This window comes from Varanus komodoensis, unplaced genomic scaffold, assembly GCF_004798865.1.
Source record: "Varanus komodoensis strain SLA01 unplaced genomic scaffold, ASM479886v1 scaffold2, whole genome shotgun sequence".
Taxonomy (NCBI): Eukaryota; Metazoa; Chordata; class Lepidosauria; order Squamata; family Varanidae; genus Varanus; species Varanus komodoensis.
The window spans coordinates 17,860,286-17,932,374 of record NW_025335568.1 but is presented as its reverse complement, the minus strand read 5'-3'; positions in this window follow the sequence as shown (position 1 = coordinate 17,932,374).

The window sequence follows — 72,089 nt, the reverse complement described above, 5'->3', positions numbered from 1 at the left end:
ACTGCATGACTGCTTGGTGTGAGAAACTATGTAAAGGCATTTTGGAACACTTTAGCACTGTTACTTCTTCCACTCCTTGTACTTCTTTTTTTGCATCACTAATTGCTTACTTGCATTTCTTTTGCACAAGTTTGTATTGCTTCTTGAGCAAGACTTCCAGTTTCTGAAGAAAGCCTTCCTTTTCTTTCAAAGCTTCCTTGAGAGTGCTTGTTAACTAAGCTGGTGACATCTTGGGCTTTGTGCTACCTATCTTGATCTGTTGAGCTCTTTCATTGTACTTCTAACTGATGCTAAATTATTCTTTAGAGATTTATCTCTGGGTTCCCCTTTTAAACTCCTTTTTACCTATTCCTTCCCATTACAAAAGTTTTCTTCTCTTCAAATGGCAAGACATATTTTCTCAAACAGTCCAAACTGGAAACTATACTCAGCTGACTAGCTGAGCCCAGACATATGTCTGACTTTCAAACAGCATGAAGGTCTGCTTACGTTTTCATAAAAATATGCAGATGGAAGGAACCTCAAAGGGCATCAAGCTCAACTCCTGCTGTTACAAATCTGTACTAGAGCAACCTTGATGCCACCCATGCAGCATCTCCTTAACAGGACTAACAAGAGCAAGTCTATCATATTCCAAGGCATACGTTGACAAGTAGTAGAACATAGAAACAGAGCAAGTCAGAAGGGGCCTCCTGGGTCATCTAGTCTGACCCCCGGCTCCAGCTGGCTCCGCTCACTACATGCCCACCCTAATAGGTAATAGATCATTATTTGTTTTTCTGCACCAGGCTAAGACCTTTTTATTTAAAACTTATTTTAATTGCTAAATTATTGTATTTATTAGGATTTTAAATTAGCCAAGAATGCACCGGAGGTTTTAAATGTTTTTTTTTCTTTTAAATTGTTATATTGTTATTGTTTATGTATTTTTTTGTACTTTTTGTGAGCCGCTCCAAGGCTTTGTTGTGATGGGGGCAGCATAGAAATGTTTTAAATACATAGATAGATAGATAATAGGTAATAGATGAGGCACCCTAATAGGTAATAGATCAAGCATAATCAGCATTTCTCAGGATACCAGGCAGAATATTTTTGTGTTGTGCATTTCACTTTTTTAATTTAAACTATGGAGGTAATTCATAAAGATAAAGGCAAAATGATGAACTAGTAGACCTTGCATTTCTGGCAAAATGGTTAAGAAGTGGCTTCCTATATCCATAATAATAAATGAATCACTTCCTAAACATGTTAAGTGCTAGTTCCCTTCTACTCAGCACTGGATAGGCCTCACCTGGAGTACTGTGTCCACTTCTGAGTGCCACAGTTTAAGAAAGAAAGAGACAAACTGGGGAGGCTTCAAGGGGAGGGCAACCTAGATGGTCACAGCACTGAAAACAAAGTTGTGAGGAGCAACTAGAAGAACTGGTCATGTCTAGCAATGAGAACTAGAAGATTGAAATATGATAGCACTCTTCCGGTGCTATCATGGTTGTAAAACATTGGAGAGCTTAATCACTCAAATATCCCAGAGTGCAGTGCACAGAATAACGGATTCATGTTTGCAGTTTCCAGATCCCAGCTGAACAGCAGGGAAAGGTCCTGTCTGTTTGGAGAAATATGACAATGGACCCAATCACCTAGAGAGACTGTGATTTCTCCTACACTGGAGGCATTCAAGACGTGGCTGCACAGCCATCTGTGAGTCCTGCATTGAGCAGGGGATTGGACCTGCTGTGTTGTCCCCTTCCGACTCTACTTTTCTGTGATTTTATACTGCTTCACATTCTGCAATACATTTCAAAACAAGACATCATTATAAAAGCACAGCAACATGTATCCAAGTTTTACGTACTGGTAGGTAAAATCCAGTATGTTTTTAATAACCATGATTGCTGGTACCTGCTTATCATCAGAGAATGTCATTCCCAAGTAAGGGAAACAGCGCACGGAAGTCCTGTTATCATGTGGCTGGGAAACAGGACACTACAGGATGTTATAAGGTAATACAAAATCGAGGTACCTCTTCCTCTGCATTCAGATATGGCACCACAACAGAGCAAGAGGCAGATTAATAAAGGAATAAGAATCCATTTTGTTACCAGCATCTCCAAAATTTAAACATCTTCCAATCATACTAAAGATTATGTCCAAACTTAGTCACACACAAAGGTGCCCCATTGAAACCAAAGGGACTTCAGTCATTCTCACTGATTTCCGCAGTTCTCCTCTAAGTATGACAACATCCTGTCCCACCCTTTGTCAAGGTAGGAATGCAAGACAAATCCATGACAGACTCAATTAAGTTTACATTATAAGGTTCTGACTCACAGATACTTCAGCAGATCAGTTGTTCCCAGGTCACATGTATTCTGTGGACCTGAAGACCATTGAAAAAATTATATAAATCTTGTCATAGAAAAATGCAACAAAATAAGACCAAAAATACTCATTTCTGCCAGAAGCTTAAGTGTGAAAATACACTCTTTTCTAGGACTTTCACATTTTGCGGGATGTGAATTAGCACAACTTTGAATTTGTACAAATGTACGCAAATGTCTGATTCCATGAATGACTGGGTAAGGAAACAAGAGGTGCCTGGAAATCCATGAAGCACAGAGAGAATTCATTTTACAATATCAGTATATTGCTACATAGCAGGTAACTAGTTTTCATTCTTCTTCAAGCCAGAGCTCACAATAGAGTAGGCTGGGATTCTGTTATATGCTATCAAACTGTGTGGGTCTGCTGAACAGATGAGTGTTGGCTCCAGGAAGTTCAGCCCCTAAAAAATCCCCAGGGTTCCAATTTACCCTCCATCCTTCTGAAAAGGTTGCCACTGAATCCAGCAAATTGATAGCAAGCTTTAATATTACACAGTGTAAACTAGTTTTTCCCTTCAAAAGTTTCCGTTCATTTTTTCACGACCTTGAGCGGATGCTTCAATAACGCCTCTCCAATTATTTAAAAAGAAGGAAACATTTTCATTGTATGGAAGATTTCATGGTAAAACTAGCCTTTGAGCAAAGAAGTCACACAACATTAGCAAATAATTAGTCTTTTGTCTGTTCCCAAGGACAGTGTCGTATGGCTTATTTCAGTGGCTCTTTTGCTCATCAATATAATATAATATAATACGATACGATATGATACAATATGATATGATACTTATGGATTAAAAAAAGAACAGTGTCCTGGTTAATGACTGGAATACAGCTGCTGCATGTTGGCTTACACTCCTCCATCCAGGAAACTGGGAATTGGAAACTGAGGCTGATGCTTTAATAGTCATACCCATGATCAATAATACAGTTGTGCCAAGTTGCAAATTGCTCGCTTGCAGCTTACCCTGCATGCACCTACATTTTCGCTTGGTATTTGGGTTTCAGCCCCAAATACAGATGGGAAGATGGAGTGCCTGGGACCAGCAAGGATGGGCCGTGTTATCTTGGTCCTGTATTGCCTTACCTGATTTGAATTTTACCATTTACTATTTGCTAGAAGAATCCTGTGAACTGATCCTTGGCTGTTTGTGCTTCCCCAGTTGACAGACTACAATGATCTACCCACTGCATACAAGTCTGCAGGTTTTTGAAGATATTAAATTTCTGCCCATTATAATGGGAGCCTCGAGCTAGCGGCAAGGAAAACACCTTTCCTTCCTTTTTTTTAATGCATGTTTTTAAAGCAGCCATTTTGAATTTCCCAAAATTTAACAGGCACTTCAGAGTAGGCTTTTGGAAGTAAAGCAAAACGTTGGCTGTTCAAGTTCTATCCCCACCTCAGCCCAGAAATACATATGAAACAAAACAGTAGACTTGAAGGGAGGTGAAACCACTGAGAAATAGTCCTTGGAACAGTTCTAGAAGATCTGGGTTCACAACACAGTATTATGATTCATTTACTCATAATGTTTCTGGGCTGCCTTGCAAGGCAGAAGTACCAGCAGGTCTTGGCTTGTTCAGGTCCAGTAAGAAACCTTGAATAGCGATACTTTCTAGGACTATTTTGAGGATAATAGAAGTGGTATAATTTCTTTAGCATTCCTGCTCTATATTGGGCTATGTGTACTAAGTACAGACCACTGTAGTGTAACACAATAACACAGACTTCTTGAATTAAGTATGAAATGTACATCCAAAGAATACTACTTCAAGCAAGGCCAATTCAAGGAGAAAAGAGAGAAAGAGCAGACACAGGGATTCAATTTTTGCTTTGCCCTTTTCCAGCTATAAAAGTTGACAACCCTGGACCCACCACAGCCATTGATGTTTCTTAACAATTTTTCCCCAAGAAACAATATTTTCCAGATATCTTTATCAGCCCTAAGGTATTATGTATCATCAGAGAATTGACTTTTTTATTTTTGCTGACTGTATCTTCACAAAGCACACTTTTTTAAGCCAAGCAGACAATGAGCCAATAAAAAAATAATAATCTTACTCTTGCTGTTAGGCCATTTCAGCAACATAACTTTTGATGAAAGAATATTGACCTTCATTATTGTCCTTCCTCTGCAAAGATTTCTTTTAAAAAATCAGGAATTAGAAGCTGGGATATCTCATTAGTCATCAAGTTAACTATAAAGTCCTATTTTCCCCTCCTATTTGCACCAGTGTAACTGCAAGGACTTTGACACATGTACAAAGCATGGAGAGACTTGAACAGTCTTTACTTCTATGAGATCTCCAGTTGGATGACTGTCACAAACTGCATTTCCTCTTTCGAAAAACACCAGTCTTGGACCATTTTTTTGCAAAACACTCTTTATTGCTTCCAAATGCCGATCACCAAGATGAGTCTCTGAGAATACACAAAGCCATTTGTTGAACCCAGTCTAGTGATTACTTCCCTAAACTCTCCTTATGAATGAGTTTACCGCCCCCCTCGGAAATGAGCACACCTCTTCTTTGCTCACTGCTTATCTTACTGGGCTTCTTGCCTCTGCTGGCGCCTTGCCATGGGGCCCAGTTCTGAAGGAGGGGTTGATCCAAACCTGGGAGTTCCTTATTTCCTGCAGAGCCCCCCACTGGCTATCCACTCAAGTCCTTCTCAGGAATGATGCAACACAATGAACCAGGTGGCCTTGAGGCAATCATTCCCTCATCCTGCTGCTGCATCCCAGCACCTTGGGCCAGTCCAGACTCCCCACTCTCACTGAATCTGTGTAAGCATCTCTGAATGGCTGGGATCCCATAGGAACCCTTGCCCAGGGCTGCCTTCTCCCTTGCTCCCAACAATAACCATTGACCCCTCCATAAGTAACTTCCAAGCTTCTTCCTCTTTCTCATCTCCATTTAATTTAAGACGTTTTAACATAGATATTTTCAAAACAATAACTGAAAGGCTGTCATGCTGCAAAGTGAAGGGTTTCTCTTCTAGCACCTTCTTTGTTTCAGATCAAAAGTTATGTTCTGCATCTCAGAGCTCAGATCAGACACCAGCTCCGCTTGTATTCAAATTACTTTTCTCTTACTCAACAGTTCTGCTTCTGAAAAATAAGTCTTTTGCAATAGGCCATGCCCAAGAATCCTGCCCCCTGCACTTCCCATGGTACCCAGTAAATAAATTAGCATACCCTCTATAGCAGCCACTTTGTGAGAGCATGCACAGCACTTTCCCAAAATTCCAAATCTGTCCACTGATGTGAAAAGGTTTGGGACTTCTTCTATATTCATATAAACTGTAGCTCTGTGCAGATCACATGTCATGAGGAAATGAAAGTATCTGGAGTGTCATGCTCACTAGTTCCTCCCTTTAATTCATCTTAACTTCTTTATAAACCATGTATTTGCTCATTCCTTCATTTTACATATGTGTATGCTGACCTTCAACTAAGAGTTTCCAGCCTAGTTCACAAATCAGTAAAAAGCCAATCAGAAAGATCTGTGAGCTGGAGCAACTCTTCTATGCAGACAAGTTTTAACTTTTTTAAAGGTTTTTTAAAGGGATGAATGGAAAAGCAGAAAGGTAAATTAACAAAATAAATCAAAATGTTCTCTAAAAGATCTATAATAAAGAATTCTCATTGGTCTCTTGTGCAATGCAAGGATCATGCATGGCAATCCAATATAATAGATAAGTGCTAGGTTGCACAGCAGAACAGCTCCATTTTCATCCCTCATGTTGAGGGTGGAAGCTGACAGAGAAAAGGGAATCTTCCAGTCAGAGGTGGCTGTTCTTGAATACATGGAAAACTTGATCTTACTCTGTAACATGACCAGCTTCCATCAACCTGGAGCCCCTGCTGGCTAGGTAAGATGTGGCTTGCTCAATAAATGTGGAACAAACCAGAACTGAAAAGAGGGATATAGGTGAAGAAATTGTGGGAATATACTATGAGCATGATTCAGCACAACAATAAAACATTAGCCATCTTCTCCCACCTTCGATACCCAAATACTGCAGTTAGAAACTACAGAAATGGGGAAACTATTCTATTTTCAAATCCACATTGCCGCAATGCTAGATGATTTGGTGATAATTTATTATGCATATGTGAGCAGAATAAATTAAGCAAAACTTGGGCATATGACTCCTTGGTTCTCTCAGTCTATGCCAATCAAGTTTTCCCAGGAAAATTGAATCCAACAGTCACAGTTAAAAAAAGAAAAAAATGTGACTGCCAGCACTCGTTTTTAAGTTAAATGACTTTATGCAAAACAAAGTAGTCACATATTGAGATGATAACTATCCAGAGGTTTTTGAGATCTTGCCTCTAAAAGAAATTCCTCTGAAGCTGATCAGTGTAGACTTTCTGGGAGTTGCCAAGGGTATGTTTGTTAAATCAGCAAGCACGCCAGCATGGAGAATAGATGGCTTTGCTTTTCTGGTGTCAAAACATCGACCACTTGTATTGATCTGTCCCAAGATTAAGCAGGTTCATAGGGTATAATGGTAAGCATGTGAAATAATTCTAGCAGTTGCGTCAAACAATGAAAGAAAAGTTAATCAGGCCATGCAGAGAATAGCACAGGGAAGTCTGTACTGGTAGGGAAACTCAGGTGACAAATCAGTGGAAATGAGCACAGTTTGTGCTCACTGTGTTTCTCCAGGCCAAACCTTCAGTTTGTTCTGACTCAGGTCAAGACCTGAGATTTATAGTCTTTTCGATTTCAGTGGAAATTTGTGCCGATTGCATGCACATTGTTCCAAATGTCCACATCCAGTCAGTGCTTTTTTTTGCCCTGCTGGTGAATCTGATAGCAATTCAGCTGTGCAGCAGGTAACCTTTGTTTGTGTCCCTGCCACTGCTGAATTTGCTGTCAGATTTACCAGCATGGCCCAAAAAAAACACACGGGGCCCATGTCCCTGTGCTGTCCATCTCTGGTTTAGAGTATAGTATCCTTATTGTAAAGCTGCATGAATGATTTCTAACATTGCATGAATACCTGAACATTAACTCAAGCACAGTTTACGTCAAACTGTGCACTCCTTAGGCCTCTTCTTGGCATTGCAATTCATGAGTGCTCACCCAAGACAGTTTTAGGTGGGCAGGGTGGCATATTACACCCCACATGCCGTCTGGTTATGATGAGGCATAGAAAGTTAACTACAAAAACACTACTTTTTGCAAGTCATTCTTGAACAGAACTTGTCTTCTTTCCTATGTGCCAGTCTGCCCCTTGAGATCTGAGGCAGCGGTCCTTCTTCGGGAGTCCTCTTTGAAGGAAATTAGGAGGGTAGCTACTCAGAGAAGGGCCTTTTCAGCTGTGGCACCCTGACTGTGGAACATGCTCCCCAGGGAGGTTCGCCTGGCACCGTTGCTTAGGTCTTTTTGGCATCAGGTGAAGACCTTTCTATTTTCCCCAAAATTTAACAGTTAGTTAGTTTTATCCCTGTTTTTGTCATCATTATTGGATACCGTGTGTTCCGTGTTGGTTGTTGCATATGGTTGCTTTGTCTTTTTGTTTTTTGCTTTTTGTAAGCCATCCAGAGACTTTTAGTATTGAGACGGCATATAAAAACATTGAATAAATCAATCAATTAAATAAACAAATAATAAAGAGCCGAATTTTGCTGTGACTTGGCCCCCTCTCCCACTGAAATCTACCCTGTCCATTGAAGCCTGAGATACTGCCTCAGCTCCCCATATATTTCCATTCCTCTGCTATTCACAAGATTTCTTTCGATGGCTCCATTTGCACCCTGATCCTCCTTATGGTTATTTGGAAGCCCTGCTTACTCTAGTTAGTGTATACAGGACTGAAGTTTGAAGCTCTACGTGGGGCTACCCTTGAAGATGGTCCGGATATTTCAATTGGTGCAAAACAGAGCTGCCAGGTTGCTGACGGGGACTGGGCATTGTGCTCACATAACTCCAGTCCTCCGTCAGCTTCACTGGCTCCCCATTGAAGTCCAGGGCCAATTCAAGGTGTTGGTGATGACCTATAAAGCCCTAAACGGCTTGGGTCCTGGTTACCTGAAGGAGCGCTTACATCCATATACGCCCGCCCATCCCTTGAGATCTGCGGGAGAGGCCCTTCTCCGGGAACCCTCCGTGAAAGAAATTAGGAGGGTAGGTACTTGGAGGAGGGCTTTCTCTGCGGTGGTGCCCAATCTATGGAATGCGCTCCCCAGAGAGGTCCACCTGGCGCCGTCGTTATTTGTTTTTCGGTGCCAGGTGAAGACCTTTTTATTTAAGTGACATTTTAATTGTTAATATTATTTGCTTATTTTATCTGGCCAGGGTGACTTATTTTATATTGTTATTTTATATTGTTATTTCTTGTATTTTAATTTTATGTTGTGAGCCGCCCAGAGGCTTCGGCGAATGGGGTGGCATAGAAATGTTTTAATAAATAGATAGATAGATAGATAGATAGATAGATAGATAGATAGATAGATAGGCTGGACATCCACATGGTCGGCATGTCGTGATCGGAGCCGGCTGGTGCCGGAGGTCAGACTAGATGGCCCGGGAGACCCCTTCTGACTCGCTCTGTTTTCTATGCTTCTATGTTTCTATTATTTCCTGGTTGACACTCCATCCAAAGGAAAGGCCAACATGACCCCTCCCTATTTCTTTGGAATGTTTACACTCATTCTGCACTGGAATGCAATTCCACCCTAGGAAAGAGATGGTTTATGTGAGTACATGCATGTTAATGTATATACATGTACGTGTGCAAAACAGGTCTTTGCCAAATAGCTAAGGTGGCAGAAAATGGATGTGCACAGCTAGTGTACTATACTAAGATGCATTCCTATTTCTGCTGACCAAAGGTGCTGAAGCCAATGAATCAGCCCCCTCGATTTTGCAGGAGGTTTCATTTCCCAGGTAGTCTGCTTGTCTAATGTGAACATTCCACAAGCTGAAATGGCTCTGCTTTTTGTTCTGCCCAAGCCTGAAGGAAAGATGCATGGCCACTAAACAAAACAGTAAGCATGAACTGAAGCATAATGAAATTGGTTTTACAGAAGGCTCCTCATATACAATACTTGCAAGGAAGTGTGACTCGTGAGTTCCTAATCCTCTTGCCAGAAATTATCTTAAATATTGCCACAGCTTTAAAAGTGAAATCACTTTAAAGGGATCCACTACTGTGAAATAACTATATTTGGTATTTAATTGACCCATGAAACCGAGGCTTTGTTAAACAGCTGATTCTGCAGGAAAAACTGATATTCAGAGTGTTGTAGTGAGCAGATGCATTCTGGGAAGGAATTAAGTCCCTGCTGGTAGGGGGATGATGGGTTGTTTCATTAATAAAATGTGAACAGCAGATAATGAACAGATACCCTAGAACTTGCATACAAAATTTTTATCATCAAGGCACACGCAAGAAAAAAACCTACAAAAATTCAGCTTTAATTTACTTACAAGTTAAACTTTCCTTGGCAAACTGGATAGTGGTTAAATAATAATAAAAAGCTGGGCTCAACAATATGCAATGAAAGCAAATTTCCAAACTGCTTTCCCTAAGAAGTGGCTTGAATGAAGGACTCAATATGGTTTTCAAAAAAACCCCTTGTGTGTGCAGGAAAAATCAGGAGATCTTTGGATAGCACTGTATCATGTGTATGTTTCTGATGGCTTCCTGCAGCTTCCCCATGGAAGTTTTGGGGATTTTTACAATGCTTTAATAGGAATGGACATTGAAATGAGACAAAATTCTTCTCTGGGTCATTTGTTGTTAAGGTGAACAAAAGAGTTGCCCTCACCAATTCTTAGTCCACCTGTGTGTTATGAATGGGCATGGATTCCTACTGGTAGGTTCCCTTACACACACAGCTCCCACCAAACTCAATGACTTGTGGATTCCCACCAAACAGGTAAATGTCCTGACACAACCCAGTGTGTCAAACTTTATGGAGTTTCTAAGCCCTTCTTCCATGGGTCCCTTCCTTCCACCAAGCTCCAGGAAATAAAATAGAAAAATGTACTTTGAATGTATGTGTCCAATGCTTAGAAAACACAGAATCTAGGAACAGAAGGAAGAGCTTAGCAACTTTTCAGTTTAGTGGCCATGCATATAAGGGCCAGATTAGCAAGAAATTCTGTTTTAAGCCATATGTTGAGATATGCAAATCAGTTTATTTAGGATGGAATGGGAAAAGATCACACAAGAGAAAATTCCAAATAAAGATCAATAAAGTTCTTTTTACCTGTTGAGGTTTCAGGGGATGTGCAACATGCCTGCTAAATAGGATGTTCTAGGAAAGAGAGCAATTTGTGCACTTGATTCCATGTTTACTGGAATACTGGAGCTGAAGTTTTGCATATTTATTGGAAGCTGGGCCTAATCTATTTGCACAGGATAATCCATGTGCACAGTATTGTGAGCTTTGTGCATGTGTACCAAACCATCTTCCTCTTCTTGTGTAAAGTGTGAACAATTTGTAACAAATAAGTGAACAAAATTTGTAAGCCGCCCCGAGGCTTCGGCTTAAAATGTTTTAATAAATAAATAAATAAATAAATAAATAAATACCTCAAAGATGAAAGGAAAGGAAAGGAAAGGAAAGGACTGCAGGGTTTAGGCTGTTGACTTTGATTTGATCAACCAAAATGATGGGTGCCACTAAAAACATCTTTTGGTAGTCAATTAGCATCCATATTGTTGATCTAGCTAAAGTTAATCATGAGTAAACATGGATTTTGGGATTATCAGGAAAAAAGCAAACTGAGTTCAGTGACTTACCCCAGAAAACTGAGTAAACCATTATTTGTCAGAACAACAAACTTGCCCCATTCATTTCAATGCAATTTATGGCACAATGCCATACATATCTTTTCAGAAATAAAGTTCATGGAGGTTAATACAGCTTACTTCTGGGAAAGCAGGTACAGGATTGAGGTCAGTTAAGTTATGTCTTATTTTAGCTAGACTGATAAATAGATCTCTCCATTTGACAAATTTCCTCAAAGACTTTAAGTTAAATGTACACATATTTATTCTGTTTGGGAGTACAGTGTGTTAGCAGAAAGTAGCATAAAACAATAAGTATTAAATTTAGCTTTTGTTTCAGTGAATATAAGTCATCGGTTTCTCAATTTCAACTGACGTGCTGGTAACATTGTGCTTACATTTAAATTTAATCAATTAATGGTGCAATCTAATCAGGCTGCCTGTAAACCTGAGGCTTGGAGGTCATCCTATTTTGGGGGGTGGGGGAAATCTAAAGTTGCTCAGCCACTTTTAGCCACCTAACATCAGAGCTTCAGAGTGAAGGGAGAGGTTTGGGCACCACCAGGATACCTGGTACCCTGGCAGCACCAGGCTTCTCCCCTCCCCACCTCTTGGAGCGCCCCCTAAGCGCCTCCTCTACACTCACGTTCCTGGTCCAGGAGAAGCAGCAGCATGCTTCTTTCCATGCTGGCTGAGAGCGGGGAGCGTGCTTTCTGAGCACAGATCTGAGGTCAGAGCTACTTTCCAACCTCAGAATGAGAATCCAAAGCATCCTAGACATTGTCTAGGGCTGCAGGACTGATCTGTAAGTAACTAATTATTTGCTTAACAGACATGTGTTTATACCATTAGAGAGACTCTAATTGACTGAAAGCTTGAAGAGGAAAATGGCAAAATATATCCCTCCAAATATTTTTCATTACTTTTTATGATTAGGAGATGGGATTTCATAATCCTTTTATATAAAAAGTTTCATATATATTATAAACACACCATAGTAAATTAAAATTATTATAGCTATTAAGCCCTTCTAAGGCATTATGCAAATTTTATTTTAACTGTAATACTACTTCATACAACCAGAAGCAATGACAGATGAGATTACTTTAATTGTAAGGAAAGCAAAAACAATGGCTTTCGTTAATAAAAAGACAGACAAGCATGCTAGAGCCTGCGCCTCATTCAGGTCCCAGATACAGATCTTCATTCAAGCCACGACAGTTCTACCAAATAGATACTTCTAAAGCCATTCTATCCCAGAAAGCAAGTGTAGGGAACTAACATCCTTATCTTGAATATGTTTAATGAATTATCTAAATAATAAATGCAACTTTGTCTTGTGCGCTGTACAAATGGCTTGATTATTTATTGTGTCTTAATAGAGTCATAAATCTAAACACTTCCGGGATGTCCATCGATGATGCATGTAAATATTTCTGGTATTTAAGATCTGGGAAGTTTGAGTCTTTCATCTTTGCGAAATGATGAACTTCTCATCTTAACTGAATTCGGTTTTTCCAAAATCCAGTATGAATTGTCCTAGTCCACACTTCATGGACTACTGTGCAGATTGGAACATCACAATCCTTCAGATATTGCAAGTCTCCGAATGTTGCAATGCAGTTCTCAGCTCTAATAGCATACCAGAGTTTATAATTGTATGCCTTGAGACAATACACTTGGAAATCAGAATTTTGTGAGAAATTCGCTCATAAATATTTATTTAAATGTAGATTGTTTCTGGATTATTTTTAATCCACTGATTAATGCAGAGATTGGAAGGAAAGAACCTATGAATAAAATATCTGAAATCAGCTTGGTCTGCAGAAACAGACAGATGTGTCCATCCCTACCTCTGCTTGTTGATGGGAAAACAAATGATGTTCACAATTGCTAGGATTCTCCAAACACCATCTCACTACTCATCTCACACCTGATTCCCATTTCTCTTTGTGATCACTGCTTGCTTTGCCCAGATGGTAAACTTAGACCATTTCCACTGAGGGAATCTGCACAAATGAGAAAATGTTTGCAAAGTCAACTGGGAATTGAGCATGAGACAAACGTGAGCATGTGCTCACAGGTACATTTTTGGAGCATATTTAATCAGTCTTGCATTAATGATTTTGAACAGGGTAGCTTGCACGTTTTGGGAGCAAAAACTTTTTTTATATTCTACTCTTTTTTTCATACTCCAGTCTTCTCTACTCTTGTCCTACTTATATGTTCACAACTACGGGCACCTCCAGACTAGGATTAAATTGTGAAATTGACTTGCCTCATTCACTGAATTTTATAGGGGGACTAGCTATCATCACTGCTAACTTGCTACCCTCCAGTGTTTTCCTGCTGCTGCTGCTGCTTCTGTGTCTTTTTCCCAGAAATATATGTATGTATGCATGTATGTACGGGCAGGGGTAGAAAAAGGATGAAATGATGCAATGGGTGCACAATGCCTTTCAACCGTAGCACTAGGTGCTTTCCATTTTGAAGTAGCACCCAAGAGCAATCCCAGCAAGGGTTGGGGTTATCAGTGGGATGTGTGTGAGGGTGAACCTGTTGTGGTCAGCTTTATTTCTCTGAATTTTGCTAGATGTTCTAAAAATGCTAGATATGACTAATTTTAATGGATTTTGTTTTATTCTGGGTTACATACACATATTGTATTTATTTTTATTTTGTGTATTTTGGTTTTATTGAATTTTGATCATTTTACGATTTTTTTGTATTTGGGACTGATTGTGTATTGTCATGTGTGTTTTGCACTGTATTATGTTGTATGGATTTTACTGATGTGAGCTGCCCAGAGAGCCTATGACTAGTGGGGCAGCATAAAATTGTATAAAGAAATAGGCCTCTTGATTCTTGAGCCACAGAAGTGATGACATGACAGCCATCAATTTGGAACTATTTGAAAAGGGATTGGATTAATTCATGGAGGCAAGGCTACCGATGGCCATAAGCCATGATGGCTCAGTATCACCCCCAGCGTCAGAGGAAGGATACCTCTGAACAACAGTTGCTGCGGAACTTGAGCAGAATGGTTCTATTATGCACATGCCCCGCTGTTGGCTTCCCAGGGGCATCTGGTTGCCCACTGTGTGAACAGAATGCTGGACGCAGCAGGAATTTGGTCCAGTCTGGCATCATGCATCTTATGCATCTTTTGTACGATGGTCAGATGAGTAAAAAACATCACAATACTGTATCATTTCTCTTACACTATAAATACAACAAAACATTGTTAGATTTGAAGCTAACTGTAAAGTACAACCATCAGCTTCTTTCTGACATGTGTAGTGACCCAAGTTGATCAACAGCTTCTGAATCAATATTATCTTTGTTGCCATTATGTTATACAAGTGGCATATCTATACAACAGATGATTTTTATTGAAGATCTTCTAAGGAAACTCTGTTAAAAACTGACATGCTGTTAAGGATAAGGATAAGATGCTGAAGAATCTGCTAGATTCACTCTGCCTTTGGTTCTGAGCATTCTCTGGCACAAACCCCATTCAGGATGAAGGAGCTTTCCTCAGCAAAAGGACTCCAAGAAGCAGGTGCCAAAGGGGGAAGACAGTGATATAGTTACAGGTACAGGTTATTTCTAACAAGTTTCATTTCCAATGGTTAAATATTATTTTTCCAGCCAATTAACTGCATGATTGTGCTGATTTATTGATGTGTTTTCTGTTTGTTTGCTTGCTTTTAAAACTTGGATTGCAAAACCAAAAAGCCTTCTCAAGATTTCTGTTGGTCCCACATGACCTAGTTTTCTGTCAGGCTGGGATAGCTCTCTTTCTCGTGTGAGTGCGCGCGTGTGTGTGTGTGTCCTCCTGAAACACTAGCTCTGACCACAGAAAAGGAAAGATTGCTGTAACTTCTGCAAAATTTCAAAAGGAAAATGCTAAAATAGAGGCATGACCAACCCTTGCCAGGTTTAAGCTGTTGGTAGGCATGTATGGATTAAAAAGCTGTTCCATCTGTATTTAGTGGATTGTCAAGCACATTTCACCAAAAATAGCCAAAAATCTAAGTGCTAATGCTAATAGAATGGAATTCTCATTTTCAAAATCTGATTCTGTCAATGAATGATGTAATAGAAGATGGGATGATGGCGTGAGAAGAAGAGAAGAGGGGTGGGGACAGAAATATCAGCTCAGTTTTTCACAAAGGCTGTGACACACATGGCCATCTAACATGAGCCTCTTGGAGGGCCATGAAGACCAGGAAATGAAGCTGCCTACCTGAACCACTGCTTCTAGCCTACCAACCATTCCCCTGTTTTTGTTAAACTAGCCTGCTATCACCCTGAGTAGTGAAAAATGGTGCTCCATTGCCAGTGTTGAAATAATATGGAAGGGGAGGGTGCCATATTGTCCTTTGCCTCAGGAAAAATGTCATGGACCAGCTACAACACATACTCTGCCGTAGACCAAAGAGACCAAGGATTCCTAGATCTTTCAGAAGAATTGCCTCCAGTTCAACTACCTAAAAGCCTAATAAAGAACATCTTCATTTGTTCTCAGTGAGGTTTACTTCTATTTTCAGATTTATTATTGCCTTGTTGCTTCAAGAACAGTGTGACTTGACAGAAGACATTCAAACTTGGGGGATTTAAATGCCATTCTCTAATTAGAACTGAATTTTCCCCCAGCAAGATAAAAACAATCTCGTGTATTTGATTTTAAATACCTGTCCTTGTTATTGACATTGGAAGATCCCTATTTAGAATCTGAATGTAGAAACCATTTGGCTCTCAAATATGTGTGTCTCCACACAGCTGCTGTGTTTGTTTGTTTTCCCAGTTTCTTTATTATCAATGTTCTTATTTTATTAAGAAATATAGATCTAATATTCCTTGGGATGTTCTGTTTTTATGAATTTGTATTACTTCTCTAATAAAATGCCAGGCAAATGAATTTATGGGAAAACATAAAGAAAAACTAGAAAATGAATCCATAGGCAAGACAGAGAACGTGGCACCACAGTATGTGTTCCATTATTACCAAATTGGAAAAAAAGGTTTTTATTGTTGCATTTTGTTTACTCAACAGCATATGTCTGCAAAAATTAACTTTTTATAAAGCCAGATATTCTTCCCTAGGCTACTCGGTACTATAAGTACTGCATTATCCCTTGGATACTTCTTGACACTTTGCCCTCAAGAGAAGAATATCTTCAATCTGTTACTTGAGCTCCAGTCTACTCTTGCAGTTATGAAAATAATTTTACCTCCCTACCTTCTAAATGTTCATTATGCATTTTTTAAAGTAAAAGACTGTAGATTTGGGAAAAGCTATCAGGAATTTCGGACCCCTCCTCACATATTTCACGTACTTCAGTCCTGAGGTGGCCTGACCACTTCATCTGAATTGAAGCAGGATCCAATGGTCAAGAAAGCGAACCTCAAAAGAGTGCTAACAAAGGCTAAATTAGCTAACTACAGTGTGCTTTCACAAAATACCCTCTTCAATGGCAATGTCCCATGAGAACAGTTTCATGAGAACCAATATGGTAGAGAAACACTGTTTTGGCAGAATGCTGCAATCAGTAGGCATCTGCAAAACAGCCGTTAGTTTCCAAACTCTTACTCTTCCTGTGTTTTAATGAATATTAATCTGATCTTGAGTGTTTGCCAGCATAACGAAAACTTCCTGCAATGGATGTTGATTTATGGAGTTTCAGATGTTGGAACATGTTCCTTACCAAGGAGAAATGTCCACCTCATGCATTCCATGTACCTACTGTTGTGTAAGCTACTTTCTTATGCTTAATAGGAAAGGAGTGTACTTATTTTAAACTTCATAATTTAAAATTTAAATTTAATTGGAGGATCTGTCAAGCTGATTTTTCAAAATGCAGTTATATTTCTACAAATGCAATTGACGAAATGGTATATTGTAGGGCAGACTCATACCTTAGCAGCTTCATTAATATCACTTGTCTAATGTATTTTTTATTTCATTTCTAATCTGTCTAGTCACTAATGTTACACTTACATGAGTGTTATGTAATTAACATTCATATGTTTAATTGTGGGGCTGGAAATTAGTTGGAAATTAGTTCAATGATAACTAATATGGGAGGGACAGCTGAATTGATACTGAAGGAGCAACATCTGGCTCAGCCAGGGTGGGTACAACCTTTTCACCCCAAAGAACTGTATCTGGTTGAGGGAGTAAGTGTATGCACAGACATACAGACATTCACACAGTTTCTTCACTGTCACATACCTCTCACATGCACACATGACATTCCTTCTCTGTCATTCACACATACTCAAACCATGCCCAATTTCTCATTCACCACTCACCTGCACTTATAACACTCACTCAAATCCAAGTCCTGCCCAGGTACATTTCAGAGGCCTGGCAATTTCCTTATCAGATAAAATCAACACTATTCCCAGAAACATCTATTCCCAACCTATTCAGCCATCCAGTTTTTTGGCTCTTAGCTTTCTCCTTCCTCTAATCCATTCCCTTGCAAAAGCAGTATCACACACTACACTCTGTTATCATTCAGGGATGATGTTCCAGGTATAAGGTTTACTGTTTCTAGACTAAGTATCATCACAGACCACTCAGAAAATAAGTAGGAACCTTTGATCTCTGCTTACTAGGTCACTTCAGCCTAGCAATGAGGTATTCATGGCAGCCTCCATCCATCCATCCATCCATCCATCCATCCATCCATCCATCCCTTTCTATTTTCACAAGTTGGGGGCAGGTGCCAGACAGGAATTGGAGGCCACAGTGGCCCATGGGGCACACTTTCTGCACATCTGGGCTTAAGCCTAATTATTATTCTGTGTCAAGCCATCCTCTTGGTAGAAAAGTGACAAAAGGGGGGAAAAATTTGTGTGCTAGAAAAAGTTCCATTCTGGATCATGATGTAATTTAAGACATTTAACCAATGTAATTTCAAAATTTAAAGAAAAGCTTTTTTTTTCTTGGTACAGAATTCATGGGATGCAATCATAGTCTATGTGTAGGAAAGTTTGAACAGGGGCAAAAGTAAGATAAAATGATGCTTTGGTCTTGTCAGCACAAGCCTGCTACCAACAGAGCATCATTATATTTAGATGATATTTAGATATTGTTAATATTATTTTCTTAGGTGATTTTCCATCCCTACCACATGCAGCCATGGTATGCAACAAAGGGGGAGAAATTGGGATATCTTTTATAGTGCTGGCCCAGTTGGTATGGTCCAGACATTAGTGCCATCACCTCTAAATCACTGATTTTTTTTTCAGGTAAGCAAATTCTAAAGCCTTTTTTCCTTGTGTGCTGTTAAATCTACAATTATTATAGTTCTTGCAGAACTATATACCCCAGGCCTTTTGTTACCTATTGGGTTCATTATATTGTTCCACTCCGAGTTAATGCAAAACAGCATTGCTCATATGCTGCATTCTTAGGTGGCACTTTAAAAAAATTCCCCTTGTATAACAATTCTTGCTGACATTGTGAAAGTAAAGGAGAATTATTCACACTACAGACGTTTCTAAATTAGACCCCTAGTGTGAGCATAACATGCTAAGAAAACACATTATGTAAACTTCAGTCTAATACCAGATTAACAGTAGGAATGCATGAGATCCATAGATACATAGAATACTGGGTTAGAAGGGGCCAAGAAGATAATCAGTTCCAACCCGCAGCTGGTGCAAGATGTCAAGTCACAGCAACCCTCTCCTGCGGCTGTCCAGTTTCACCTTGAATGTCTCCAGTGTGGGAGAGTCTGCAACCTCTCTTGGCAAACTGGTTCCACTGTCACGTTGGGAAACTGACAGGTTCCACTGACAGTTTTTTCTGGTGTCTAGCCTGAATCTGGTGTGCTGCAGTCTAAGTTTATTGTCCCTTGCCCTACAATTAAAGATGAGTGAGAAGAGATCTTTTCCTTCCTCTTTGTGACAACCTTTGAGATACTTGTACAGTGCTATCATATATTTTCTCAGTTTTCTCTTTGCAAGACTGAACATGCCCACTTCTCTCAATCTCTCATGCTATCACATCCCCTCATAGTCTTCTCTTCTCAAGGCTAAGCATAACGAGCTCTCTCAGCCGCCTATTGTAGGGCTTAGTTCCTAGACCCTGGATCAACTTTGTTCCTTCCTCTGACCCCTTTCTACTTTTTCTGCTTCTTTTTAAACCCTGGCTGCCCAGAACTGAGCACAGTATTCCAGGCGAGGTCTGACTAGTGCAGAGTAAGGGAGAACTTGTACTTCTCTTGCTTCATGAGAGATGTGTTAAAATCATTTCTGATAATTTTTTACCCAGTTAGTCCCTCCTGAATCAAACACAAATTCAGACACAATAAGAGTTTGAAGACCAGACCAAAACAAAACCAAAACAAAAAACACAAGTATTTGGGAGAACACATGCATTTGAAAAATGCTTATTAAACGTGTACTTTTGAAAAAATGTGCACACTTAGGCTTTAATCAACAGGAGAAGAATGGATATATGTCAAAGTGTGCACAATGGATGTGTACATGTGCAGAAATCCACACAAAATGCATTTCATATGACAAGGGGAGAAAACCTCATAATTTGATACAGCTTTAAACAGGAGCAGACTTGGGAATATATATATATATATATATATATATATATATATATATATATATATATATATATTTGCTGATATGTATAACCCTAATGGTTCTTCTGAGAAATGCATGATGCCCTTAGCTGTATTTAAATGTTCCAAAAGTGTGTTCTTTAACAATGTGAGGAATGAGAACACATAGATGCTATGTGTGAAAACACAACTAGATGTTAACCCAGTAGTCTAGATTGTGTGGATCCCCCCACCCTCCCACCCCCCTGGAGAGGAGAAGATGCCCACTTCAAAAAGTTATCCAAAAAGGTATAAGGGGCACTGAGTGACAAAGAAGGGAAGCATTTGTGCACTTTCTCTCTGTGTGTGTGTTTAAACAGCAAACTTTCAGAATGCTTGAGTAGGAGTAGTGTGTGGATAGAAGATCATGATCATGATGCTCAGTCATGTAAGTATGCAGAATAAACTGGACAACATTAACTATGATTTCTCAAGCACATCAATTCCACCTAGTAAGGCTCTAGCAGTGTTCCTAGTTTCCTTTGGAAGCAGAGGCTGATGAAATAGTTTTGACTACAGCTAGGCTGGAGGAAAGGTCATGATGCTAATGGACTAATTAGTGCTGAATGGACAATTATGAGCATGCATCACAAGCCAAGCAAGATATCTTCAGGGAGTCATACACCTTCTAGAACAGCCTTCCTAAACGTGGCATCTTGCCAGTGGTTTGGACACCCCCCCTCCCCACATTCCTGCTATCTTCTGTCAGCATTTGGGGATGACCAGATATAATACAAAACATTTGACATGCCAGGATGAAAAAAAGCTGCTTTATAGACTCTGGAAACAGAGGAGCATCCCAGAGAATGGTAACTCTAGTGATTCACATGCAGAGGGGAAATGTTACCAAGACACCCCTAGGCAAAGATTAGGAAAAATAAATAGGGACAGTAGTTTATCCAGAAGCATATTCAAGAAAATAGAGACGACTGGCATGCTGGCCAATGGTGGTTCTAGTTCCCTATGGTCCTAAAAATGAAATGTGAAGAAACAGATGAAACACCATATAATCTAAGGTGTGTTTATACAGTCATCGTATTATATGCATATAATATACGGTAAGAATGGGCAACTTGTAGCCTTGCAGTTCTAGCCAACACTGGAAGATGTTGTGTTTAGGCCAAAACTTCTGGAAGTTACCTGCCATAAGTTACCTGCCACTGTTCTAGGGAAAGGGGACTAGTTCTGTGCATGAAATGCCCTGGTATCTTCCTAAAGGCCTGGGCAACATTCTTTGTTGAATCTCTGAAGGCACACTGCTGGTTGGGGCAGACAATGCAGAGAACATGATGGACCCATGGTCTTTCTCAGCCTTCAGAGTCTTCCAGCATTTCTCACTTAATCAGAGGGAAAATGAATTAATTACCAAGGTATTTAATCCATTTTCCTGAAAAGCAAACTGGTTTTATCTGGCATTTACAATTTCCATATTGGATGGTGTTACTGGGTACACAAATGGACCAAAGGAAATTCCTAATGCCCTTCCACTTGTATGCTACAAGACACAGGACATTAGTAGTACATGTCCTGATCACATGAACCTCTAAATATTTCAAGTTTACAGGAATAAAATTTCACCGATAAGTATTATCCATATATTTTCTAAGCTGCTTTCAGCAGCATTATTTGGCATTCAAAAATTTTACAGTGCAGTTCACAATTTTAAAGTTATCAGAGAACATGTATGTAGTAGTTGTCAACACTTGACAAATATCCAGCTATATTCGGCAGCTGATTTTGACACTATTTGGCAGCTGATCTGTAGAAGTGTTCAATATTTGTCTGGCCTTTTACATGACATGTAGAACTCAGTATTTGACAATATTTGGCAGCTGATGAGCAGAAGCCATCAACATTTGAGAATACCAGATAACTTTTCCATGGAATTGAATCAGTGTTTATATTACTGGCATGCATTCATTAAAGTAATCTGAGCTGATAAATTTTTATAAGAAACTGCAGTTCAAATTCACATCCTGAATTTTGAGGACAAAATCTGACATGAAAATTTTCTCAACCATCATTTCAACTTTTCTTTTAAGCTTCTTTGAACACAGTTCTATAGACTCCCAACATCATCTGTTAGGCCACAGGATTACTCAGAGTCTATGAGGACCCATGAACTCTGAAGCGCAGGCCCCTGACCCTCTTACAGACGGCAGGGAAAGAATTGTGATAGTTCTCCCATGCCCAAGGTTGTAACTGGTCCTTGGAGGTGAGTAGGGGTGTGTGCTGAGGAATGAGGAAGGGTTGAAGTCATAGGCCAATTCCAATCAACACCTCAGCCTCCTTTCCTCCCTCACCATTTAGAATCTTCTAGAGAAAACATTTAGTGAAAGTACTCAGAGAGTGCTGCTGCGATATCTCATTCCAAACCTAGGAAGCATGTAAGTTTCCAATTTTGGAGATTTACATGTATCAATGGCACAGGACATTGGATTGCATCCTTTGAGTTTCAGAGATCATTCAGAGGAGAGAGCTGAAAGGAGAATCCTGAGAAAGATCTACCCTGCACATTCTTTAGGTTGTTTCACCACCATGTAGTGGTCCAGACATAAGAAGTGCAATTTCCTTATGATGTGACAGTTTCATATTGACCCTAGACAGATGCAAGCTATCCTGCAGGAAAAGTAACTCTGTCCCTATATGTCTGCTTATCTCTGTATGGTATAAATTAACTGAGACATAATGGAGGGGACATAGCTCAGTAGCAGAACACCTGATTTGCATGGAAAAGGTCCCAGGTTCATTCTGCAGTGTTCCCAGGTAGGACAGGAAAATGTCCTGCTTGAAACCCTGGTGAACTACCACCAGTGAGTGTCAAGAAAACTGGGATGGATGGACCAGTGGTTTGATTTAATATAGAGAAGCACATGGGAAGTTAAATATTTTTTGAGAAGACCTATACAGAATCCCCCTTTTTATTACTATTATCCAAATCCTTCTGAACATTGCAAGTAGGCTATGACCACTATCACTGATTTCTGTTTCCCTTGATCCCCAGCTGTTGAGCATCAATTTAGCTCTCATGGAGTTAATACACCATGCCTCAGCACACCCTGTATCTTTACTATACATTCTCGGAAGACACCTGTATAACCGGCGAAGGATAAGGGCAGAGCTTTCCTCCGTAAACCTATCTCTGCTGCAAATGCTGACTACAGAGGGCACTGATATTGTTTGTGCAGCGGCATCATGAGACTGCATTAGATAGCAAAGAAACCCATCATCTGGACAGGAAGGAAAGCTTAGAAATGTAATTTGGTGTCTTCCTGAATGCTGAATGAAAATAGAGCAAATATTTGTAGTGTCATGCATGCAGCCCTGTTAGAGTCAGTGTCAGTCACACCCAGCTCAGTCTGTTTCTTAAGTACAATTTGTGACTTTTGGACTGCTGAAGAATGGCAATTATTACCAGAAGCAACTGCAGAAGGATGGTGATATTTATCTAAGGGAAATGTGTGTAGAAAAAAGAGTAAGCTAGAGAGAGAGAGAGAGAAGATGGAAATCCAGCATTTTCTGCTGCAATGTTTAGACCCAAGATCAGTTTGTTAGTTTGGCTATTTAAAATCAGACAATCTGTACAACTGAAGAACTGTGATCTATTGCTTATATCCTTTGCATATCAATATGCAGAGGAGTAGATTCCGGGTATGTCCAAGACATGCAGCAGAGAAAACCCACACACATGTATGAATCAATTCTGACCGCTTGATGAGTAAATCTATACAATCTCCGTGATTGTAGTTGCATACATTTGCAAATGCACATTGCAGTTTTAGTAATTCTCCTCAATAACTGTGATGTATAAAGTGGTCCCAAGATTGATTCATTTCCTTTCCATAATTGTCTCCCACATTTATTTTACATGCTTCCTTTCTTCTGAAGCATTTGAGCTGGTTTGCATCTTATACCAGTGGCATTCAGGCTAACTGTAGGAAATAAGAACAGGAAGGAAAAGGAACAGTCTACACATTCTGGTACCAACTCTTTATACTTTTACATAGTGCAGACTGCAATCTGATGCACTATTATCCGAGATTAAACTCCACTGAGTACCTGAATAAAGATGCATTGGAATATATTGCATGTTTGTTTGTTTGTTTGTTTATTTATTTATTTATTTATTTAAACATTTCTATGTCGCCCCTTGCCGAAGCCTCAGGGCAGCTCACAACACAATAAAATACAAAAATAACAATATAAAATTAACAATAATAAATAACAATATAAAAGAAGTCGCCCTGGCCAGATAAATAAGCAGATAATGTTAACAATTAAAATGACGCTTAAATAAAAAGGTCTTCACCTGGCGCTGAAAAACAAATAACGATGGCGCCAGGTGGACCTCTCTGGGGAGCACATTCCATAGATTGGGCACCACCGCAGAGAAAGCCCTCTTCCGAGTACCTACCCTCCTAATTTCTTTCACGGAGGGTTCCCGGAGAAGGGCCTCTCCCGCAGATCTCAGGTGGAATGGTCAATGCAGGGATAATGAGTAGACAATTAGAAGCATGAATATAAAGTACCAATTTTATCTATTATGGATAGATATCATTTAGGGAAATTCACACAGTCTGCCTCAACATACATAGTGCCCCAACCTACAGTGAATCCTACAAGGCTGACACGGAGAAGGTCACCCTCACAAGTAAGGTTGGGGCATGCTTGTTTCCACCCACTTTCTACCTTGAGGAGGAAAAAAGGCATGTGTTGAGGACACTATATTCCCACATAGAACCCCATCTGGATGAATCAAGGATTAGAAAAGAGGCCTTTTAGATTAGAGGCCTAGATTAGAGGCCTACTTTAGAAGTCCTCCCCCTTCAAGTGGCCCTTCTTCCGTGCAGCTTCCATGCACCTGCTGATTCTGGGGGCAGCAGTGTGAGATTAGCTGGTTGAGCAGGATTTGGTGAGATGGAGTAATTGGGGCATGTCTTTTTCACCTACTCCACACCAATGGCTGTTTGGGATGGCTGTGACTGGGCACAAGGTGGTGAGTGGTACAGTCATGCCCCATAGGATACAGGCTATCCTGCTGAAAATTCCAAGGCATCTCAGCCCTAAGGATTACTGGAGCATCCTAGCTGCCATTAGCAACTGGCTCAAGAGAATGAGGGAAGCCATTGGTCCATATTGCCCTTTTATCCACAAAAATGACCAACAGTTATGGGTTAGAGAGCCCCAAGTCCCCTCTGTCTGTCTTCATTGTGAGTAGCTGATGAAAAGTTCAAATTGGGCCTTAGCTCACTATGTGCTTAGTTCCAGGATGGCATCCCGAGGAGGCCATAACATCATCCAGGATGACTTTACACAAACTGCACTTCAAAAACGGACTAGAGTACTTTAGCAGTCCTCTGATACTAAGGAGTTTATCATTCCAGGTATATATTCAACTACAAATCCTTATTATTTATTAATAATAATTAATTTGATTCTTAATCTGAGCTGTCTTTGTTCTCATTCCAATTATGGGGCTCACAATAGGACCACTGCACATTTTGTAGTATGAATGATGGGTGTCCCATAGTGTGGGTGATGGGAGAAAAGGCTTTTATTGTGCAGGATACTTATCACTTCACACAGCATCCATGTAGGAAACGAGAAAGCTCAGTCACCATGCCTAAGGCATAATTTTTCATATCATTGCCCAGCAACTCTGTTCTCCCATGTTTATAGGGAGCACCCTGCAGCTTTATGAGATTTTATGATTGTGTTTGAGGTTAGCAAAGTGTTTGGCAGTATGATGAGCTATTTTTACTTTTCCCCATAAAAGTGGAATGTTTTCCATTGTTTGCAAAGTCACCAAAAACAGCAGCTGCAAACGGTACCACTGCTGAGATAGGGAACATGTCCCTGGGGATCATCAGCAGGTGACATTGGGACAGGATCTGCTCTTGTGAAAGGTGCCCTCCAAAACCTTTCCCCATCCCCTGCCACCTTCGCTACCATCTCCAACTAGCTCACCGGCTCACACTGAAACTACCAGGCCTACCAGGGGTTTGGTGCATCTGCCCCGGGCATCTTGCTTGCCTCTCTCTCTGGCCCTATAGCAGAAGCTCAGCCCCCAATTTGAGGTACATCTGACCATTCCCTTACACACAAGGTGATGTCCAGCAAAGATGTGCACACAAGAGTATTTGTGTGGCTGTCCTTGATTCAATAATCTTGCCCCAGCAAGCAAAAGGAGTGTATTACTCCTCACTCAAAGCAAAGCCTGAATTCATGAGCTGACTATGTTTGCAAAGATTACTGTATCTCTATCTGAGACAGAAGAATTTCTTCATGTATCATTCACTTTGAATTCAGTATATCCTTACTCTTGGTCCATTTTCCTTTCCCAGGAAAAATACCATTGTGGACATTCTTTCCCTTCCATCAACATTCAAAGCTCTCATCACACTAGAAGAGATAGGCAGAACTCCCATTGCCTATCACAGCCCCCAAGACAGCTCCACCACTCATCAAACCATGTCTCTCTGCTCTCCTTCCAGCAGTGGCACTCCATGTGCAGTTCTTAAGCTGATTCCATCAGCAAGACAATCAACTGGCTCCTGTGCTCTGTCCCCTCCACAGCACCCCCTTCAGGGTCATAGTATGCAGAACGAAATAAGAGAAGGCCAGGAGACTATCCTGCTTCCAAGCAACTCCAAGGCCACCTACGTGCCTCGCTTCACTACATGGATCACCCTACAGTAGAGACAGGTATATCTGGGGGGACCGCGAGCACCCTTCACAGTTGGGAAAACTGTCCTGGGACACACGGCTAGGCACAAATGACAAGAAATTTCCCCTGAAGTCTGAGTATAAGTTAATGGTGGAGGTTGAGCCCCCATATATGACCCACAATTTTCTGCTCCAGGAAAAACCCATTTCACACAATTTTCTGCACCAGTAAAAACTCATTTCTTTTTCTTCCTCCTTCATTGTTTGCCAAATCATTCCCTTTATCACTTTTTCTCTCTTACTCTGGTTTACCACCCCCACACTCTCTTACACACATGGAGAGAGAGAGTGAGAGAGACCCATTGATGCACACATTTTGCTTTAGAATGATTCCAGGTCCCTGTAAGAAAAAAAGTGATTTGCATTATGATATCAGTGGAAGGGGCACTCCCTCTTGGCATACGCAAAGAAGCACGTCTAGCAGCACCCTGGTGCCCATAGTAGCATCATCCAGTACCACTTTGCTCAAACCTGCCCAACACAGTCCTGTCACATAATGTCGGCATAGATTCTCTGCTCACTCAAAAATACACATCTGCTTTCCACCTACACAACACAAGGAGGGGGGTGGGCAGCAGAAAGGGAATGCAAGTTAGGTTTTTTTCATTCATGGACACCAGCATGTCATATCGTGTGAAGAGAGGTACAAAAATGCAATGCACGGTCCACTGCCTTTGGGATACTGGTGAAAGAGAAATTCCCTCTTGCTCAGAACTGATGGAGACATACCATGGTTGCAACCCAAAGCAAGTGCATTAGAGGAAAACATGCATTTTTAAAACTGCAAATTTAATGCTTTTCTCTGTGGTAGAAAAGTGCATATTCTTTGGCAGAAACAGAGAAATGTGCACAAACTAATGTGGGAAACAATGTGAGGTGGTATTGCAGATTGGTGATTGCAAGCCATCCATCCCTATTTGGGGAGAAATAACTGAACTGGGACATGCTAGTATGAGTTACACTAGCCCGCCCCAACTGGTGCTCTCCAGATATTTTAAACAACAACTTCCAGCATTTCTGATCACTGACCATGCCGGCAGGGGCTGATGGGAGTTGTAAACCTTTGAAGGTCAGAGAAGACTGGTTTATGCTGCTGAATACGATTAGGAAGTGGGCATGCCCCGAATCATTCCAGTTGACTACACCATGCTGTTTGTATCAGTCACTTTGAATGACAGAGAGGACAATGCTGATCGCTGCATAAATACATTCCACCAACTTCCCAGCCTGGTCCCTGATACTTGAGTGCATGACATGCTTGATTGAAGAGTGTAAGCCGCATGAGCCACTCTTATGTTCAGTATCCCTTGATACACTCCCTGAGGACCACAGTAGTTTAACCAGATGGCTCTTGCATGGGAAAATCATGCTGGCCTCATAATTTAAAAACCTTGAGTTTTTGTTTATGGTGAAAGCACAAAGTGGCACTATCTGTGTCAAGCTGTTGGATCCTACATCCAATTTCCTGCGTCACTGGCAAAATAGCCGGAGGTTAGTCAGGTATATTACTCTTTGAAGAGCAGATGGCAGTGCAAACAGGAGATCTAAGAAACACTCAGGTCCCCAGCTCAGCAAATGATTCCTTGAAAATGAGCCATCCAATTTATTACAGATTATATGAAATCTCTGCTCTAAGCCTCAATTATCATGCATTAAATACACGCTATGTAGGAAATGCTTGTCAACACAATGAGATTTGTGATTCAAGGGATGGTGTTAAACGCAGAAAGCCTTGCACCACCTTCATTTGACTGTATTCATTTTGGCAAAAGTGATCAGGTTAGCCAATGAGTGCCAATGGCTAGTATTATTCAAGGGAAGTTGGGCTCCCCTATGAGAAGAAAACGCCAAAGTCTCGCATTGTCTGAGATACATATATATTAATGGAATCTCCAGATATAGCAACAGCATTATTACTGGATCAGTTTTATAGCATATCTCATTATTGAATCATTTCAGCAATCATTTTAGCTTCCTAATGATAATAGTGAAAACAGGTGATGTGTTAGCGAGCCATCAATACTGCTTGTCCACTTATCTTCTTTAAAAATAAATTAGTGAATAAATTATATCAGTATTGATGGCATAGCAGTTTCAAAGCCAGCTCACCCAAGACTGAAGGTAATTTGTGCAATGCTAACTCTGCATTATTATACCATAGTAAAACCAGCTCCATTTTATATTCATGACACCAAAAGATTGTCAGGGATGATACGGAAATTAGAGAGGGAAAAGGCATAATGGGACCAAGCCTGAATTGTGTGAATTCGAACATCAATTGATTTAGTAATTTCTTGGTGCTATATTCAGTGTTTGTTTAATGTAAGTCCCGTTAATTTCGATACATCTACTCTACTTAGAACTAGGGATGGGGAGAAATTATATAGTTTTCATTTTATTGCAAAACTACTTAATGTTCAGACAACTATATAAAGCAAGATGCAAGTTGTTCTTTAAAATTCATGTTTCTCCAAATTTTGCAATGCAAGTTTCCAATTTCGAAATGCACATAAAATGTGTATATTACTTATAATAAAAATATGTCCATCTAAATTATATACATAATTTGTATGGATAGAAAGAATTTATGAGAATGAGATTTGATACACCATTTTTTAAAGAAAATTTCTTCCAAAATACGTTTATTAGGCAAAAATGCATGCAAGCATATTAGGAGAAATGTACACAAAATGTATATTAATTTTCATGTAAGCATTTAAAAAACAGTTCTTGCAGAAATGAACCTCAACTGAAAAGTGGAGAAATCATTAAAGTTTGAAGCAAACTAAAGTTAAGATTAGAAAAAAAAGTAAATGAAATGAAGTGACACTGACACTGACAGAGTCATCCATCCCTGTGCAGGGCTAACACTGGATACAACCTACAAACTGAACAGAGTCACAAATGTGAAAAAGAGTGTGATGCCCATGCCAGTTTAAATTATAATTACAGATTACTTTGCTGCCTACTCAAAATTCTGCTGCATTTCAAATCTGAATTTAGAAATTCTATCTTTGAACATTAGAACAGATCAGTCCTAGATGCTGATGATAATTTTAAGGAAAGATCTATTTTAAGAAAAATTGCTTCTCATCCAAAGATGAGTTTCTTAAGTGTGTGTGTGTGTGTGTGTGTGTGTGTGTGTGTGTGGAGGGTGGGGATTCTTTAAACCAAATCTGGGCTGCGAGCCATTCTATCTATATGATGAACTATGCAATCCTAAGTAAAATTAGACAGAAGAACGTTTCCTGGCATGTGACTTTTCTGTGTAGGGTTGTGTTGCAAGAGGGTCCTATGATTTCTGGACAGTCTCTGGGGAAGGGGGCCATAAAATAATTCATATTCCCAGATAGAGCTATGACTTTGGAGCTGGGATTTCGCCTCCAATCCTCCCACCACTTGCAGTTGGTACAAAAAGAATGCTGTTGGCTGCCTCTCCAGGGCTGGGAAAGTGACCTTGGAGAGGAGATAAATGGAGCACTCTGTGGGCAGGTAGTGGACAAAACCAGGCTGCCAGGCATTCCAGCTTCCCTCCCTCCACTGCTCAGTTAGAGCATGCCACTTGCCTAGTTCATGGCAAGATGCTCAAAATTCATTTTCAGCATTACAGCAAAGCTTATTTTGAGATCATTACTGCTTTGCTTTTCAGAGTCTACGTGCTACCTTTCAGCTGGTCAGAGATGGTGCAATCTGCAGAGCTAACTCTGAGAGGAAACAACTCTGAAGCTGCAGCGTCTCTTTGGACTGGCTTGGTTTTCTTGTTAGGCAGACCTGCGGAGAGGGAAGAGCAGCAGCTTTTTCTTGCCACAGGCAAAGAGCCAGAGGAGAACAGCCCTTTGGCTTGGGTCAAAGGCATGCAGTCCCAGCCCTGGCAAGGCACCAGCTTTATATACCAGGATCAGAAAAGCACCAGATAAATTCAGTTTGAAGATTCGTATGCAAGCACAGACACCCTTCCCTCGCCATTCCACTCCCCCTGTGATTTTATTGTGCTTCAGTTAAAAATGTCCATTTATGTTGACAGGCAGTATACAGATCCAAAAGCCACATGCATACATGCATATATAATAATCAATAAAATGCATACAGTATAATCAATATATACATATATAATAATCGATAAAATTGATCTTTAGCAAAACTTACCCTGTGATTTGATAAGAGATGCTACTTCCTTGAATGGTCTTGGTTCACATCAGATCTATGCAAGCAGCATGGTGATCAGACAGAGTTATGAACCAGTAAAACAGATCTCAGCACTTCAAACTAAGGTTTGCAGGGCCTGCGTGCAGGGACACCATTTTCAATGCTCTCCGATATTTAAAAAATCAACTCTCAGCAAGTAAATGAGTGAACAACCCCCGTACATTATGGACTAAGTTCTAGCCCACCCTGCTCTGTTTATATTTGCAGAGAATGATTTTCCACCTGCAATTTTAGAACACGCCAGCAATTGTTGTAGCTGAGGACCCTACCTCTTCATCCTCAGTAAGAAAATTTAAAGCCCTTAATGGCTTGGGACCTGGATACCTGAAGAAACACCTTCTTCCATATTTTCCCTCCCACCCCTTGAGATTGGCAGCAGAGGCCCTCCTCCAGGAACCGTCTGTGAAAGATATTAGGAGGCAAAGTACCCGGAGGAGGGCTTTCTTTGCAGTGGCGCCCCATTTATGGAATGCACTCCCCAGAAGGGTCCACCTGGCGCCATCGTTATTTGTTTTTTGGTGCCAGGTTAAGACCTTTTTATTCCAGCAATATTTTAATAAGTTTTAATACTGTCTTTTCTATGTTTTTAGCTGCAGCCAGTGTGGGTTGGGAATTTTATTTATTATTTATGTTATATTTTACATTGTAAGCCGTCCTGAGGCTTTTTTGCGAATAGGATGGCATATAAATATTTTAAATAAATAAATAAATAAATAATAAAATAAAAGTGAACTAAAACCCCAAACTAGTCCCTGACACATCAGACCCAGATTTTGCCATTCTCATTCAGTTTCTTAGGTTCTATAACTACCCTTGTCTTTGGAATACTATATCCTGGGACCCAAGAACTCATGAAATGAGTTAGATGTTGCAACCTCCATGATGGCACATATACAAATTATGTAAATCAGAATGCATGATTGGTTCTTGTCAAACATAAACCCAAAAAGAAAACGATGTTTGGGCAAGGAATTGTGAGTGCTGCCTATTTCATAGAACCATGAAGATGCATGTGTTTCAATAGAACAGTACCTGAACTTAAGGAGACAGTATAACCTACATCAGCCTTTCCAATGTGGTGCCATCCAGGTAGGTAGGACTACAATTCCCAACTGCACTACAGATGACCCTGCTGCTTGGGGATGATAGAATCTGTAGTCTAATCCATCTGGCAGTTTAGGGATGGCTAGCTTATTTTATTTTGTATTTATCTTGTAATTAGGAGGAATGGCTATCGAGTTCCTATAAAATGGCTTGCTACTGTGTGGTGTTGGCATTGTTGCCATTTCTAAATGAATTTCTAAAAATGCATCTACATAAATTTCTAAGAAAAAATAGGGAGCAATCAAAAAGGAAAGGCAAAAACCCCTTTTGCAATTGCATAGCTACTCATGTAAATGGTACCATAATTGCTGGGCATGCAGTTACACTGTAATTACCATTGGGCTGCAGAATAATTGCGTGTTGGACCCTCTTTCCATGATGAGGAAAATGCATGATTATTTCTCTTTCAAAGTATACAGAATTTGTTACATGTTCTCCCTCCGCCAACCACTTTTGTTCATCTAAGTACTTTCATAAATATTGAAATTGGGCCTTTAGTGACTATTCTGCTCAAGCCAGTATCCTGCCACACTGAAGTGTATGTGTGACTGAATGTGTGGTTGGAGCAGAGAGGGAGAGAAGAGACATCAGTTGCGGATGGAATTTCAGAGGAAATATCCCTGGAAAATGCCTCAAGAAAAGAATAAGGATTCTGTTCTCTACAAACACAACAAGCCCATCTGTATTCTGTTGGAAGCCAAAGGATGACTCATATTTTACATTTTGTACTCATACATCAATATCCTGAATACACAGTACAAGTATCACTTCTTAACATTACATCTTGTCATGGGTAGAGTTCCAAGTCCACCTTATTAGCTCAACACAGTGGGAACCTTTTTTTAAAGTGGAAAATCTGCCAACTTTTTGAATTTCAACCAATGCCATTATTGTTGCCTGCATTTTAACATCTTTGGTTTCCTCATTTCAGTTCAAGGTCCCTGATGTTTCCATTCGTGTGTTCACATAAGCACTGCATCGTGAGTGCTGTAGCCTTCAAGCTTATGTGTTAACAAGAAATCACTCTGACTAATACTATTTCCCCCTTGTGTGATAAATATAGTTAAAATGTAGGGCAAGAGAGAGAATGAGAAAGAGGGAGGGAAGGCTTGGTTTTTTAATTCTTGAAATACTGCAAAACTGCATATATGTTGTGATATCTGCAATTGCCTTCTTGTATTATTATGATGGTAAGCGGTTTTTACTATTTTAAATAAATAAATATTTACTGCTACTGCTACTGCTGCTAAACACAGTGTTTGTATCCTACATGTTTTCCTTTTCTGAGGAACCAGAGGTGGCTTAAATAGTCTGGATCTACTCCATTTTATCCTCACAAAAACCCTGTGAAGGCTAGGTTGAAAGTGAGTTATGGACCCAAAGTTGCTCAAGGGGCTTCATGGCCAAGTGGGACCAGAATCCGGAGCTCCTGAGTTCAGCCTGTCACTCTAACCACAACACTACTCTAGCTGTCCGATTATGTTGTGTTTTAGTGCAAATCACCTAGGAATGCTACATGTTAAGAAGCATAAACATGTCGTAAGGGATATGCCCTGTGTAGCGATTCCCTTGAGACTCCACAGTGCATTTAGGGTAAGGAGCAGTTGTTGTCAGGGGCTGTCCCTTTTCAGCATGTAGCTCTTTTGCTGAGGGAAATGCACTGTTTCTCTATTCACTTCTGGGCCAGGTTTAAGGTTTGGTACTAATGTATAAAGCCCTAAGCAACTTGGGAGCAGGATACTTGAGCAACAGCCTTGTGCTTTATCAATCCGCCTGGTCACTGAAGACATTGGATGGCATCCTCCTGGAGGGTTCACAAAGACCTGCAGCCCAACTGGAGCACACTCAGAGGTGAGCCGTAATGTTGTGGTGCCATTTCTGTGGAATGTCCTACCTTTGACTGTCAGGCACCAGCAGTGCTGTTTGAAAACGTCTATGTTCTAAGACACCTCCCTTGAGTGACCAGCCATGATATTTATTGGTATTCAGTTTTATTCTTTTCATCATTTTTATTGTTTACCACTCCAGAATGTGTTTAAGCATGCATTATGAAATATTGCAAATAGACACAGGAATGGTTGGGACTTATATTATAAAATCAGTCTCTCCCCAGGTTACCATCTTCCATAACAATCCCAGACTCCTTGATTGTGACTGAGAACCCTTGTGAAGATATGGTGGATGGATCTGCAGTCCATTTCACAAACTCAGTTTTCTTCCAGTTGGATGGATAAGCCAGTCTAGAAGAAATGTGCAAGGGTGACAGGCTGAAAGAAGGTAAGCTGTGGGAGGAATCTGTTTAGATCCCCTCTTTCTTTTGCCTGAGTTGTTCCTATATTTAGTCCACCCACCTCTTTTCATATGTGAACAGAACAAAATGTTGAAGGCACACTTTTCTCCTGCCAAGCAGATCAAGCCAAAAGACTGATAAATATGAAAGCAGGCCAACCACACTGGTTTGTGGTAACAAATATTGCAGAGGCCATTAGCAAAAGAAATTAGGAAGCCAACTAATTAGAAAGATTGCTTCTCATGCAGTTAATTGCAAGCTGAATCCCCCTCCTTCCTTCTCAAGCAAATGGAGCTAGCTCCACCCTCAGGAATGTTCCTACTGCTTGTGAGCCAGGCAGTTGGAACACCAGATGTGACTCAATTATTCTGCTCGCTTGATCTGACATCAAATGATGGGACTGATTATGTTGCATCATTCCTCCTCTGTGCCTACTTGTTCATCAGGTCTTCCTCAGAACCAGAAATGGCCTGGATTTCACCCCTCCTCTCTTCTTCCAGTTCAGATGAAGACTCTGATATAACAACCTTGGATGCTGTGGTGGGCCCAGGCCCTACACAAAGCTTGGTCTGTTACTACCATTTATAGCTTGAAACTCCACTATCAGGTTTTTGCTTATGCTAAGATTATGCATAATTTCTACAATGGTAGGTAGCATACAAATTAGCTAAATATTCTTATGTGCAAAATTAACTCAAATGCCATTTTGTTCAGTTCAACCACACTGTGTCTTTATGACTTAAAACTATGCATGTTCTACTAGCATTTTCCTGATCTTATGCTCTCTGTACTTCCTTTCATGAAAACAAAATATAACTTTTCTAGGGGCATTTATATCTTCCTTTGTTTCAAAATAAGGAGCATTATAGGTCATGCTCTTCACCCATTCACAAAAATAGTAATATTTTTAAGACTATTTTTACTCCAGTGAAGAAATGAGCCTCTCATTCCTTCTGTACTTTAAGTCTAGAATAAATTCGACTTGTGAATGTTAAAGGCATGTAGCATTACAGCAGCTCTGCAACCTTATTTTCATTTTTTTAATCCTTGGACAAACTATAACCAACTATAAAAGTTTCTTGAACTTTGTAAACTATTCAACGTTTTTGACTAGACTTTTGTGTGATTGACTTTTGCATAATAGTTTCCTCTCTTGAGAGTGAAACTTGTAAGCTGGATCCAATAGTGATAGGTGATTTAACCCTACCTCTCTCTCTTTCTCTTTCCCTCCCCCCACAGCTCTCTGATATTCTTCTGGTATATCTTGTTAGTTTAGTTCCCTGAAGTTATATTATCCTGCCCCTCTCCCAGGTCAAAAAATAGGAAAGAGATAATTGGTTTTCTATTGATTTTTTTCCTTCTTCCAAGAATATCAATGCATGTTTGGGTACCATATAATACAAAGCAATTCCACATCATGTCAACACTCTCTAGCTGCCACCCAGAAATGATGGGAAAGTTGAGATGCGTTGTATTCCAAAGAACCTAGTATGGTGGGATAACATAAAATTTCCAGTATATTATCAGGGATTCCCAAAATGTTGGGAGTTATTGTACTTTTTTCCTGACTAAACATGCATATGTTCTTGCCTTTAAGACTCAGTGTGTACATGTGCTTGTGTATGTTTATGTGTGTCTGTGTATGTTTGTTTTAGAAATGTCTGCAGAAAAATATGGGAAGTGGATGGAAAGGAGTTATGACAATATAGTTGGAACTGAGATAGACTAGAAATCATCATGTGTGCTTATTCCTATTTCTACACCTTTAACATGACATGCATTTGCAGTCCTGTGTGTAAACACCAAAGACTAAGGCTATGTGGGATGATAAAATGTTTCTGTTTCATTTTCATCTTTGTCCTCATTTTCTGTTTCTGTTTTCTTTTCTTTTTCAGGATGAACAAGTCTACTATGGAAATTAATGTTTGGAGACAGAAAATGAAATGGAGAAGAAATAAATGTTTAGGAGGTCTGGAGGACACATTAAAGGGTTGGTAAGTGTTTCTTGGGCCATCTGGCCTAACTTCTTCTAATGTAGGAAATCTGAACTTAGAACTTCCTCAAAAAGTTGATTGACATGTCTGGATCTGTAGACCTCCACCAAGGGTGAACCCACCTATTCACACTAGTTTGTTTCATTGTTAAACTGCTCTTATAGACAAAATGCTTTTCCTAATGTTCAACTTAAACCCCATTTTGTCTAGCCTTGCCCTTGGTGGGAAATTAACTTGGGTTGACTGGGGATGGAAATCATGGAAGAAGATGGCTCTTTAAATAGGAAATACTTGCAGGATGAAAATCCACATAGAATATAGCAGAAATGAACATTTTCAGTGTATTTTTGATATCCATGAGGTAAAGATGGATGCCTATGTATAATTAGCATCTATCCATAGATTTTCTGTGTGTGATTTCCAGAATACCACATTGTCCGAAGCAATCAGCCTTGGCATTCTGTGGAGAGTTAAAGCCGGAAATGAATAGAGGCAGTGGTGCTCTAACCTTTCTTTCATAGAAGGTGCTACTAGTGAGATTTGTTTCATCTGATATCTCTCTCTGGGTATCCGCCTGCTCCTGCTGTAGCACAATCTTAGGTTAAGGCTGCACTAGTGGACATATTTGAGATAAGCTGAACTTCAGATCCCTGATCATTTGTAGCACCACAGGAATGTGCAATGATTGACAATAGGGAGCAGAAACTTACATCACCAGTTAGCTATTTGAGATCATGATAAATGTGCGAGCCTTCAGGATGGCGCAGAGGCCTAGCTCCAGGTTTCCATGAGCTTGAAACTAGCATGAAATTTCTGCATTATCCCACTCTTCTTTCATAGGTCCTTTCAACACCACCATGCTAGGTACCAAATAGGAGGCTTCCACCAGGGGACAAAATAAAACCCATCCACTAGGGAATCCCCTAGCCCTCAGGATACCCCACACCATTTCTTTGTGGGTGAGTCAGTTGGAAGGAAGAAAAAAGAAATCTGGTGCCTTCCCCATCGGAAAATGAGAGATATTGAGAGTGAGCACCTGCAACATGATCCCATCAGGTCGTTTCCCAACCTGATGCTTTCCACATTTGTGAACTTCATCTCCTATGGCCAATTGTCATAAATGCTGGGAGTTGTAGTCCAAAGCATCTGGAGGACATCAGGTTTGGAAAGATGGCCATGAATGGATCATTTAGGTCATTGATGGTTCCAGCTCTTACTATCAATAAGTGATTCATGAGTGTCTGCAATAAGTTGTTGGAGTACATGTTATAATATACTGCAGCTGGTGCTGGGGAACCTAAAGGACAAATGCTACAAGGAGCCAGAGAAAGAATAGAAATTCCAAGAAAGTTTGGATAGGAACCAGGGTAGTACAAATGGCTGTCATGCTTCCTGCAAGGGGAGCAAGGATTAAAAGAAATAAATAAAACCTGGATTCTGCAGCACAAAGTTACACTTGCAAAATGCTACTTGATTCCATTCTGAGACTGTTAGCTGTTAAAGCACATGAGAATCGGGCCCTTTCTACCATGACCCCTATTTTTCCCCTCACTCAGTTCTGATCCTTTGATTGCCAGAATTTATCATCTTAATATATTATAATTTGTTCAGATAATGTATTTGGGATTATGAAAGGGAGTTGAATGACTACTAGCAGTGCCAATCTTCAGTACATCTTCCATACTGCTAAATCAATATTTCAAGGATTGCCTTTGCTGCTGTGAAATAACATTTCAATGATTTAACATTTGGGGGTATCATCAGAAAGCTTTCCTTCCATTTCAACAGAATGTCTTGTCTTTCAATGGTCCAGCAGAGATAAAGAAGAAATAAAATATGTGTCCTGCTGGATGAGACCCCCAGTCCAAATTATTGCTCCCAACACAAGGAAACCAGAAAACTCACAACCAGGACTTAGGGACAACATGTTATCCCCATTATTTGCTCCACAGCAACTGTTATTAAGGGAATAAATTGTCTTTGAGCATAGAGGTTCCACGCAAAGCGTAATCTTAAAGTGGCCCAATAAGAAGGTCCACCAGTATCCGGAGCAGCTGGGGTGGTGCCTGGCTGTATTTTTTTCTTGATTTTCCTTTCGGAAGATCTGATGCTTGCTTGCTTGCTTGCTTGCTTGCTTGCTTGCTTGCTTGCTTGCTTGCGAAGCATGGGTGTAAAAAGGGCCTCCTGGTAACCTTTCCTGCCAGCAAAAAGTATCTCTACAGCACCAGGCAGTCAGCAAATTTCTGGAATTTGGGAATTTGGGATTTTGACCACAACTGTCATTACTAATAGCTACTGGCAAATGCATCTACCATGAGTTTCTAATCCCTTTCAAAGCTTTCTAAGCTCTGATATTTTCTTCTACATAGCTCCCTGTGCCTCAGCTTTTATTTATTTATTTTTTAAACAATTTCTATTCCGCCTCATTTGCAAAAATCCTCGGGGTGGCTTACAGAATAAATAAACAATTATATAATTAGCCTTAAAAATCCAGAAACATCTCGGCACGTACATAAAAACCCAATAAATACAATCAATAAATTAACAATTAAAATAACTTTTAAATAAAAAGGTCTTGGCCTGGCGCTGAAAAACAAATAACGACGGCACCAGGCAGACCTCTCTGGGGAGCGCATTCCATAGGTGGGGTGCCACCGCAGAGAAAGGCCTCCTCCGGGTACTCACCCTCCTAATATCTTTCATGGAGGGTTCCCAGAGAAGGGCCTCTGCTGCTGATCTCAAGGGGTGGGAGGTCATATATGGATGCAAGCGCTCCTTTAGATAACCAGGTCCCAAGCCGTTTAGGGCTTTATAGATGATAACCAACACCTTGAATTGGGCCCGGACTGGGGTTATATGAGAACAACGCCCAGTCCCCCTCAGCAACCTGGCAGCTCTGTTTTGCACCAATTGAAGTATCCGGACCGTCTTCAAGGGTAGCCCCATGTAGAGCATGTTACAGAAGTCTAATCAGGAAGTTACCAGTGCATGTGTCACTGTTGCCATGCAATCGTTCTCCAGGCAGGGACACAGCTGATGGATCAGCTGAAGCTGAAGGAAAGCTCTCCTCACCACCGCTGTCACCTGAGCTTCTAATAACAGCTCTGGGTTGAGGAGCACTCCCAAGCTGCAAACCTTGTCCGTAAGAGGGAGTGCAACCCCATTCAGGACAAGGTCCAGGTCCCCTACCCCGAGGCCCGAACCACCCACCAACCCACCAACAGGACCTCCGTCTTGTCTGGATTGAGCTTCAGTTTATTGGCCCTCATCCAGCCCATTACCTCGGCGAGGCACTGGCTCAGTACAGTCACTGCCTCACCTGTATTGGTTGAAAACGAGAGGTAGAGCTGGGTATCATCAGCGTACTGATAATTCCGCAGCCCACACCTCCTAATGACCTCTCCCAGCATTGAATGTAGATGTTGAAGAGCAAGGGGGACAAAATGGACCCCTGCGTAACTCCATGGCATAACTGCCATGGCGCAGAGCCATAATCCCCCAGCATCACCTTCTGGAATCAGTCATTGAGATAGGAGCGGAACCACCACAGAGCAGTGCCTCCAACTCCCAATCCCGCTAGCCTATCCAGAAGGATACCATGGTCGATGGTATCGAAAGCCACTGAGAGGTCCAGGAGAACCAACAGGGACGCACTGCCCCTGTCTCTCTCCCTGCACAGGTCATCATACAGGGCGACCAAGGCAGATTCAGTACCATACCCGGGTCTGAAGCCGGACTGAAATGGGTCCAGATAATCAGTTTCATCCAAGAGTGCTTGGAGTTGTCCCACCACCACCTGCTCTAACACCTTGCCCAAGAACTGGATGTTGGCCACCGGTCTATAATTGGTGGCCATCTCTGGATCCAGGGATGCCTTCTTTAGGACTGGCTGGACTACCGCCTCCTTTAAAGGGGCAGGTACCCTGCCGTCCCTTAGAGAGGCATTGACAACCTCCAGGATCCAAGCCCCTATCCCGTGCTTGGCTTTGTTAAGTAGCCAAGATGGGCAAGGGTCCAGTAAGCAGGTGGTGGAACGTACTTGTCCATGCACCTTGTCCACATCATCAGGCCACAACAACTGGAACTCATCCATCAATTTCAGACCAGACGGCAACATTGGCACCTCCCCAGAAGGTTCTGAGTCACTAGTGGAGTCCAGCTCATGACGAATCTGAGCGATTTTCTCCTTGAAATGCTTGGCAAAGTCATCACAGCGGGCCATCAAGGGTGGCACGAGGTCTTTTTTGAGGCCTGGGTGAACCAGCCCCTGTACCATCTGAAAGAGCTCCGCTGGACGCATTGTGAGGAGGCAATGGAAGCGGAGAAGAATTTCTTCTTCGCCGCCCTCTTCACCACAGCATAGGCCCAATAATGTGCTCTTAAGTGTGTTCAGTCAGATTCATCCTGTGATTTCCTCCACCTACGCTCTAGACATCTCCCAACCCACTTCATTGCCTGTAGCTTGGGTGTATACCAGGGGGATGAACGGGCTCTGCCAGGTGGGAGAGGACGCTTAGGAGCGATCAGTGTCAATAGCCCTGGTCATTTCCTCATTCCACAGTTCGACCAAGGCATCGACAGGATGTCAATGTCAGCCATCTAAGCTTCCACTAAATATACTTGTTTCTTGTTAACCCTGGAATCATTGCATCGAAAACATCCTGGCAACTTCTGATCTGCAGGAAAAATAGCCCTATATGTGGTACTCCATCTAAGTTGTTGGATAGTTCCCAAGGCAACTGGGTTTCTAGCTTCACATTTAGGTTTGTATTTATTTACGATTATTTTCAGGTTGCCTTTGTGGGTAGAATCTTCATTCTACATAAAGAACATTATTCTTCAAGCTAAATCCACTCCATAAAATCGCTAGTTATAAAAACTGATTAACCCCCCCCCCAAAAAAAGAGAACCCCACATAATCTACAGTAATATGAATCAGAAGCTTTGTAGGGGAGAATCATTGGGTGGGGTCGATGCTTCCCCTACTCAGATCTCTCCTGCATAAACTAGATCTCATAAACTAATAGGTCATAATTCTTACGTCAAAACAAACCACCCCAAAACACTTTACATTATTAATCTTGCTACACTATATTGATACCAAGAACATCAATTTCCCTACCAGTTACTACATAGATGGTACCTAGGCTCATACAGAACAGCAAAGTTGGAGGGGGATAGCAGATGATGTCTTCATCCTTGCTAAGCAAACCATCCCAGTACTCTGACTGTGTGAGTCCTTGCCCTCCCATACCATTGGTTGTCCTCTGATATGTACGAGCACTCATTTTCCCAATCTTATACAAGAAAATAAAAGATGTTCCCAGATGGTAAAATCAAGAGGCCATTCAGTTCATCTTCATTATTTTCACATCCTCTCTCTGATCATAGTCACCCAAACAGATACCCCAGGAAAGCTCAGAAGGCTATGAAAAGTACCAGGGTTTCCCATTATTTGTCTTCTGAATCTGTTATTCTCAGTATTATAAACATGGAGGACCCATTTAGCTGTCCTGCCCTGTACATATTAGCAGCTGATAAGCCTAACCTCCAAAATTGTCTGCACAATGAAGCCTAGCTCATATGCTTTGACATTCACAACACCTGGCACACATGGTTGGTGAAGGAGCATTCCATGTCCATAGACTATTGAAATTAATAGGCTTACTAGTTGATTAATTCAAAATGTTCATGTTTTCCATTTCTTTTCTTTTCATTCCTTATGCTTCCTTTTGGAGCTATTCCCCTGGTTTCAGCAGTATAAGCAAATTAGCACCATGGAGACTTGGAAGCCATGAAAATACATCTTCTGAGCATCTGTTAAGTGCTTTTTTCCCTTATGCCATCTAAATGAGGCTCAGACCTTGGGGGAGGGTCAAGTACTATGAAGGACACTTTCTGCAATTATTCATCTCTGTGGAACACAGAGAAAACAATAGAAACATCTTCATTCCAGTGTGTTAAATGGGGACAGGATTGACAATAGCAAAAAAGAAAATAAAAGAATAAAATATAATTAAATCCACCTAATTCCATTCCCTTTGTTTCTTTGAGATCAGAAGCTTCCATGTATCCTTTGGATACTGGAGCAGCAGGAGATGATTTTCTCCTTTTCGGTCCCCTTTATAGTATTTTTCTTCTAGACAAGCCTTTGAGTCCAAATACAGAGGTGGCCTCAGGCTGCAACAGAGATTGGATTTCCATCTTGGCCTCTTACCTCCCTCCCTGCCCACTTAAATGTGTCCTTTTCTTTCCCTCCAAGGATGAATCTGGCAAGGTTCTTTCTTCTATGATACTCTCCCAGGCACCATAGTGTTGCTTTCACAGTTAGTTAAAGCACAATCCTATGCATTTTTAATAGAAAAAAATCCCTACAACACCCTACACACCCCAGTCAGTCATGGTGAAACATTTAGTTAGTTAATACAGTGCTATCCCATTTTCTTTTCATCATGGAAGTCAATGTTATGACATATGTTTGTTTGTGACAAACTAATGGATGAAGCTGAGCATAGGGTTTTCCTCCCACATTCTGACTCTCTTATGCTTGTTGGACTTCTTTCTCATACTTGGCCCAAGCTTATGAAGCAAGTCAAGCCTGGATGATGTCCATGAACACTTGGAAATGCTAGCAGAAGTCCTTTTTGCACAACCTGGAAACCTTCTGTAGCATATGCAGCACATACTCAAAGCCTGCAAGTCATGTGTGCAGAAGAGTGGCTCCATGTATGCAGTGGACATGCGGACTCAACTCCTGGCAAATGCCTGCATGAACACTTGGCACACTTTGTGCCAAATCAGACTTAGGGGTGAGCAAAAGTGGGCAGAGTCCAGGCAGAGCCAAGAGAATTGGACAAAGTCTCACCCCATACACATCCCTTGTTGAACATACATATTCCAGCATCTGTGTACTGGCTAATCATGACCATCGATGTGGGGTTGCCATGTGAGTTTTATGCAGAGGTGCTGTTTCACCAGTGAAAGGGAACTGCTGGTCAACAGATGCCATCTTTTCCTCTGCAACCCACCATGCATAATCCAGAACATATTGGAGCTATCAGGGTAGCAGGAGGACCAGGAAGCCCCATCCCACAAATGGATGTTTGCTTAAAAGAGTTGGATATACCCCATTCTATGCACAACCTATTAGTAAAAAGGCAAGGACATTAATTCAATTGTTCTATGTTAATGTTAATTCAACATCACCAGGGATGACATTTGAGCTTATGGAATTGCCTTCAGTAACACCATGGCTCTGTATTCATTTTGCAGCTATTTGTTGATTGATCTTTTGTTATATTTAGGAACTTTGGCGGTTTTGTATTAATTTGGGTCCTATACCTAGATCAGGAACAAATGCAATATGAGCACCAAATACAGGTGAAACTCAGTTCTGAGCAAAGTGTGATGATGTAACAACTTCTGCTTCCTGGAATATCTGTATATTGGGCAGCTCAATAGCTCATCAACAATCAGTTTTTATCTGAGGAGAGACTGCCATTTACTTAATGGGCTTTATTTAGGCTCCAATACAAACAAACCCATTTGGAGTCTCAGTGGGTTTAAAAACCTTACATGTCAAAGCAATTGTTTCCTAAAGAAAGCTTTGTTGCTACTGCCTGTTGTAATTTGTTATGTATTTTTTTTAAAGCAAATGGTTGTAAATGTTATCGGGCTCACTAATACTTAATGATACATTTCAATTCCATTTTACTTAAATTATAAAACCAGCAAGATCCGCCGTTTCGTGGCCAAGTTGCTTTGGAAGCACTCAATCAGCATTTTGTAAGGTATTTTCTTCAATTAACTAAATTACTGTCTGACAAGACTTTTAAAAAAGGGGAAGAAGAAAAGAAAAACACTCATGGGGAATATATAGCTTAGGAAGGCCTCAACAAGAACTGAGAACCCCAGTCAAATTAATCGAGGCAGTCAACAAAAACATACCAAAATCAACCTGTGGGATCAAGAAGAATTTACCAGCCTGCTAACAGTTTCCATTATCAGCAAAGAAAACGACTTTGCTAGGTGCTGCTATGACTAACATGTCACCAAATCAGCCTTTCCTCTCTGCTGCCAGGAGAAAGAGGCCCCAGTATATCAGATTTGTCGCCAGTCTAAATAGCATTAGAAATGTCAGCTGGATCCTGAACTCTGTGTTACCACAGTAATGCGTTTGTAAGCCGTGATCATGTTTTGTGAGGCAAGTTTGGCTTTCTGCAAGCAGGAAGCCATTTTCTGATGAAAAACTCTCCCTGTCCCTCTGATGTGTACTGCTATCTTCTTAGATCCTTTAACCAGGGGCAAATTGAACTTCCTTTTCTTGGTTGCACAGTTGCATGTTTTCTTGACTTTTAAGCTGCTGAGTGTGGTGTGCTGGATTTTTCTCATTATAGCAGTCCCCCGGGAAAGAAGCAGCGGTAAAACCTTTGCTCACTGAAAGCACAATAGCTTAGTGTTTTACCTGTTGTCTTCTTGATGAAGTTACTAGAACTGTGAGCAAATGGACTCCTACAATTCTCCACCCTAGTTGTGACCAGAGAAATGAAGAAAGGCATGGGAACAATTTTATACATGTGGAAGAGAAATTATCCGATGTTTCTTGGGGTGGGCTTTGCCATTTGCAGCAGTAGTAGCACAGCTGCCCCAACCACAATTTGCAGACACAGAGACAGTGGAATCTGTGTTGGCAGCCTGGCCAGCATGTTGCATGTTGCCCATTCACAAGACCTAGTGTTCTTCTGGGGTATTATGGGAGTGGGGAACATGGTGACTACCACACACATGCACACAAAGGGTTGAGGATATTTCAAGAAAAAAATAATCAAAGTCCTCTTCTTTTTTTCTAGGAGGCTTAGAGAAATAAACATCTCAATTTTGTCAGAAAGACATTTTTGAAAAAATTCAATTCTGCTTTGAGTTTATCAGCTCTTTGGAATATGAGGAATGGAGAGGGCTTCTGAGCTGTTAAGAGCCATGGGCTAAGCAGAATCTCAGTCTTTCCCAGAATGCAGACAGACCCAGAAACCCTTCTGCTTGCTTTATTCTGGGTTGCTGCATACACTGGGCTGAAATAAGAGAGTAACTGAATACAGATGACAGTTAAGCATACAGGGTGAAGGTCCCCTGGCAAGGTTTTGCCCAGGGGTCCCCTAATCATGGAGGCAGGACTGCATGACAACCTTGTGGGTAGCCAGTACTAGTGTGAGGCACCTATACACTGCAGGTGCTGTATTTGCTAGTCATTTCATCCAAATCTGTTTGGATTTGGAGGCAAGGAGATTGTACAATTTGTCTACAATCCTAGAGCCTAAGCACCACCTCCTACTGTCCAGTCTGAATATGAAACAGATTTTTCAGCCACTGGCATGGAGATGGATGAACGGGGCCTGATCACTCCTACTTAACTTTAGGGCGGAGTTACTCCATTTTTCCTGAAGACTCTTTACTGCTTTTTTTTGCACAAAGTGGGGCAAGGAGAGTACAAGTTGCAATGAAATTCCAACATGAGAAGGGAGCACCTTTTCGTGGCTTGCCCATTTCTGAATGCAGCTCTCCCTGATCAGTGACGACCTACAGTGCAGGCTCCAGGTTCTTCATTGTGATTGTTGCAGGGAGAGGATGCAAGGGAAGGAAGAGTTAAAGCACTCTCTGAGTTTCTCTAGCACGTGGACACCCCCTTTTAATTCTAGCACCAGCTGGCCATGTGGTGATCAGCTTTTAAATGCAAGTGATCATTCCCATAGCCAAAGCCCCAAGGAAATTCCAAAAATGCAAGAAACGGAGATGATCTCTCTTCCTCTCTCTCCTTTCCTCTCTGTCTTTATGGGTGAGTCTTTTGTGGGTCTTTTGTAAAGCTATTGGGCCTAAACTACTCATTCATGACTAAACCACCTCAAGAACTGCATAAACTGCCTTGGGTATATTGCAGGAAGAGTAAAATGGTACATAAATACAAAGTCATGGTCATTACCATCATTGTCCTCATCGTTGTCATCATCCACTCCCCAATATTTCACATTACAACAGAGATGGCTCTCAAAGCTATGATTGCCACTGGGAAAATCTATTCTACCCATCTCCTCCTAGTAACAGTGAAGAACAGGTTAATCTCAGAAGGAGCAGGGAATCTGGAGTTGGGTGGAAGTTGACGTTATTATCCCTCTGAGGCCAAATAACCATGCACATCAATCCTGTGAGCTTTGGCTTCATTACTCCTACCAATTCTGAAAAACCCATGCCTCTTTCAGGTATAGACACACCCATCCAACTCTCCGCCATTTTGTAAGGACAATTTGGTGGTAATGGGCATCTTTCAGGGAAGCTCACCAATAGACTACAATTGGCAGCATTCTTGACCAGTAGCCATGCTGACTGGAAATGATGGAAGGTGATGCCCAAAACATGTAGAGGGTACCAGACTGGGAAAGGCTGATCTACATGTCATGAAATTTGGTCAGTTAACTTTGGCGAGGCTTTTTGGTCTCCTCTAAGTGCACAAAGTATCAAGTTTTGGTTACAAAACTATTTCCCCCTTCCCCATAACCCATAAACTGGGTATTCAACAGCCAAAGAATGTACCTGGCCATAAAAAATTGGTTATTCAATGAAATTCAGTCCAGAAGGTTAGGGAAACTTGCAATGGACAACAAGTCTCCTTTCATCTTGTTGATAGAGTTTAATAATTTGCTTGTTTTGGATGACAAGCTGATTTTGTTTTTATCATGACAAGTTGTTTTATTCCCATTATGAATTCATCACAATCATTATCATCATAATCATTTAAATTTTCCGTGTTTCTCCTGGAACAACAGAGCACCCATGTTTTGCTCTGGGGCCTTTTTACCATGATTAATAACTCATGATATCTAAAAGCATTAATCATGGCTAATGCAATTCAACAGGCAGTTCCCATGGCTTATACCAACAATTATCTGTCAATACTAATAGAGGAAAGCCCTCAATACCCATTGCAGGAACAATCTGTGTTATGTGGATTAAAATAACAGGGTAGCAGGTCAGAAGGATTGTGAAAGAGGTAACACATCATAGGGCAAAGCTACTCAGGGTGTGGTTTCATCTGTTTTCCATCATAAAAAGAAAGGATACAAGTCAATTACAGTGCGATCCTGTGCATATTTCTTTTGGGTTGTATTTGCTTTATGGTTCACTGTCAGGCTGCAATCTAATATATGTGCCAGCCCCCTTACATCCAATGGACTTATTCTGAGTAGACATGTACAGTATTATCTCTGCCATCTTATACGAGTGCATGCATACTTCCTTAGGAATAAACTCTTTTGAATAAAATATGACTTACTTTTGAATAAACATAGGGTTGCAGCTTAAGAAGCAAGGAGATCCGTTTCAGGATTTATGCTGCCTCACATGGCAAGAAGATATCAGTGTGTTCCCAGCCCCATCCTGCTTGCCAAACTAAAACAAGAAAAACAACAAGCATCCATAACTAGAAGTTGGTAGGCTCCTCTTTACTGGAGTTGTGTACAGGAATAGGAGAACTAGAAATGATTACGCTCTCTGGGACTCTCTGAATGTCATATCTCAACTCAGCAAGATCTCATATTTGTTTACAACCTGTTTTTTTCAAATGGGAAAAGTGCCCATTTCAAAGAAGAACAGTGCAAATTTCCATGCACATTTTTCAGAAGTGTTTACTTTTACCCTATTGGCAAAAGCATAGACATGTGCGTTTTAGTTTTTTTTCAAATGAAATTGCAAGTTCAGGCATGTGCAAGCTTTTTCTGAAATAATATGTTCCCATTTGCATTCAAACAGGACAATTTAGGATGTTTTTGCAAATGTCTAGTGGTACATGATATAGGAACTAACAAAGTACACATGCATTTCATGTTTGTATCATTGTGTCTTGTTGTACAAGTTAGAGTGAAGCTTTGGGAGTCCTAAATCATGTTACAGTTCTAAATCATGTTACAGTGATATGAAAAACAGTTTCTTTGTGTAGGAACACATATATTATTCTAAAACGACATGTTAAAAAGTTCAGGCAGTCTAGTCTATGTGTAGCAGTATCCTTGGCTGTATATTTGAAACAGCAAGCCATTTTTGTTTCAAAACTGGGTACAACACTTTAATGTCATCATGTATGCATAAACATGGCTCATTAGCCATGGTTCATTAGCCATGGAAGATTATCTATGATGAGGAACTAGCAAAGGAAGGTAGAAATGAAAGAGGAAAGAACTGGCGAGAAGAAACATCCAAATACTGTAAGTCCTGAATTACTAGCAGCAAATTGCTAAACCCAGAAATTGCTTAAGACCCAGAAATAAATCTATTGAATTAAATTTATCTTTAAGCTCCCTTTAAAGGTGGAACTCTGCCATGGAAGTGCACAGAATATACAAATCAAACAATACAATTCAGTAAAAACAGTGATTTTTTAATGACCAGTGGAAAATCATCCTTCAAAGAAAGGGCCTAAAAGGACCATAATAGAAACTCATTCCAGAAGTGGATAACCACTACTTGCTTGCTTGCTTGCTTGAATGACCACACTTGTTAATAGGTAAGTGAGAATTGACTCTTTTGATGATGTTAGAGTGCAGGCAGACTGGTATGAGTGAAAGTGGTCCTTATAATTTGAGCATAAACTGTGTGAGACATTACAAGCTAAGACCTGCATTTTTAAATTGGACATGGGAACACACTGGAAGTCAGTGCAGCTGGTGTGAAATGTTGTTGTTGTTGTTAGTCACAAAGTGGTGTCAGACCCATCGCGACCCCATGGACAACATTCCTCCAGGCCCTCCTGTCCTCTGCCATCCCCCAGAGTCTAGTCAAGCTCACACCAACTACTTCAGTAACTCCATCTAGCCACCTCATTCTCTGCCATCCCCTCTTTCTTTTGCCATCTATTGTTCCCAGCATCAGGCTCTTTTCCAGGGAGTCCTTCCTTCTCATTAGGTGGCCAAAGTATTTGAGTTTCATCTTCAGTATCTGGCCTTCCAAAGAGCAGTCAGGGTTGATCTCCTCTAGGACTGACTGGTTTGATTGCCTTGCAGTCCAAGGGACTCACAGGAGTCTCCTCCAGCACCACAATTCAAAGGCCTCAATCCTTTGGCGCTCAACCTTCCTTATGGTCCAGCTTTCACAGCCATACATTGCAACTGGGAACACCATAGCCTTGACTATACGCACTTTTGTTGGCAGGGTGATGTCTCCGCTTTTTAGTGGTGTTATGAAATAGGTGTAAGAAATAGGTGTTACATAAATTGACCACTCCACCCTCACTATATCTGGGTGGCAATATTCTATACCAGATGAAGTTTCTTAAACATCTTTAGGGTAGACCCATGTAGAGTGCATTACAGTACTCCAGCCTGGAGGTCTCTATAAGCTGGAACCAAGAATATTACAGTATAAAAAGCTATCACAAAATTAAAAGGAGATACTACAAACCAGTCATTTCCTGAGGAACCTCTTCTCCCACAGCACTCACACACACACACTGGGAAGCTTCTGCTGCTGCTTACCTGGTCTCTTAGGATTGATGACTAGCATCTTTTCATCATAGTGCCTGAGGGGCCCTACAAACTCTTGACAGACATGAATATTGGAAAAGATATAAGCTTCCACCCCACAAAGGATTAAATCCAATGCTAATCCTTCTGAAAATCCACTGAAATGACTCCAATGCTAGTCCTACTAAGATCCGCTGAAGTGAATCATATTTAAGTTGGACATATATTGGATGCCACCCAGAATACTCTATTCACATTGTATTCACCGAAGATCTTTTTCTAAAACCAATACTCCTCCCAAATAAGAGTAGAGTCAAACTCAAGAGGCTTATGCTCAATGTAATACATCCTCCATTGTTTCCATCATCTGAACATAACAAAACAGCACACAAAAGCCCAGCACACCAAGGCTCTGTCTCGTCCAGCCCTCTGTTTGCACAGTGACCAGCTGTCCATCTAGTGCAGTAGGATGTGAGTGCGAGGGTGCCCTCCACTCCTGTCTCCCTGCAAATGTTGTGAATACACATACTGTTTCTCTTCTTGGAGGCAGCAAATAGCGATCAGGACTAATAGACCACTGATGGAATTGCTCCATGACTTTGTCTAACCCTCTTTTTAAAGCTATTCAAATGGGTGGTGTACCTCCATCCTGTGGAAGTGAATTCCATGGTTTAGTGACATAGTGTGAGAAGATACATTTCCTTTCTCCCACCAGTCAGCGTCATGGCGTGACAAGCAGACATGTGTGCAAGCAGACATGTACACATGGGTGGTGAATTCCTCATGATTGGGCTCCCTGTTTGGGATGTGGCCAGGAGTCATAGTTCCACTCTGCCTTCATGTATTAGCGCAACCTATAAAGGACAGGTAAACTCATCTCTCCATCTCCATCATTTGTACAAAATGAAACAAATGCATTGATACAGCTATTACTCACCACCATTTCTCCTGAGAGTTCTTTCAAAAAAACTTTTTCCAGAAGTTGTTTTTCTGTCACAGCACATTGGGGTACTTTTCATTAAGATACATTTTCATTATGAGGGATGCTCTTATCTCTGTGACTGCAATTTTTACTTCTCTCATGTTTTAAAGAAACATTTCTTAAGCAATCAATATGCCAGCTGAAGAAATATTTTCTATTCAAATCCTAATCAGTTTTTTTTAAGCCTATATTTGGAATTCGCTTTGGCAGATGTATTGTACTGTTCTAAAAACAATAAAAAATCAGTTTTTTCTTTCTATCCATAAACCATTATAACCTTTATGAAATCCATATAGGTGGTGTTACATAGCAACAGAAGAAGAAAAAAATCTCTCTGTTCAAGTACTCAAGCACAATCTACAGGGTTAGGTTTTAAGATACCGCGAAAAATAACAAAATGTTCTGTGAACTACAGAGGTATTAGTCTAAAAATGACAGAGTTTAGAACTGAACCTATGGCATTTGATAATTGTGTTATAAATGGAAAAGTCTATGAATTTATAATGCCATCTCACAGAACGTTGTTGTTAAGTGCTATCAAGCCTGGTAGAATCCATCTTTCTAGCATTCATGGGCATCCTCCCATGCTCAGTCTAGTCTTGCAGTGTGATCCAAGCTAGGAGGATGTCCACAAATGCTCACAGAATGAAGGCTGCATAACTGTCCACCTTCATCTACATCAGGAGCAGCAGTGGATGGCCACAGGGAACTTAAGAGCCATATGCCCAAGCAGCCCTTGCATGTATAACCATAATGTATGGCCATGGATGCTGTGAATCACTGATGCTGTAAAAGTGAAGAAAGCATACTACATCTTAGTTTCCTGATTCACCTTTACCATTTCCTACTCAGTACTTCAAGGGATGCCCTGCATATGCCACAGAGAAAAATATGGTTGTAAACAGTGAAGCAAAACTCATCAAAATCAAGTCCTCTTAACTGGCATCTGTCATAGTAAAGAGAATAGTGAGTGAATTGTAGAAGAGGTCAATTCATCTGCAAGGACGCTTAATGGAAATCTATCCATATGAACTTCAAGAAGGAAAAATGGTGATTGCATATTGATTCATCCAGAAGTTACCATATGTGCAAAATTGTTGTACTAAGTAGGAGTATGATTGATGGCCAACGTGTGTGACTGCTGGCCAGGAAAATAATACATAGTGGGCTTCTATACTTCTATAAAAAGAAAGGGCCCCACACTAAAGGGCACACTTAAAAAATGGCAGGGATCATGGATTGTTCATTCACACAGCCCTCATGTTAACTCCATGTTAACAAGTTTGGCTTAAGAAGGTGGAAGTTCCATACTGTCTTTCCATGTCTAAATCCTTTTCCTGTGCTGCTAACTCTGAAGACATCATTTTGAGACCTTCTGAAGATAAGGATTTGAGGTTCTGATTCATAACAAATAAGGAGCTCTATTCATGTACCAAAAATCTGTCAATGGAAGGATATGTAATTTCCATCCTTCACCCATTGGAAATCAGGACATTTTCAGTAGAATTGAATAGAAATAAACATACTTTTATATTCTATATTTTTATCCCTTCCAATAATGGATGTTCTCTGTGGAGTTTCTCAGTCAAACTTTATACTCTTAAGAGGTTCTTAAGGCATTTTAGACAGCTTCCAGCATACCAATTATGGTTGAGGCTAATGGAAATTGATGGAAACTTTGGGAAGGCACAAGCCTTCTAAAAACTGGAACAAACCATGAACATAACAACTAAAAACAGAAGAAAAGAACTAAAAACAGATGCAAACAACAACAAAATAATCAGAATATTGACAGCACAAACTTTTGAAAACATAGATTCCATAGATACATGGGAAGATAGATTTCAAATACATTCAAAATAGATAAAAATGGAAATAGAAAGATCTCTTCCAATCTGAATTATCTTGTAAGAATTGGTCTACAATTTGCATCGATGCATCATAAAAATCATCAGAAGTTACACAGAAGGAAAATGTTATTAGAATGATTTACATGTGGTATAATATATCCCAGAAAGTTCAAGAACAAACCTAAGGAACAGTGCAAAGGAGAGTTTACGTGGAGAAAGATCCACCATTTCTGAAGTTCTCCAGGCTCACAGTAGGTAGCCTTTTCACCAATGTCACTGTTGTGGTTCCATTTCTCTTATTCCCTTCCTGCCACTGAAGCCAATGAAAGAAGAAATACAGCATATAAAACCATAACCACTTTGAGCACCATTTTGGTTAGAAAGGTGGGGTGCACATACAAAAATCAAATAATTTCAAAAAGAAACCAGTAAATTAAATAAATCAGCTGCCACTAGAATGTGAAGTTTTATAAAATCACTTAAAAGCCATCAATGGGAAGAATCCATGCTTATTTTGCATGGCAGAAAGTTCCAAAGATGTCCTCAAAGGGCATGGTCTTGTGGAAGGGCAAACAACAAGGTCTCTAAGGTTTATCTCTGTGCCCACAGAGATTCATATGGGTGCAAGCGATCTTCCAAGTTGTTGGTCCCAAACTTTCAAGGCTTTAATGTCCAAAACTAATTCTTTCAATTGAATTTGCCCATATATGGCTCCTACATAGAAGGAGCTACAAATAAGGAGCTACATATAAGGAGCCCAACTAAGCTGCATTCTGGATTAGTTGAGGTTTCCATAAAATATTCATTTAAAACTGTTGCAAAGCAACTTCATTCCTTCAGACCGAGAAAAAGTTTCCTGCAGAAAGCTAAAATGAACTTTTGTAAATTGATGGCTAATTTCTTTCTAAAAATATTTGTTCTATTTTACCTCTCCCATCAAAGGCTTATTCAAATTTTGATAAATTCAAGCTTTAGATAAAATGTCATGTTTATTTCAGATGCACAGAGTAATATTTGATTCCAGTTATGAACATATTAGAACCACTGATTGCTTTGATTTTACTTTTTAAAATATATAATAATAATTCAGTGTCAACAGTATTCAGATTTGCTCATGGGTAACTAAATGAATAAGTGATCTGAATTAGCCATTAAAATATGTTAAGTCCTTCCTTTTTAGTAAATAAAACTAATTTGCCTCATGATTTGTTTCATAGATAGGGGTTATTTTAATCTAAAATCGAGCCCTTCTCCACTATCTCCTACAATTTAAGGGAGATTTGATTAATTTGATGTCCTTGTAAGGATGAAATATTATTTATTACTATCATTATTATTGCTTCAGTAAGATTAAATTAGTAATCACAGTGATATGAAGCAAAAACCATAAATATTTCTTCTCTTTACAATTTGGCTTGTATTTTTCCAGTCCCTGGCTCAGTGTTATAAAATTTGCCCTGGGTTACACAGTTCATTTTTCCCCTTTCTCAGAAAAGAAGCAGAAAAAACAGAAGTAATTGACATGCTCAAATGTAATACCAGCCTAAATGCTGTCTTCTAAGGAGTCACTTACCTTTTCCCCTAGTCATACAGCAGCGTGGAGCAACAGATTTCTACTCCATGTTGTGCCTGCATAACACCACTGGGACAATCACTGGCTGAGTTTTTCTGACTCCAAGAATATCTGGCTGGTTGAATTCCCCCCTTCTAGAGAGCGAGACAATCCCAGAATGAGAGGGATAGGATACACAGAAGCCTAGAAAATAATATTAAAGAAAGAAGACTCTGTGGAAAAAGGGTGACGACAAAGACTGGGGGGGAGGGTGGAGAAAGGAAGGAAAACTACTCTCAAATTGAATATGAAAAAGGTGACTATACTTTATGTTCTTGTTTGTTTATGGTTTCCCAAAGAGCAGAGCCATTTCTGTTCCATTGCATAAACTGGATATCCAGTTTTTTCCACACAAAGATACTCAAATGTATTATTAGTGTAATATTGACTTGAAATTTATTGTTCATATATTGTTTTGAAATAAGCAAAGTCAACCATTTGACTTTACAAAATAGAACACATTGCACAGATGGTATTTACTGAATGAATGAAAACACTGAAACAATTCATAACCAGAAACCTTTGGGACACTCAAGCATTGTCAGACAACATACTTTTCCAATTAATTTTTCATATTTGAAATATTTGAAAATGGAATAAAGACCTGATCACATTTAATCAAAGCCACATCTGGAATGGTTCTGCATTGCAGGTATTGGGATGGGAACTTTGCATTGTGAATACTACCCTTGCCATTTCTCTTCTGCGCAGCTTTTTGGAAAATGTGAGGGAGCAGTACATTTTTGCCTCTTGGGGTGTTATTCTTTTAACTACCCAAGCTGCCTAGAAGACTTGTAGTGGCAGATGGGAGGTGTAGGAAGCGTTCTTGTTTGGTAGATGTGACAAGATCTGTATTTTTTGAAAGCTATGACAAGATCAGTATATCCATTTACATATCCAATAGCAGAAACTTTTAAAAGTAGCACAAGAGTAACATTAAGTTGCAGAAAATAGGGGAATCATTTCTCCTGATGGGCAGTTGAAATATACAGGAGAAAGGACAGCTACAATAATGATATCTCTTTATTTATTTTGACAAACCCATGACAGAATCATTCTGTTCCTTGATGGACTCACACAGTTCTAGGGACTATGCTAAGATTCTATCTTACTCTGCTGCTTTTTCTTTTTGTTTTTTCCCCTTTCTTTTGCTGCAAACAACATCCAACCACATGGAAACAAATTCTCTCCTCATATATTGCATTTTTTTAACTTAAGTGTCTTGAAGATTGCCTGCTTCTTAGAAGTTTCATGGGAGTATGAGCACCACTACCAACAAGCATTTTTGTCTGGAGGTGGGAGGGTTGGCAAATTATCTTGCAATTTGAATATGAACAATTATTGTTTCAGAAAACAGAACAATTTATTTATTTATTTAAAACATTTCTATGCTGCCCCCATTGCAACAAAGCCTCGGGATGGTTCACAAAGAATACAGAAAAACATACATAAATAATAATAATATAACAATTTAAAAGAAAAAAAACAACAACAACATTTAAAAACCCCCAGTGCATTCTCGGCTAAGCATTTTAAAATCCTAATTAATACAATAATTTATCAATTAAAATAAGTTTTAAATAAAAAGGTCTTAGCCTGGCGCCAAAAAACAAATAACGACGGCGCCAGGCAGACCTTTCTGGGGAGCGCATTCCATAGATGGGGCGCCACCGCAGAAAAAGCCCTCCTCCAGGTACTCACCCTCCTAATATCATTCACAGAGGGTTCCCGGAGAAAGGAATCTGTTGCTGATCTCAAGGGGTGGGAAGGCATATATAGGCACAAGCATTCCTTTAGATATCCAGGTCCCAAGCCGTTTAGGGCTTTATAGGTCATAACCAACACCTTGAATTAGGCCTGGACTTCAATCGGGAGCCAGTGGAGCTGACGGAGAAATGGGGTTATATGAGAACAACACCCAGTCCCCATCAGCAACCTGGCAGCTCTATTCTGCACCAATTCAAGTATCCGGACCGTCTTCAAGGGTAGCCCCACGTAGAGCACGTTACAGAAGTCTAATCGGGAAGCTACCAGTGCGTGTGTCACTGTCGCCAGGCAGTCATCCTCCAGGAAGGGACGTAGCTGATGTATCAGCCAAAGCTGAAGGAAGGCGCTCCTCGCCACCACCGTCACCTGAGATTCTAGAGACAGCTCAGGGTCGAAGAGCACTCCTAAGCTGCGAACACTGTCCCTCAGAGGGAGTTCAACCCCATTTAGGACAAGGCCCAAGTCCCCCATCCCGAGGCTCGAGCCACCCACCAACAGGACCTCCGTCTTGTCTGGATTGAGCTTCAGTTTATTGGCCCTCATCCAGCCCATTACCTCGGCCAGGCACTGGTTCAGCACAGCCACTGCCTCACCTGGATTGGTGGAAAATGAGAGGTAGAGCTGGGTATTATCCGCATACTGATGATTCCGCAGCCCACACCTCCTGATGACCTCTCCCACTGGTTTCATGTAGATGTTAAATAGCAAAGGGGACAAAATGGACCCCTGCGGAACTCCATGGCATAATTGCCATGGTGCAGAGCCATAGTCCCCCAGCACCACCTTCTGAAATCGGCCATTGAGATAGGAGCAGAACCACCGCCACGTGGTGCCTCCGACTCCCAATCCCGCTAGCCTATTCAGAAGGATACCATGGTCGATGGTATTGGAAGCCGCTGAGAGGTCCAGGAGAACCAACAGGGATGCACTCCCCCGTCTCCCTCCCTGCACAGGTCATTGTACAGGGCGACCAAGGCAGATTCAGTGCCATACCCGAGTCTGAAGCCGGACTGAAATGGGCCCAGATAATCAGTTTCATCCAAGAGTGCTTGGAGTTGTCCTGCCACCACCCGCTCTAACACCTTGCCCAGGAAAAGGATGTTGGCCACCGGTCTATAAATGGCGGCCACCTCTGGATCCAGGGATGCCTTCTTTAGGACTGGCTGGACTATCGCCTCCTTTAAAGGGGCAGGTACCCGGCCGTCTCTTAAAGAGGCGTTGACCACCTCCAGGATCCAGGTCCCAATCCCATCCTTGGCTTTCTTAAGTAGCCAAGATGGGCATGGGTCTAGTAAGCAAGTGGTAGGACGTACTTGTCCAAGCACCTTGTCCACATAATCAGGCCGCAACAACTGAAATTCACCCATTAATTGTGGACTCGACGGCGTCGATGGCGTCTCCCCAGTAGGATCTGATTCAATAGCAGAGTCAAGCTTGTGGCAAATCTGAGCGATTTTCTCCCTGAAATGCTTGGCAAAGTCATCACAGTGGGCCTTCGAGGGTGGCACAAGATCTTTCTTCGGGCCCTGATGTATCAGCCCCTGCACCACCCGAAAAAGCTCCACCCAACAGCATTGTGAGGAGGCAATGGAAACGGAGAAGAATTTCTTCTTTGCCATCCTCACCACCACAGCATAGGCCCGATAATGGGCTCTTAAGTGTGTTCAGTCAGAATCACCCCAGGATCTCCTCCACCTACACTCTAGATGTCTCCCAACCCGCTTCATCGCCCGTAATTCAGGTGTATACCAAGGAGATGAATGGGCTCTGCCAGGTGGGAGAGGACACTTGGGAACGATCGTGTCAATAGCCCTGGTCATCTCCTCATTCCACAGTTCAACCAGGGCATCGACAGGATCACCAGCCTTGTCAACCGGAAAATCCCCCAGAGATTCCAGGAATCCATCAGGATCCATCTGGCTCCGGGAGTGGACCAATACAACCGGGTCTGTACCCTTGCAGAGGGAAAGGCTGCTCTCAAGCTCAAACCTTATGAGGAAGTGATCTGACCATGACAAGGGCTTCAAGCTTAAATTCCTCACCCTCAGATCACCCTCTTCCTGCCCCGTCGAGAAAACCAGGTCCAGAATGTGTCCACATTCATGGGTCGGGCCAATGACGTGTTGAGACAGCCCCATGGCCACCATGGAGGCCATGAAGTCCTGAGCTGCCCCGGTTAGAACCGTGTCGGCATGGAGATTGAAGTCCCCCAGGACCAACATCCTGGGAGTCTTCAACACCAGGTCCGAGACGATCTCCGTCAGCTCAGGCAGGGAGTCTGTTGGGCAGAAGGGTGCACGGTACACCAACAATTGATTGACCAATCAGGAAAACCATAAAATGGAAATGCTTGCATGTGATGGTGTATCCATGTGGACAGTAGGAACTCCAGAGGATTGTCCAAATTGTAAGGAGTTTCTCTGTCTCTCCAGAACATTCCTCGTGGCTGCTGGTGCTGGTCTGGAAATGTGCATTCTGGTTTGGAAGATCTAATGTATAGTTCATATATTCACACAGAAATGCTGCCACTCAAAAGCACTTCCTGCCTAGAAGTAGGGATGTATATATTTTATGTACTCCCTTGTCAGGTGTTTTTCATTCCATCTTCTGTTCACTGATGGCAAAAATGTTTTAACCAGAAGTTCATTCTGCTTGCCCTAATTTGCATCAGTCCTAACTCCAATTAGCACTAATTTACATTAGCACTAAATCATATTTGCACTATTTTTCTGAAGGACTAATTGGCATGGGCATAAATGTGCACTTGAGAAAATTACAAGATGAAAGGTCAGGATAGCAGCCAAAGATCAACAGACATGTGGTCAAGAAGCATCTCGATGAGCTTGGTGTGTTCAAATGCAAGTTTGACAGAAAAATTCAATGAACCACTGTCCAAATCTTGGAAAAACAGGGGGCGTGTCCAATGACTGAAAAAGAGCTGATACTGTCCCCATCCACAAAAAAGGGAAATAAGACAAACCAGGAAGCTATAGTCTAGTCAATCTAACATGAATCCCTGGCAAAACACTAGAGCAAATCATTTAAAAATCGGTCTGCAAGCATTGTGAAGAAAATGAGTGATAAACAGAAGCCAACATGGATTTCTCAAGAATAAGTCATGCCAAACTAACCAAATCTCATTTTTTTGACTGGATAACCTCTCAAATAGACAGCAGAAATGTCATGGACATAATTTACCTGGACTTTAGCAACACATTCAGCAAAGCAAAGCACCTCACAACTTCATGATAAACAAACAAGCAAAAAATGAGCTTGACAGAACTACTGTTAGGTGGATCCACAACTGGCTACAAAATTGGTCATGGAGAGCATCCATCAACTACTCTTTCTCAAGGTGGAGAGAGGTAACAAGGGGACTCAGTTCTGGGTCCAGTACTCTTCAGCATCTTTATTTAACAATCTAGATGAGGAAGTTCAGGAAACAATAATTAAATTTGCAGATGACACAAAACTGGGTGGAATAGCTAACACCCTGAAGGACAAAACAAAGATCCAGGGTGACCGAGACAAGCTAGAATACCGGGCATGAAGCAACAGAATGGAATTCAACATAGACAAGTACCAAATTCTCCTGGTGGGTGGGGGGAGAACCCAAATGCACTGATACAAGATGGGAAATATTTGGCTCAGCAGCCCTGAAAAAGAAAAAGCCAACAATGCAATGCAGCTACAAAAGGGCAGATGCTATTTTTGAATACATAAATAGAAACATCACTTCCAGAACTAGAGGGGTGCTGGTCCTCCTTTTCTCTGCACTAGTCAGACCTCGCCTGGAATACTATGTTCAGTTCTGGGCAGCCAGGTATTAAAAAGAAGCAGAAAAACTAGAAAGGGTTCAGAGGAGGACAACAAAGTTGATCCAGGGTCTGGAAACTAAGTCCTACTATGGGAGGCTGAGAGAGCTGGTTACATTTAGCCTTGAGAAGAGAAGACTACGAGGTGATATGAAAGAATGAGAGACTAAGAGAACTGGGCATTTTCAACCTTGAGAAGAGAAGACTAAGAGAGGATATGATAGCACTCTACAAGTATCTCAAAGGCTGTCACAAAGAGGAATACTTATTCTCACTCATCCCTGAATGTTGAACTTAGAACAATGAACTTAAACTGCAGCACACTTGGCTAGACACCAGGAAAAACTTTCCAACTGTCAGAGCAATACAACAGTGGAACCAGCTGGCCAGGAAGGTTGTGGACTCTCTCATGCTAGAGGTATTCAAGGCAAAACTTGATAGTCATCTGAGTAGAGTGGTATGACTTGGCATCCTACAGCAGCAGGGGGTTGGACCCAATGGCCTTCTTGGCCCCTTCTAATTGTACTGGTCTATGAATCCATGAATCTATGAATCTAAATACAACCTTAAATACAGTTATTGAAATTAGTTCAAATTTCTCCCAAACTGGGGAAAAATAGTCCCAAATGCTGCAGAATCCATGGGACCCAGAAAAAGTTGCTTCTCTAGTATTTGCAGGTGAGAGTCATAGAAATCTTGAGTTCATTTGAGTTCACTGTGGCTTTCTTTGACCTGCCTACCATGAAGGGCTTATAAGATGAAGCTTTGTGAGGTATAAATGAGGAATGGATATGGATTTTGGTTTCATTAAGTTTTTATAAGAATTTACCAATATTTACAAAATTATTCATATTTAGGACTTGAATACTGTTCAAAATAATCACATCTGAGAGGGACCGAAACTGACAGATTCATGCATCCAGACCCAGAACTTGGTGTGCTGTGCTCTGAAAACACTGTCTCTGAATGCCTGTGTACTGAACTATATTAGTGATGAATGGGAGATGCAAGCCTTCATTTGTGACAGGCTTCTCATCATTTACAGCTATATGAAGGTTGATACATCAGGTTCTCCTCCATGCTGGGACAGCTGCAAATATTGAATTTGGCCGGTACAAATGTGTGGTCATTTAAATTCAGTTCATTTAACCAGAGCTTACCAAAATGCACAATGTTCATACTGAGCAGAGAAAGAACTTCAGATATTTAATTGATAGCAGGAGAAAGTGAAAGTGACAGATTCATTCATCCCTCGTGTAAACCAGCTATAACAAAATTGCTCTCCTGAGCCTTTTTGCCCTATAAGGCATTAATATAATAAATAAAGGAGCATTCATTTCTCATATGTTGTACACAATACCTGCACCAGCCTTCCTCACCATTGTGCTTCTGCCACTAGAAAGGAGAGAGGGAAAGAAACAAAGAAAAAGAAAAATAGTGTGGCTCTCTTGTCCACGGTGCTCTTCCATACAATGCCCCTCTGATAGGAGAGAGGCAGAAATCTGGCGCAAATTTGTATCCAAACCACAATCATTGGCATCCCTCCCAACCACTGCTTGCAGGAGGGACTTCAACTTTCACAAGAAAGAAATAATAATCCTATTTCATGTGAATCAGACACTCAAAGATGTATTCAAAGGCTCAGCAAATCCATGGCTGAATCCTTGGCAATTGGAATGCAGGTACTTGAAATCCAATATAGCTCAACTTTGCCACATGATTGCTCAATGAGGGAAGCTCAACATGGTGCAGGAAATCTAAAAGTGGGATGCACTGCTTATCAAAAATAAATGTACTGTGAGAATGGGACAAGCAGATAAAGTTTCTGATGGTGAGCTGGTAAACCATTTTCCCCCGTGCTACTTTCCCAATTAACCCCTTTCTTCAAAGCCACTATTTGCTAATGTTGCATTTGCAAAATATACAAAGATGAGGAAGTCTAAACTTTCCCCTTTTTTAGCATTACAGACATGATCTCCGGTAGGTGCAAGAGTAAACCTAAGCGGAATCTGAATTAATAAACAATTGATTGTCTCCTGTTTCTCCAAGACTGAAAAGAAGTATGAAACTGGAAAGGGAGGGGTGGAACTAATATACTCTTTTTTTCTCAAGCTCTTCTAGGGGACACTTGAATAAGCTTGATTCCCCTCTCCTATGCACTCTAGAGGAAATCTTACAAGAGTGAAATAAGATCCAGTTGAGCAGGAGTTCACTCACCCCAATACCTATGTGCAGTGTAAGTGAACAAGCAATGTTCAAAACTTCCTAGATTCTCCAAACATTGTCTCACCTCTTGTGTTTTGCCTTGTACTAGTTCACATTTGCAATCACTGCTTGCTCTGAATGAATGAGAAACTTGCACAAATAGAGCCGTAATTGGCAACAAATGTAATTGACAAATGCAAGCATTAATTCAACATCTTGTGAATATTTTCAGCAGGCACATGCTCATACTTGCATTCAGAACACCAAAACAGGCATGCCCACCAGTTTTGCAAGTAAAAATGAAATTTGGATACATCCCTAATGGTAGGTCGCCATGTAGAAAATGCACAGATAATTAAATGCGCCAGGGTCTCTCCCCCATGCCAGATGCACATCAGCCTCTGAACGCAGAGGCTTATACTTATCCGATGCTTGGCAATCAGGTGCAGTGGTTAGTATTTCTGCTGCTACACCTTATGCTGAGCGTTTTCTCTGGATGGCAGTTTTCAGCCATCTATATTTAATGCTGGGAAAGGGGAGCAAAGAAGACTGAGGCATTGATTAGAAACAACATAAATCCGTGGCCACGGCCTTCTCCCCTCACCACCCCCGGCACCTCCCTTTCCCTTCAGAGGCTCAGTTATGCATGGAGGGCATGGGACTGGCACGGTCCATTTCATGCTGTTTGTGCGGTCGAGAAGGCTTAGTCTTCAGAGTTCTAGCTCTGAGATCACAGGACCTCAGGGATGATGCTATGAACAATCATACAGCCTCCTAGACAATGTTGGGAGGCTATGGAATTGCATGCTAAGATGCTTTTTGAATGCTAAGTCACTGGGAAAAGCAACCAATCTGTGTGTATGTGTGCTGCTTCTTACACTGGGAAACTTGACTTTCTAATGCAGATATTGTTGTTCAGCATATTCTTCAGCTGAAAATACTTTTGCACTAGCTAATATATTTCCAAATCTTGCTGAGAGTCACACCTTCTTCAGGAAAATCTTATGAAGTCACTTTTCAAGGTACCCATTACAAGAATAAAAATGGATGAGACACCATGAAATAAGGAACAGCGTTAAGCAGAGGGAACCTGAAAGGAATTTTCTAAAATTTCATTTCAAAAATGATAATGCAATACATTCTTGAACTGAGATAACTTCCTAAAGCATATTATATGTTTTTGGTGGAGAAAAAGGAAGGAAAGAAAGAAACCCAGAAAGTTTATATTGACTAGAAAAGGAACACTGAGCAAGTATTACAAAATTTAGTTCAAGCCAACACATCTTTATATGTAATACAGTTCCAGTTTGTGAGTTTTGGAATTCTCACTCTGCTAATATAAATCATTCCAATTCATAAGATTCACTTCCACTACAAAGTAAGGATAATAGTCCACTGGGAATGTTGGAAAAATCTGCCATGGATTCTAATAAGTTTGGATTCCAATGCATCTTATCTGCAGGTTCTACAGCAGACAGACTTTAAAGACACTTGGCTTCTGTACATCTGTGGGCTATTTTTCTGCTAGTGAGGATTTGCACTAATGAGCATTAGCACTTATTAGCATTCATACAAGTAGAATGAAATTCTGGTAGAGACAGAAATCCATTTCTGTCAATGACTGGATGATGGAACACAAGATGTTTGACAATACAGGGAACCCAGATGGAATAGATATACCAAAAGCTGTACTTCCCACCAATGCACCTACTTCCCTTGTTTGCTATATCCCTAATGACATCCATAAGGGAAAGAGAAAGAATTCTTTCTCCCCTATGGGTACATCTCTCTTTCCATCCTCCCCTTCTGTCACCTGACAGATAGCTACAAGCCACCAACCCTAGTTGGCAGGGGGATTGGGAGACAGAGGGACTTGCCTTCTTCCCAGCACTGCTTTACCTGCAGCAGCAAGAACAGTAGGCAGGCAGGTAGGGGGAAAATAGAAGAACATTTGGAGGCAGACTGGTAGGTAGATGGGACAGAGGGAGGGAAATGGTCTTTAAAATGGTCCTAGCTGCCTAGGAATGCCTCAACAGTTATAGGTGGCCTATAAGTACATGTCCAAATAAATAAAAGAAGATAATGTTTGAGAATGTAAATTATCATATAGTTCTTGGCTCATTTCTAGGAGAGAGGTGTGATCCTGCAGTGTTGCAAGGAACTGTGTGGATGGAGGAAAAGTAGTACACCACCTATGCAAGGCTGAGATATTAAAATTTCACAGCAACTACAATTATATTTGTTGCCATTTCTCCTATATAATCAGGTGATCTGTATTGGAATGCCCAGTCTAGCAGTTACAGCTGTCTTTAAGAGATCTACATTTCCAATGAACCATGGGGCCACATTGCCTGGTACACTGCTAATCAGCATGTGTGAGGGGCTGGGAAGCGATGGAGGCAGGCGTGAAACCTCCACCTGTTAATCTATCTGCTGTCACTACTCCTATCACCAGGCCTGTTGTTGTTGTCATGTGCCATTGAGTCATCTCTAACTTAATGGCAACCCTATGAATGAAAGCTCTCCAGAATGCCCCTTCCATGATATCCCTGTTTGGCTGTTCTAAATTCGAGGCTGTGGCTTCCTTAACGGAGTCAATCTCTCTCATATTTGGTCTTTCCTTTCATCTTCTAACTTCGATTATCCCTAGCCTTCTCCAAAGAGTCTTGCCTTCTCATGATGTGCCTGATGTATGACAGCTTCAGTTTTGTTATTTTCACTTCTGGGGAAAGCTCTGACTTGATTTGATCTAGAACCTACTTGTCCACATTTCCGTTAGTCCAGATTATTTGCAAAGTTGTCTTCCAGCTTATCAATATCCAAAGCCTATTTCCCAGAGGATGAGGGGTAAAAGCCTCTAAACCTTCCAAGTATACAAATAAGCAATTAGCATCAGTCTAGTCCAGGAACATAATTGGAAGAACTGTAAATTTAAGAGGATGTTTTCTACCCAGACTTTCCACTATTCAACAAAAGGGGGGAATTAGCAACTTCTCTGCCTTCTCTGTTGTTGTGCCTCATCCTTGCAATTCTCTTCTGAAAGAGGTGCAAATGGCAGCCACTTTATTTTGATTTTATTTAGAATTTGTTTCGAGGACTATGTTTTATTCAGTCTTCTGCTGGTGGTTTATTGTTTTCTTGATGCTTTATATTATTGTTCATCCTCCTGTTTGCATTTTATTTTTGCACTTTACATTAGTATTATTTAATTTGGTTTTAGCGGTGAGCTGTGGTGCTATGTTTGGGATATGACTCACCCAGAGAGCCCTCAGACTATGGGGCAGCATACAGATGCAATAATAAATAAATAAATATTTAAATGACCAAACAAAAATGCTGCACACTTACATCTTTGCACCTTACTTGAACCAAAACTAAGTTATCCTCAAAATTTGTACTTCTCTGAATTTTGCAAAGGAGCCTTCTAACCACAATGCATGTGTAAAACACAAGTATAAGGTCAATTTATATCAAAAATGTATCAATTGGGAAAATCACGTTAATGTGCATGCTTTAGGCAACCTTGCATACAAAATGCTAATGAATTTTCATATAAACCTCTAAAAAATTCTCTCAATTCAAGATGAAACAAACTGAAAGCTAGATAAATTCTTAAAGTTTGAGATGAATGTTTTAAATTCTTAAAGTTTGAGATGAATTATTCAAATACAGGAAAATTGCAGCAAGAATTACAATTGCTTATAAATGGAAAAGACCAGAATGCCCAACAATTGAAAACAGGAAAAAATGAGTTGGCTGAATATGCAGTGATGATAAAATTAACTAATTGCATAAATAGAAGACCGATTGAAGAATTTAATGATAAATGGAAATTCTATTATATCCAGTATAACTAATACTATGTAAAAGAAAGCATATTACAATATTGTCAATGATTTATAATTGATTTGAAGTGACTGGAAATTTTAGTGGTATACAGAAGTATAATCATTCTTTTTCCAAATTTCAACATAGTATTGATTGACAGAAAGATACAAATTTTTGGACTCTGGAAATTTGCAGGTTATGAATGCATTGGTTATACTTGTTTAAAATCCCTTGGCAGTTCTATTTCACCTTTTTTCTGATACACTTCCTCTTTCTGTACTTTATCTATTTAAGAAAGCAATAAAAATAATTTTTAAGACTGGAAAAATTAGGAGTTGGTAAAAACTGAAACTAAGATATTTGTCTTTCTCTACCTATGTTGTGACTTATTAAGGGACATTTTTTTCTTTAAACCATTCTTTCTGGGCTGGATAGAAAGAAATACTCTACAACATACAAGGCATTTTAAAGCAAGAGAAAGTTTCACACCTCATTCTGTTACACAAGTAGAAAATCTTTTTGGAGAACAAGCATGCCACAAAATATATTTGCATATATTAAGATGGGTAAGTTTGCATTGTGGGTCTGTTATTTTTGGAATTTGATGGCATCACTTGGCTAGGGTTCTATTCCGAACTCTGCCGTGGATTCATTGGATCTCCCTGAACACATAGCTATCTTTAAGCTCTAACTCCCTTATGAAATAAAATATTGTAGTCCCTTGTGTCACAGGTATGGAAGAAATTTCTGTTCCTATGAAAGAGTTGATCTTTCCCAAAATATATTTGGCTGAAAACCATCAAGCCCTGAATCAACTGCCTTTATAGAGAGGAAATGTTTTGTCTGTCTGCACAAATAACTAGCAGTTTAGAAGAGCTTATGCTATAATAGGTACACTGCCAAAAAGCAGGATAAGTTCTCTCTGGCTTTACGGAGTCAAGAGTTCTACTGCAAGAGCACTCAGCTTCAAAATATGCATTTCCCAGGAAATAATGTACAGGTCAGCATAACATGTGAAGATTAGCTGACTTAAATTAAAAATTAAACTCAGTTTAACATTCAGAAATTTAAACAAAACCTGAAGACTTTTAATCCAAGTAATACAAAATTAGGAGTCGAAACACTGTTCATTGTTCACATTTGAGGCAACAGACAAATGGATTTTGGATGATACAATCTGCCTGATTAACTTTTGAGTTTTGTTTCTGCAAATTAATGAGAATTGGATAAGCATTCATATTTACTTGTTTTTTCCTCCCATTTTCAATATACCAACAGCTATCAGTATACGACTTCTAATCATGTGCATATTTAAGCATTTCTGTAAGTTATTATGCCCACATTGACAGCTGTACAAGATAAAGCTCCCATCATGTGAATGCAAATTACTTTTTTATAATAAAAATTTGGGTTAAAGGTCCATTGCTAGTTGTGCACTGAAGAAGATGACAGTTTTATTACCATTGCTGAATGGAATTCAGTTTTGCTTGGACTTTTCTTAGGCTATCATTGGGTCTGGGGGAAAAAGGCTTTAAACCTTTCTGGGGAAAATATTTTTTGACAGCCCATTAATTTAGCATTGCTCTCTGTGTTGTTTCCTCTGCCTTTCTGTTTCTTTCCGAATCACTGTGGAGATGGCTTTTTCAGAATCACCCAGGCTGCTTTTCAGGAGCATCATGCTAAAAAGAAGGTTATAAAATTGATTGGAGGAGGAGCTGCTGTCTGACATGGTAGGATTTACAGTCAGAATGTGTCCGCTTCTCAATTCCCAACCTATCATCTTTCATTAGGCACTTCAGTGCAGGGAGTGAGCACCTCATGGGCTACTTGTCACAGGGACCAAGAAGAGATAAGAAATGATGTAAAACCATTTCCCTTGACACGGAGACACAGATGGAGACTTCATTCTTACCATATTGTCTGCTTTAGTGCCATCCCCGAAGCCATTAACTATCATAATGATGGGTCTGTAGTTATTTATTTCTTCCCAGTGTCCTCGTGCTTTCAACATATTGCATCAAAGCATTGCAGTTTGCAGCAATCATTTGCCCTTCAGAGCTCCAGCAATCATTTGCCCTTCCACATGCAAAATGCTCCACCCAAAGTCCAAACATAACAGGTCAAGTGCAAATAATAGAGATGAGGGCTGCTAAGAGAAATGAACTTGCACACACAATGGAAATGTGCTTTTATCTCAAAGTCATTTCCATTTATTCTAAATACTCTTAGGCACTATATGCTCACTGTGCATTAGTATCTACAGATATATAACTAACACATTTTAGGCAGACAGGAAGTATGATAATGTTATAGCAAATGCCTAAAATAAATTAATAGTAACAAAATATGTGGTTCTATCAGCCTCCCATAAATATTACAGATGTTCCGCATATATTGTGGAATGTTCAAAACACTAGGTATGGGAGATACATGTGTTTGATACACATATAAATGTGAACCTACTTAAGTCACACTTCCCTAGCTAATATGCAAACTGAAAATCAGTTATCTTTTGCTATTAGCACTTCACCAAATTTGCAATGTAGCTCTTTGTCATAAAACAAGTTAAAAATCCTGCACACTGTGGGAATACGGAAAGTTACCTCAGTATCAGCTGGGACCTGACCCACACAACATTTTCAGACAGCTACGACATATATGTGAATTGATGTTGTGTTTCACCATCTCCATTCAGATATGCCAAACCTACCCAAGAAAGCACTTTTGGCATGATGCATTGTGATAAGGTTTACTAATTTGAATGGCTTCAGTCCTACATACAAGGAACCTATTTTTCCCATGATGCATTATGATGTTGAAGACTTAGGAAAGACTCACAAGTTGCAAATCTCCATCTGAAAGTAATTGAGAGTCACTTCAAAGGAATATTGACAGCAGTACCTGAAGGCCCACATTCACTACATGGGCAACACTTCTGATGTGGAAATGGGATGACTATTCAGTATTGAATATAGTTGAGTGATTAATATTGATGTACAGGACAATCATTCTTTGGAAAAGTCATCCTTTTACTGTAGATTCAATGCAGTGAGTATAACTACATATGAGAAATGTATTTCAGTGTGTTTTTTGTCAGGACTGACCCTGTTTGCACCTCCCAGAACCAATATAAACTCACTGAGGCTGAAGTCCATCCATTTCTGAGCTTGCAATGTGATATGCAGACCAAGAAGAAAAAAGTGCTTGATAGCATGGAAGAATGTGCAGTGTTTGAAAATCCATGCAAATGTGCTTTAGAAAGCATAAGAAGAATGCCTATATTTCAAAGATGCATACTTCTGGTGAAATATTCACAAACTATCATGGATTTTCATTAAAAAGAGATTTCAATCTGATATAGAAATTAGACAGCCAAAGATTTGCCTTTTTTGTTGACATCTGGCCCTCTATTTTATTTATTCCAGAAAATTTTTCTAGTCAGTATTGTTGAACGGCAAAACATCTGTAGGGCCACAAGCCACCATTGCCCTAGGTAAGAGACACTGCTAGCAGAAGAAGGAAGCATGTAATTTATTCTTTCTGTTTACAGATCTTGCTTGAGCAGTATAGTACTGGGTAATTGGGCAGTCCAATATGAAGCTCACCTAAGCTTCCAGTCAGAAATAACTTTATCCTGCTCAAACAGAAAGAAGGCACGGCCCTCTGAACTACCTCGCATTGCAAATTCAAGTTCAGTTTGTGTCTAAGACAGAACCAGACATTCATCTTCTGTCAACTTTCAAGTCTGAAAGTTGTTGTTAATGATGAAAAGGTAAATATTGAAGCAAACTTCAATTGTCTGTGTTTGGATAGTGATATCTGAAAGGAATGCACTGTCTTTATCTGCAGAGTTCATTTCTTTCTGCTCAATATTCTCAAAATGAAAGTTCTGAGAATAATTTTGAGGCTTTCCAAGAGCTCTTTGGGAAGGACAATCATTTTCATTTTTCATAGTATCACCTACCATCCACCTTTAGGAGATGTATCATGACCAGGAAAACAGAGATTCTGAGACAGAAACTACTGATACCAAGTGTTTTACATCTGTGACATTTTCCTCCCCAGGGTGCAGTGGAAAGTTGCTTTATACTTATCCCCTCTGTTCATGCCCTTCTAACTGCAATTGATTCCCATGGGACTCATGCATATGTACAAAGAAAGAGGAAATGCAGCCCTTGGAGGCTTGGGGATATTTTAACAGGTGCTTATCTCTACCAAAAAGAAACCATAAAAGGATAAACTTTCAAAGAGCAGACAGATCCATCCTTGTGTTCTTTTGCTTTCATTTAGGTGGGAAGCTTGCTGAAATTTTGGTTATGCCAGTTAACCGATTACTGTGATCTTTAAGGACTCCATTCTGTGTTGCTTAAGTCCCATAAAGTTGGTTATTCTTCACACCTATACCATTCATGAAGCTGCCTTGTCAATATAGGGCAGCAGATCTTCCATGGTAGCTTTGATGTCTTGAGCAGAAATTAATGGGTTTCATAGGACAATTTCATAGAAAAGCCATACAAAGTGTATCTGATCCCAAATATAAACCTTCTTAGAAAGGTAGTCAGGAAATCCAATTCATCTATGCAAAGCAGGATAAAAATGGTGGATCTTGAGAGAGTCAAGTTTGAGGTTTTGAAGCTGACCATTGTAAATACAGTCAATCAGAAATGTATAAATCTGCCTTATACAAGTTCAGACTGGACCTAATATTGTCTGACGCAGAGCAGATTTCCAAACATTTTTCTAGTCCTGCCATCTGAGAGAGGGATGAGTGAAAAATTAATTTAGAAACATAGAAACAGATCGAGTAAGAAGGGTCCTCAGGGTCATTTAGTCTGACCCCTGGGTCCAGCCAGCTCCTCTCATAATTAGGTTTGTATTTTCCCAGCCTGAACACATATCAGAACATAATTATACTGTGTGAGCACCAGTTTGCACAAAACAAAGTGTGTACAAAAATGGTACTTATGAATCAGCCTGTGCAAAAGAAATGCATATTTTGGGGAAATGTGCATCAAAAAAAAAATCCTTTAATGGGAACGTTGCTTACAAAACAATGGGGCATTTGAAAACATGCAAACAGAAATTGCTTATATTTGAAAAATGTGCACAGACGTGTGAGTACTTTGAAACATTTGCACACAAATATGTACAGTCCTGCACAGACTAAAATCTATCATAATCGGATGCAGCAATGGTATGCAACACACTTGGTGAGAAAAGTGCCTGATCAAACTCAAGTCTGGGATACTTTTTCTGACTGGTAATACCAGAAATTGAATGTGACATACCACCTCATGTGATGTATCATGAGTTTCCATGTTACTGCTTTAAAGCTTGCTAGTTAAAGACAATTCCCAGTTCTGTGTGGTTAGCTTTTCTCCCCACACAGTTTTCAGATGTAATGCTTGCAGAAGACTAACCATACCATCTTTTCTAACAACAATCCATCAGTGAAAACCAAAGATCAGGTATGTTCAATGCATGGATGAAGGGGGTTACCTAGAATCAAATTTAAAAAGTTAAAAGATATACTGGAGGTTATCTAGTCCAACTTGTATTTGGTTGGATAACCTGATGCATGTAAGTACAGCATCCCTATACATAATAATTTAATTTCTGCTGAAATATCTCCAGGACTCCTAAGACATTCTGTTCCCCAGCACCAACTCTTAAGACATGTCTGCTGTTTAAACAAAATTTCTTCCCTGTAATTTCCATCCTTTAATTCTAATGCTGTCTCTGAACCAATAGCCCACAGAATCCTTCAGTTATTTTTTTTATTTTTTTATTTATTTATTAAAACATTTTTATGCTGCCCCATTCGCCAAAGCCTCGGGGCGGCTTACATCACTAAGTTAAAATAATTATAATATAAATTAAAAATATAAATATTAAATTAAAAATACAACAATACAGTATAAAATAAGCCGCCCTGGCCAGATAAAATCCAATAATATTAACAGTTAAAATGCCACTTGAATAAAAAGGTCTTCGCCTGGCGCCGAAAAACAAATAACGACGGTGCCAGGCGGACCTCTCTGGGGAGCGCGTTCCATAACTTAGGCACCACTGCAGAGAAAGCCCTCCTCTGAGTACCCACCCTCCTAATTTCTTTCACAGAGGGTTCCCGGAGAAGGGCCTCCCCCGCCAATCTCAAGGGGCGGCTGGGCATTTTTTAAAAAATTATCCTTTCTAACCGTCACGTGACATTCTCTAGTCTAAATTTTCAACCAAGCATTATTGTTCTGGATTTCTAAACACCTCACCATCCTTGTTGGGTTCCTCTGGACATGCTCGTTTACCAATGCCCTTCTTGAAATATGTTACATAAGCATCCTCTCTGACTCTGTATTTTTTGCTTCTGCATGGAGCATTAGCTGCTTATGGATTTTATTATATTGACATCATACACAATACCATAAGTACATACATAATGAAATCAAGT